This window comes from Melitaea cinxia, chromosome 5, assembly GCF_905220565.1.
Source record: "Melitaea cinxia chromosome 5, ilMelCinx1.1, whole genome shotgun sequence".
Lineage (NCBI taxonomy): Eukaryota > Metazoa > Arthropoda > Insecta > Lepidoptera > Nymphalidae > Melitaea > Melitaea cinxia.
Genome location: NC_059398.1, coordinates 6263539 through 6335627, shown reverse-complemented (window position 1 = coordinate 6335627; position 72089 = coordinate 6263539). Strand labels below are relative to the sequence as shown.

The 72089-nt window shown below is 33.6% G+C and overlaps 3 protein-coding genes across 3 annotated transcripts in view; all 3 read left to right on the top strand.

The window, feature by feature from the left end:
- The window catches only part of LOC123653474 (multiple inositol polyphosphate phosphatase 1-like), a 7165-nt gene extending 1966 nt beyond the window's left edge, over positions 1 to 5199 (top strand). Inside the window, exons 4-9 of the mRNA XM_045589469.1 lie at positions 1699 to 1824; positions 2300 to 2450; positions 2934 to 3034; positions 3220 to 3329; positions 3793 to 3975; positions 4787 to 5199. Coding sequence (XP_045445425.1) covers positions 1699 to 1824; positions 2300 to 2450; positions 2934 to 3034; positions 3220 to 3329; positions 3793 to 3975; positions 4787 to 4943 — 828 coding nt within the window. The 3' untranslated portion in view covers positions 4944 to 5199. The remainder of the gene's footprint in view (positions 1 to 1698; positions 1825 to 2299; positions 2451 to 2933; positions 3035 to 3219; positions 3330 to 3792; positions 3976 to 4786) is intronic.
- Positions 5200 to 23884: 18685 nt separating this feature from the next.
- LOC123653780 lies at positions 23885 to 24550 on the top strand. Its single transcript, XM_045589764.1, has one exon. It carries the CDS (start codon positions 23885 to 23887, stop codon positions 24548 to 24550), a length of 666 nt encoding a protein of 221 aa, XP_045445720.1.
- A 5432-nt stretch (positions 24551 to 29982) lies between these two features.
- LOC123653991 lies at positions 29983 to 52982 on the top strand. Its single transcript, XM_045589954.1, has 4 exons — positions 29983 to 30113; positions 30233 to 30311; positions 35795 to 35977; positions 52387 to 52982. The coding sequence occupies exons 1-4, from the start codon at positions 30094 to 30096 to the stop codon at positions 52792 to 52794; spliced, it is 690 nt and encodes a 229-aa protein (XP_045445910.1). The 5' UTR covers positions 29983 to 30093; the 3' UTR covers positions 52795 to 52982.
- The last annotated feature ends 19107 nt before the right edge of the window (positions 52983 to 72089 follow it).

The following is a 72089-nucleotide window of genomic DNA, read 5'->3' as shown; positions in this document are numbered from 1 at the left end:
TATCAATAGAGTTTTCGAGTGGTGTAAGTTAAATGGAATGGAACTTAACCCTTCCAAATGTTCGTATATTACCTTCACATTTAAAAGACTTTTTATTGAGGGAAAATATTTTATTGGTACGCGCCAATTACAGAAATTGGATTCGCGATTTAGGTATCACTATTGATGCTACGTTACGTTATAACGTACACATTGATAACATATGCAGGTCGGCACGCAAAAGTTGGGGAAATTCTAAAGAATTTAAAAAATTTAAAACCAAAAAAAAAAAATTCACTATATTAGTAAGGAGTAAGCTAGAATATGGAATGGCCATTTAGAACCTAAACTACCAGACCCATAAAGATAGATTAGAAAGTATACAGAGACTGGTTACCGAATTTTACTCCATAGGACAAGAAATAATAATGCCCTACTACTCGCGGCTAAATAAGTTTCGGTTAAATTTACTCTCAAACCGGCGCAAGCTACTTAATATTGTTTTTTTACACAAACTAATGAGTGGAACTGTGGATAGTTCAGAACTTCTGAGCAAAGTTTACTATCTGCTTATAAAACCCAGAGAACAAACCTCGGATATTATTCCCTCATACCTAGACTAAGTAGTCTCTACAGAAAATTTAAGGTAAAAACGGGTCGTTAGACATCTTTGCAGATAACCCAGAGATATATTTAAGAAGAAAATGTTAAAGTTATTTGATTCCTCAATTCAAAAGTTATGTAGCACTAATATTAATTTATAATAGTAATAGTAATTTAGTTCTAAATTTTGTATTATATGTAATAATAATATGTAATTAGTATATTTAAAATTACTGATAATAACATTACTAAGCAACATTAGGTATGTGGCTACCTACCACATAAAACTATATTGTGAAATTTCATCATCGCATATACGACCATACATATCCGAATAATGCAAAGGGAGGTCAAAGTCCTCCAACCAGATTGGTGTTGTGTCTTGTAGGCTACTGCCCCCCAAACTAGTGACCCCGACGTAATATGAACACGCAACCTTCTGATCAAAACTTTTATTATGACACATCAATATTCCCTAAAGTGGACTCTTCGGTCCATTGTATGTATGTCGTTGAACCTTATTTTTTTGACAACTGATGCAGCTTCTTGTCCATATTGATATGTCGCTGTTCATTGATGGCCAAAAACATTTGTGATGTCATCTTCCGTGTCGTACGCGTTCAAGGGTTATGTTATGGCTTATGTTATGTACGCTTCTAAATACATGTTGTCGATGTTGTTCGGGTATGTATGGTCATATATGCGATGATAAAATTTCACAATATAGTTCGTGTGGTAGGTAGCCACAGTTATGTGTGCTATTTATGTTTTAAAATTTAATTTCTTAAACATTGTTATTGAAAGAAGCTTTCTAAAAATATCTACACATAATTATTTCTTCATTATTATCTACACTACTCAATATAAACTTTAATAATTAACCATTTAATTTGTTCTTAACATAATTTATTTTAATGTGTCATAAGTCTCTGTATAATTAAAAAATTTGAGAACATATCCATCGTGTAAAACTATAATACATATCAATATATGGTAAAGTCTACCATATTTAAAACTAATCCCTATTTGAATTACCAGGTGGTATATTTTTCACAAAGGTCATAAACAACAAAGAAATATTTGAGTAAATTTTTAAATTTTTATATAATTTTCCAGTTTAAGTACACGGCTACACAAAGAACTCAACAAAGTGCAAGACATTTTACGCTTGGATTATTTGATAAGAATAATTCTCAAAATGTCATATATGAGCCTGCGCTGAAAGTTGATACAACACTAAGAGTGAGTGTTAATGTTATTATTAGCTACTATTATCTAGACTTCAATACAATTATTAAGAATTTTTTTTTTTGAGTATTTCCATTGTTTGGTCAATTTTGTTCATCACTGAAATGATTTTCTATAATTTTTTATTTGTTTCATTGTTACATTATCCAAAAATATAGGATTTAAATATAATGCTTAAAAATGTATTGGAATAAAGCAGTCTATAAAATTTAGTCAATTTGAGATTAATAGGACTGAAAATATGGACCTGCTATAAAAACTATTTCAATGTTTTATCAATAAATGACAAAATTGTATGTATTTATTATTTAATCAGGTGTTGGATAAATAAAAAAGAAAATTGATTATTGTTATATAAATAAATTTTAAATATATTTTTAAGTGTAATTTTATTATGAGACATCTATTTATTTTATGTCTAATTAATTTCATACTAAATCTTCATTAAATGCGTAAATGAACTTTTCAGTTTTACAAACACTGTGACAAGTGGCAAAAGCAAGTTAAGAAAAATCCAAATACATATAAGGAGCAAGTATTGTACGGCAATAGTCATGAAATGAATTTGACTCTTCAGTCTGTTTCTAAAAGATTTGGTCTTGATAGAGTATTGAGTTTGGGTTTGTAGTCGATCATAGTTAGAGGCTTGCTTTGCTATTTGCTACATCTTCACCTCAGTTATATAAGACTAGAGTTGTAAAAAATTTAACAAAAATATATAAAAACAAGCACCAACTTTAATGCAATTGTTTTTATCATATTTATATATCATTCTCCACTACTATACATTATGTTTTAAATGGGTTCACAATTGAAAAATATTAGTCATTGTCTTTTTATTTGAATGAATCACACAACTTATCACATGTGTGGCTTTTACTGACACACACTTTTGTATATCTGGGCTGTCCAAAACAGACTATGGTGTCTAACTAATGTAGCTATCAATATATGCGAAGAACAAATATTTTTTTATAATTATATCATCCATCATTATATTTTTATAATAAAATTACTGTTGTTAATATTACATAATTTGGACAATCCTGACTTCATTGATATGTTAATTAAATAGTGACTTTAAATGTTTAAAATTCTTGCAGATACAGTGGTTTTAATTTATAAAATCTGTGGTTACGAGACATCTTGGCATAAATATTTTCCTTCGCCATGGTGTCTTGGATTTGATGATGTCAGTATCAAAGTAAGTGTCGTTGCTTTTACTGAGGTTGTTTGATTAATTAATTATTTTCATCAAAAGGAATAAAAACAATAAATCGATTAAAAAATTAAAGATTGTAATAAATGAATGAAATATTATGAATATGAACTAAGAGTTATAATGGTAAGAAAAACAGGTTTAAAATAATTCTGTTGTTTCTCTTTTAGACTCTGGAGTACTATCATGATCTAAAACATTATTGGCTAGATGGTTATGGCCATGACTTGACATACCAACAAGCTTGTATGATATTAAAAAATATGTTTGAGAGTATGACGTAAGATTTCTATTATATGCTAACAGCCTTAATTAGTATATTTCGTCCGTTCCGTCTTGTTTATTAATGAAAAAAAAGTATTTTGTGTTTATTTTAAGGAATCAATTTTACGACTTGCTCTAATTTTTATTTTTTTATTTTATTTATTTGTTTCTATTATAGTTAGTCATATTACACAATACGCCTCTTATTGATAACCATATACTCAGCATACTATATAACCTATGTTTCAAATCGATGGCTCCTAAGTATACTGAGTCAACTCTACTTTTAATAACTTTTTTTTTTTTACATAGGTAGATAGGAAATGAAGTAAAAGTTTATAATATCTTAAAAAATTAAATTATCAAAAGTTGTTAGTTGACTCAGTATACTTCTGAGCCATCGAAATGATGGTAGTTACATTTTTAAATATTGTTTAATATCCTAAATTGTTTTTATGTAATGAATATTTTTTTTTTAGTAAAAATAGTCCAACAGCAACATTCCTATTTGCTCATTCTGGTACACTGCTGAAATTGTTGACGCATTTGAACCTTTACAAACCTGATTCGCACTTAAGGGGTATTACCAAGGATGAACAGAGGCCGTGGCGAGCGTCGGATATCGACTGCTTCGCTTCTAATTTAGCTTTTGTTTTATTTAAGTGAGTATAAATATTAAAATTTTGAATCTTTGAACATAACTATAACCATTTGTAAATCCATTGCTTGCTTGGTCCCGTTCTCTTATGAAAAAAGTATTTGACAGTTTTATTATACCACTATGGTGGCAAATAAGAGTATAATCCGCCATATAGTTATCAGCTACAGTCTTTTGGATGACTGGAACACCAGGAGTATTATAATTGCTTTCCCTACACTACTATATCAAAACTGTGCAACCCCAGGAGCCTTGCCTACCTCACTCACGACAGGAACTGAACATTACATTGAATCAGAATTCTTTGAGTGTGTAGTATTGGTAAGGTTGAGGTCATCATCATCATTACAGCCTATACAGTCCACTGCTGGACATAGGCCTCCACAAGTTGACGCCAAAAATAACGTGAACTCATGTGTTTTGCCCATAGTCACCACGCTGGGCAGGCGGGTTGGTGACCGCAGTACTGGCTTTGTCGCACCGAAGACGCTGCTTCCCGTCTTCGGCCTGTGTATTTTAAAGCCAGCAGTTGGATGGTTATCCCGCCATCGGTCGGCTTCTTAAGTTCCAAGGTGGTTGTGGAACCTTGTTATCCCTTAGTCGCCTCTTACGACACCCATGGGAAGAGAGGGGGTGGCTAAATTCTTTAGTGCCGTAGCCACACAGCACAGGTTGAGGTACTTCCTCCTTAAGATAAGATATCCTCTGCTGCGTCCTACCACAACAGTTAATATTAGACTTTATAAACTTAGTAATCAAACAGGGCAAGAAAATTTATGGTAACTGATAAGTAATTTTTATAATTTTTTTTTTAGGTGCAAAGATGAAGAAAAAATTTTAACCCTACACCAAGAAAGAATAATTAAACTGCCAATGTGTAACGAAGAGTTATGTTCATTTAAACATTTGAAAGAATTTTTTAATAATTCAATTAATAATTGTGATCATTCTGAGATGTGTAAAATTGATTGATGATATTTTGAAAAGGCTGGACCTTTATTATTTTTATTATATTGACGTAACAATTTTTAGATTATGGCTTAACATAAATATGTACAAGTGATACCAGTACTAAGCTTTTTAAATTTTTTAGAAATTAAAAATCTCAATATATTTTTGTCTAATTTCTAGAATATTTTTGTCTAATTGTCTTACCGTATCAAACAAATGTACAAATTATACCAGTATTAAGCTTTTTTTTTACACCGAAAATAAAATTTAAATACATTATTGTCGTTTTAATTATTGTCAATTGTAGTTTTCGTGCTTTGTATGCATCGTTAGAAATAATTGTGTTTGCTCGCAAACGAAAAAAAACCGACTTCAATTACATCGACAAGTAATACAACGTAGATCGACGAAAAAATAGTCAAGCAACTACGCGTTATCAAAGATTACTCAAAAAGTAGTTATCAGATCTCGATAAAATTTATATGTGACCACATGATAAACATCAGCTTTCGATTAAATTAAAAATTATCAAAATCGGTACACCCAGTAAAAATTTATTGCGGATTTTCGATAGTTTCCCTCGATTTCTCTGGGACCCCATCATCAGATCCTGGTTTCCTTATCATGGTACCAAACTAGGGATATCCCCTTTCCAACAAAAAAAGAATTATCAAAATCGGTACATCCAGTAGAAAGTTATGCGGTATAATACAACGTAGGTCGACGAAAAAAGCGTCAAGCGTCAAAACGCATTATTAGATATAACTCAAAAAGTAGTTGTTAGATCTCAAATAAATTTAAATGGGACCAATTGGCACACATCACCTTTCGATTAAAACAAAATTTGTCGAAATCGGTCCACCCGGTCAAAAGTTCTGATGTAACATACATAAAAAAAAAAAAAATAGTCGAATTGAGAACTTCCTCCTTTTTTGGAAGTCGGTTAACAACAAGTAGCTATGATCATTTATGATCGTTTTTACCAATTATCTCTATAAAACAAAGCAAAAGATATGATAATATAGTCTGGACTATTGTGTTACTATTATAAAAAAATAAATGTATGACATATTACGTATTATGACAGCAGTGTAAAATCATTTACTGAACCATCGTCTTTGAAGTTTTGAGAAATGCTGCTCTATTATATTGTAATAGAGATGTAAAGTTTTTTTATACTATGTTATTGAGAACAAAATTATAAAATATACCTATAATTCCATAATAGCGTGGTATTAATGTTATAAAATTTATATAATTCAATATAAAATTATTTTGTGCAATTATTTATTTTTTAATAGATCCAGCCCCACCTGACGACGTAAGGACATTTATGTGAAAAAATCCATATGTAAAAAATGGTACTGTGTGGGTAGGGTATTAAAGAATATAGCCACCCCCTCTCTTCCCGTGGGTGTCGTAAGAAGCGACTAAGGGATAACACAGTTCCACTACAAACTTGGAACTTAAAAAGCCGACCGGTGGCGGGATAACCATCCAACTGCTGGCTTTGAAATACACAGGCCGAAAACGGGTAGCAGTGTCTGTGGTGCGACAAAGCCAGCCCTGCGGTCACCAACCCGCCTGCCAAGCGTGGTGACTATGGGCAAAACACATGAGATCACGTTATTTTTGGCGTAAACTTGTGGAGGCCTATGTCCAGCAGTGGACAATATAGGCTGTAATGATGATGATGAAAAAATGGTATATTAAAATGGTAATTGAAATTTCACATGTGAACGAAATCACGGGCGACAGCTTGTTAATAATATAACGACCAACTCATAACAATACAGATCTTTACGAGCAACGTGGTCACCTGTTTTCAGCCGCATAAAGTCGTTCGTGAAAAATTTAATAAACGGTAAGTAGTTGTAGTGTTTTATACGGGAAATGGGCTGCGAGGGTCATATACGCCCCCCTCATTTAGACCGCACTCTACCATTTTTCCATTACATTAATACCACTTCACGCATTAAAATTAAAAAAAAAAACAAAAAACTGTAAACATTTTAAAATATCAATACAGTATATAATAAAAATACAACGAGTCCCTATCTGTCCAATTAAGATATATGAGAAAAAATATTATTGGGACCATTATCAACCCAAATAACACCCAAAACAATGATTGTTAGAAATTTTCGAAGTCGCGAGCACAGCTAGTATTTAAATCTCACTTCAGCCTATCGCAGTCCACTGCTGGACATAGGCCTCCCCAAGTTCGCGCCACACATCCCGGTCTTCCGCAATCCTCATCCAGCCTACACCGGCAATCTTACGTAGATCGTCGGTCCAACGGGCCGGAGGACGTCCCACACTGCGTTTGCCAAGACGCGGTCTCCACTCTAGGACCCGTCTACTCCAACGGCCATCGGTCCTGCGACACAGATGACCAGCCCACTGCCACTTCAACTTGCTAATTCTGTGGGCTATGTCGGTTACTTTCGTTCTCTCGCGGATAGTCTCATTTCTAATCCTGTCTTTGAGAGAGACCCCAAGCATAGCCCGTTCCATTGCACGTTGAGCGACTTTAAACTTGTGGACCAGTCCCTTGGTCAGTGTCCACGTCTCGGCTCCGTATGTTAACACAGGCAGGACGCATTGCTCGAAAACTTTTGTCTTCAAGCATTGCGGAATCTTCGAAGTGAAGACTCGACGGAGTCTGCCAAACGCCGCCCAGCCCAACCGAATCCTCCTATCGGCCTCCTTCTCGAAGTTGTTGCGGCCTAGTTGGATAGTATGGCCTAGGTAAATATAATCCTGAACAACTTCGAGAAGGCTACCATCGACCGATACCGGTATCGGTATGACTTGGTTGTTAAACATAACTTTCGTCTTATCCAAGTTCATACAGAGACCGACACGTCGGGAGGACTCGTTTAGGCCGGCCAGCATTTGGCCTAACTCATCCAGCGTCTCCGCAAAGATGACAATATCGTCGGCGAAACGAAGGTGAGAGATGAATTCACCGTTGACGTTGATGCCCCGTTCCCCCCAATCCAAGGTCTTAAAAACATCCTCTAGCGCAGTGGTAAACAGTTTCGGTGATATTACATCCCCCTGTCTTACCCCGCGCCGGAGGGAAATAGGTCTTGTTCTTTGGTCATTGACATGAACGGTCATCGTCGCCGCGTCGTACATAGATTTTAGTATATCGATATATCGCCAGTCGATATGACATCTCTGCAGAGAGTCCAGGACAGCCCAGGTCTCGACGGAGTCGAAGGCTTTCTCGTAGTCCACAAATGCCATACACAGCGGTTGATTATATTCTTCCGTCTTTTGGATAATCTGCCGAACAGTATGGATGTGGTCCACGGTGCTGTAGCCATTTCGAAACCCAGCCTGCTCTGGTGGTTGGAATTCGTCGAGTCTTCTGGCGAGACGATTCGTAACAACCCTCGAAAACAGCTTATAGACGTGGCTCAGAAGTGAGATCGGTCTGTAATTCTTTAACAGAGACTTATCGCCTCTCTTAAAGAACAGCACCACCACACTCCTGGACCACGCCTCCGGCGTGGTACCTCGGTGGATGACGGCGTTAAATAGTCTTGCCAAGGCTTTCAGGACAGGTCGCCCTGCGGCTTTAAGGAGTTCAGTGGTAACTCCGTCATCCCCCGGGGCCCTCCCGTTTTTAAGCTGCCCGAGCGCTGCACCAATCTCATCCTCTTCGAAGTCCGGGATACACTCCGAATAATGGCGCAACAATGGTGCCCGTGGATCTTCGGTGTCCCAAGTCGCAGGCTTGCGTGCGCTCGACGAGTACAGCTGTCCATAAAAATTCTCAACCTCTTCTCGGACCTGAGGGCGAGAGCAGACGGTTCTGCCATCTGCTGTTTTAAGCTTCGCAAGAAGGCTTCTCCCCAATGGTCTTTGGAAAACTTTGGACCCCCTATTCTGCTCAATCAGAGTAGCAACCTCTCTCGTATTTGAGCAGCGGAGGTCCCGGCGAATAATTTTCCGTACCCTCTTGGAAAGAGCCCTCTGTTCTGGCGAAGCAGCCGGCAACTCGCGCCTCTGCCGCATCAGATCCAAGGCTTCGGGAGAAAGTTTGGACTGCTTCGTTGGCTTTGTTGGTGGAAAGTGCCTGCGACCCAGTGTACACACCGTCTTCACCACGTTGTCGGTTATCTCGTCCACGTCGCTAGTAGTTTCCAGCGAATCGAATCGGTTTTGGAGTTCCAACTGAAACTGCTCGGAGCCACATAGTATTTGGGGCAGCGTAGGTCGGATAGTAGATTTCATCAAGCGGGTCCGCTCCTTTCGGAGACATATATTCAGAGTGCCCCGTACTAGCCGGTGGTCGCTGCCGGTGTTAAACCTGTTAACCACTGAGACATCTCTGAATATATGCCTTTTATCCGCTATGATGAAATCTATCTCGTTCCTCGTCACAGTATCGGGGCTTTGCCATGTCCACCTCCTTTGGGGCTTCTTCTCAAAAAATGAGTTCATCAAGAAGAGCCCCTCCGATTCGAGGAAGTTGACAAGCGTCTGCCCCCTGTGATTCCTGTGCCCCAATCCGTGTGGTCCGATGCTCGATCCGTCGCGGCCTTGTACTCCCACTTTAGCGTTGAAGTCTCCCATAACAACGCTGTAGAAGGTCGAAGTAGTGCCATGTATGGCCCTTGTAATATCTTCATACAAGGCTTCGACTTCATCGTCAGAGTGTGCCGAGGTCGGCGCATATACCTGTATCACTTTCAGGGAGTACCTGTCGGTGAGCTTAAGTACAAGGTACGCTACCCGGGTCGACACACTACTGACTTCCACAACGTTGTTAGTGAGAGTCTTGTGAACCAGAAAACCGACGCCACCTTGGGAAAGCCCATCACCTTCACGGAAGTAGAACAAGTGCCCGGAGTCCAGGATCATCGTGTCCTCTCCCTCTCTTCGGACTTCAGACAACCCCAGTATGCTCCACTTAATGTGACTAAGTTCTACCTCAAGTTCGGTGAGGTGATGGTCCAACCGTAGCGTGCGTCCATTATACGTAGCCAGGAATATTTTTCTATGGCAGCCTCCCGTACCCCGGTGATTCTTGGCACCCTCTACCCCACCGTTACCACGGCCGCTGCCGTAGCCGGGAATAGTGGGGCTGCCGGGAACTGAGGGCCTTATTTTTAAGTTTGAACTCATGGGGGTTTTTGCCCATAGTCACCACGCTGGGCAGGCGGGTTGGTGACCGCAGGGCTGACTTTGTCGCACCGAAGACGCTGCTGCCCGTCCTCGGTCTGTGCATTTAAAAAGCCAGCAGTTGGATGGCTATCCCGCCATCGGTCGGCCTTTTAAGTTCCAAGGTGGTAGTGGAACTGTGCTATCCCTTAGTCGCCTCTTACGACACCCACGGGAAGAGATGGGGTGGCTAAATTCTTTAGTGCCGTAACCACACAGCACAATTTACAGTATTTAAATAAAAATGCACAATTTTAGTATGGTGAGTTTCATTGAAATTTTTTTTTTTTTATATTACGATGTCGACAAACAAGAGCACGGTTATCCTGGTGGTAAGTGCTTACCGTAGCTTATAAACGTCTGCAACACCAGAAGCATCGCAAGCGCGTTGCCGACCCTATCCCCAATTCCCCTAAGGAGCTCTGGTCACCTTACTCACCAACAGGAACACAACACTGCTTGAAAGGAGTATTATTAGGTAGCTATGATCTTCTGCAAGGTCGAGGTCGAGGTACAACCCAAATTTTGAGCAGGAACTTTCCTGCTGTGCCATACCTCAGTTCATTGGTGAAAGGTGAAGGTGAATTGATCGATTTATTGACTTATCGTCAGCCTGTAACACTAAAAAACCCTTCTGGACATAATATGACCTCGTTTTCCGTGTAGGATATGGGTATTAAAATTTATAAAAAGTTTTAGTATGGCTTTGCCAGGGATTGTGGGTTCGATTTCCGCCCCGAGACTAGATGAAATTTATTTATGTTAACATCATGTCATTTTATATGTATATTTATAATGACTTAAGTCGGACGTGTGTGTTTGTTAAATTAAACTAATTAGCTAAAAGGAAGCTTCTAGATTATTATCAGTGAGTTTAGTACTGGAATGGAGTTGTACCTATTATATACTTTTTTTGTTTAGTAAGAACTGTTGTTAATCACAGTAAAATTATTTACTGAAGTTATTATTAATTTTTGTTTGTTCCTTGTGTGTTGTTTGGCCTTGGAAAATTATTGGAATATAAATATGCTTAGCTAATGATTTATGATTATTATACCGTAATAAGAAGTAGACATCAGGCTAGACATTTGTATTGGCCATACAGGTGTTTGCCGTTCTCTGTTTGTTTGTGCAATCCTTGTGAGTCTCCTCACCGTGCCTCGGAGAGCACGTTAAGCCGTCGGTCCCGGTTGTTATCATGTACACCTGATAGCGATCGTTACTCATAGTAGAGAATATATCCGCCAACCCGCATTGGAGCAGCGTGGTGGATTAAGCTCTGATCCTTCTCCTACATGGGGAAAGAGGCCTATGCCTAGTAGTGGGATATTACAGGCTGAAACGAATAAGAAATAGGCATATATACCACAGTATTGCGTGAAAGAAGCCATACAAGTTAAAAAGTTTTTTCACGGTTTATTATTAAAATATTTTACTTTCTTCATGTAGGTAGGTACTCATGTGACTGTTATCAGCGACTGATCAAGAGTTCTGACCGCCCTCGGCTAATTATGAGTACGCGCCCCCACCAGGTGTGTTACGGAAGGCCTAAAAAGTAGTAAGAGGGTAGAGTAGTAGCGTGAAAATTTTAACATGGTTCATACTTCGTATAAAAGTTTTCAGATCGATCAACAATCAAAACTAGAGCCTTCTTTTAATCTGCATGACATTCAACCTTAGGATGGCAAACTACTTTTTAAGGGGACCGTACATAAAGGCAAAGTACCTCACGCATTATAAGATCAAAATCATGACAAGTGACTGCAGGCTACCAAGTAGAAAATCGAATCCATGTCGTGTTTGGCCGCATGACTTGTATTAGGCTTAGCCTCTATAGACAACTCAGTATGCCATTGCCATTGACTATGAGCGTTGTCATTTAGTGTTTGAAGATGCTTCGACTTGAGTATTTTTTTAAATATTTACACTTCTGTTATTGGTAAAAAAAAGAGGCGAGGCATCATACAAGTTAAACATTCTTGCAACTGAGTAATGATTTATTTAAAAATTATAATAATTGAGTAATTATTATTATATTATACATAAGTCCTTTTTCATGGCTTGGCGTTTGCAAATCTTTCTACATTTTTTTTCATATTTAAGAGTTTGTAAAAAATTACTTTCTATGTACATTAACGAGAGCGTTGTAAGTTTTTGCTGGCGGAGTGTGGAGCGCAAAGTAATTTTTTACTCTTATGAGTACTCTTAAAGAGCGTTCGCCGCTGCAGTTGGTAACACTCATCGTCAAAAAATCTTAATAATATCTCCACATTCGAGAACTTGCAAGGATTTCTTCTAAATCAAAATATACGCGAGCGCGTGATATGATGGACAAACGACGATTTTGAAAGAGATTAGAAATACACATGAAAAATAAATAAATAAATAAGAAATATTAATCACAACGGGGAGTCCCCGCACATCGTTGATTTGTTTCATTGCGCGCGGCAAGCTGCGCTGAGTGTCTAGTGCGAGTTTTGTTCACAGAAACGCGTTTATACGTGAAGATTATTTTGTATGCGAATTTAAACCGTGCAGCCTAGACGATAAAGAATATAATACGATACAATAGATACAGAGTCATCTAGCGGCAAACGCGAGAACTAGGTTGAAATGTTTAAATTCCGAATTTCCCATACATAATTGTGTTTGCAGACAAACGAAAAAAACCGACTTCAATTACATTGACAAGTAATACAACGTAGATCGACGAAAAAATAGTCAAGTAACTACGCGTTATCAAGGATTACTCAAAAAGTCGTTATCAGATCTCAATAAAATTTATATGTGACCACATGACAAACATCAGCTTTCGATTAAATTAAAAATTATTAAAATCGGTACACCCAGTAAAAAGTTATTGCGGATTTTCAAGAGTTACCCTCGATTTCTCTGGGATCCCATCATCAGATCCTGGTTTCCTTATCATGGTACTAAACTAGGGATATCCCCTTTCCAACAAAAAAAGAATTATCAAAATCGGTACATCCAGTAGAAAGTTATGCGGTATAATACAACGTAGGTCGACGAAAAAAGCGTCAAGTAAAAACGCATTATTAGATATAACTCGAAAAGTGGTTGTTAGATATCAAATAAATTTAAATGGGACCAATTGGCACACACCACCTTTCGATTAAAACAAAATTTGTCGAAATCGGTCTACCCGCTCAAAAGTTCTGATGTACATAGTTACATAAAAAAAAATACAGTCGAATTGAGAACCTCCTCCTTTTTTTGGAAGTAGGTTAAAAATGAAGCTAAAACTTACACCCGTTAAACAAAACTTGCACTAGGCACTCTATTGCCAGTTCACCCACTCGCTTGACCACCGACCAATACGAGTAACAAGTCTGTGTTTGTATTTACGCGCGCTTTTTAAAATTTCAAAATTTATTGTTAAAATCAGGGACTATCAATAAGTAGGATGAAGGATGAAACCCATTGGTTAAGGATTATATTCTCTATACAACGAAAATTAAAGGAAAAATAAATTACGGGCGATCGTTTTATTTTCTTTCTTTTACAATGGGTTTCATTCTACTATAATTTTTTTTTTTAGTTTCAAAGGCTAAAAGCACTGGTTTACAAGCGTATTTAATTTAAGTGTTTTGTCTCGTTCTAGTTGAAATATGTATTTAGCTCGCGCCCTAGGCTGCAGCCTAATTAGCCTAAGGGTTAAAAAAAATTATTTGCTTATAAAATTGATTGCATGGTAATGATTTTTAGATATTTTTGGCGGTTTTTTTAAATGTACTCAAAATAGGGGTGTAGGGACTAAACGAATTCCAAATTGGAAAATTCGGATTCAACATATCGAAATATATTTATAACTGTACATGAGTTTAGTCAAAGGTACAGAGCACTTTTATTGTGGGCCAATATAACCGCGGTAATAACGCGGTATTTTGTAAGGTTTATTATATATACATACATAGCTATCCAGTAAACATACATTGTGTATCCTGAAACATCGCAAGTATTGGTTGTAAAACAGCAATAACCGTTACAGAGAATCTGGTGCATAAAATTGTTGAGATCGATAAACATTAGGTACCCCTTGAACCTGGCATTACTCACACAAACAGGTAACGTTAAATTTATGTGAAGTTTCGTAGAATTCGGATGAGAGTTTGTAAGTTTTTATACATTAATCTTTTTCAACCTTAAGCTAGAGCTTTGTGCAATAATGTAAATTATATTATTTCCACGAAACCTTTGATAAATTTGAAAGCTTGACTAAAATTATTAAACATATTATATATATTTGTTTATAAGCATTTTAAATTGCCTTTTTTTATCTTAAATTTTTATCAAAACCTAATTATATATCAGCACCTACTTGTATCATTTAATTATTTAAGTGGTTTTTTTTAAATGAAAATCTAAATATTAAAAACGTGCGGGTTAATTTTGTTATACAGACTCACAGAGTTGGTCCATCATATCCTAGAAACATTTCCGATTTTTAGAGCAAAGGAACAACTACTTAGGACTACGACAATTTATCCTTTAATTTTGTTTGTTCAATATATACGATTTTATTTTTGTGTTACCCACACATTACGAATTCTAAACATTTTTGAATATAATATCAAAAATTGACCGCTCCAGCGGGGTTCGAACCCGCGTCTCCGACTGACCGTGTCGGCGCTTGATCGAAATTTTTGATAAGATAATTTTTATATTCGGTTTAAGCGAACCGTGGCGCCGTCTATAGTGAGCTCTTTACAGAAACCCGTAACTATTCAAAGTTCATATTACAATGAAAATCTTTGACAGGTGACGACACCATGCTATTTTTAATATCTACGATTTTATTTTTATGTTACCCACACATTAGGAATTCTAAACATTTTTGAATATCATATCAAAAATTGACCGCTCCAGCGGTCAATTTTTGGTCGTTTGTATGTTCAGCCAAACTTTTTGGCTTTTAAAAATTTTGTTTTGATATATGTATGGAAAAATTATCCATTTTGTAACATTTTACAACCTTCTGTTATATTAGAATAGTTTTTCTCCTATATCGGAAACATCAATTAAATAGCAAAATAAAAAACAAGGAAACGAAACCTCCCCTAAGTCGACTGGTCCTTGTCGGGGAAAAAGACTACGAATACTCGTCTATAACAATAAAAAATATTATTAGTGTCTGGTTGTATAAGTTTTGAACTGTTTAACTTATCGATTATTTTGTCTCATTTTAAACCGTCTGCGAACATAAGTTGTTTTATTGTTTCGCATCAAACTTTTCAAATAGTATATTATTTTTCAAATAGTATTATTGAATCGTATTTGAATTTCTTTTTAAATTTTTATGAAGTAAATAAACCGATAGTACGTCTTTTGTATCTATTGCACACCGAAATACATAATAACGAAGCGTTGAGTATTTTAATGCCTTTGATAACAACTCTTTACTTTATGTTTACAATGATTATTGTAGCTAGCACCGAACTATTTGCGTTGATAAAGATCATAATAATATTTTTTCTCATATATCTTCCATGTACAGACAGCGATCCATTACATTTTTATTATATATATTAATTACATGAGTTAATAAATTAGCGAAAATTAAAATATACTAATTTTATGTAATCTTTGAATTTAATTTACGCACTAATAACGTCATTATGTGAACCAGGTCATGTGCGATTTAAAATGTTTATGAACATTCATAAAGCTCTTTGGTACATTATGCGTCTGACATACTTTACGATTAATTAAAATAATACACTGTTTAGAATTAAACGAGCTCCAGTTTTAAATACAAAGAATAATCGTTATTATCAAAGAATATGTATACAAGTTGGGTCTTAAGTAATTTTGTACTTTATTACTCGGTCTGTTAAAATATTTTTTTTTTTATATCACTAGTTCGGCAAACAGCGTACGGCTCACCTGATGGTAAGGGATTACAGTAGCTTATAGACGCCTGCAACACCAGAAGCATCACAAGCGCGTTGCCGACCCAATCCCCAATCCCCCCCCCCCCCCAGGAGCTCTGGTCACCTTACTCATCAACAGGAACACAATACTGCTTGAAAGCAGTATTATTTAGCTGTGATCTTAAGGTCGAGGTACTTCCCCAGTCGGGCTGCTCCATATTAAACATATGCGGCTCCTGTTAATATATTTGTATCCATATTAATATATTTGTAGCCTCGCTTTTAAATGGGCTTATATTCTGAGGGTGATAATTAAACATATGTTCGTGATTGAAATGTTCTTATTGAAAAAATGACGAAGAGGGGATTTAATCAAAAGACCGTGACGAAATTAATATTACTAGTAAAGAAGACTGAAATTTTAGGAGTATATGAACATTTCTTCAACATATTTACAATAAAGTTAACCCATCACCAATGTCGCGTTGTTCTGCTACTCACGAGACACCTGTATTTTATTTATGTAACTAGGTAGGTAAACAAGCGTAAGGTTCACCTGATGGTAAGGGTAATACCGTAGCTTACAGACGCCTGCACCAGCAGAAGCGTCACAAACGCGTTGCCAACCTAATCCCCAATTCGCCCCAGGAGCTCTGGTCACCTTATTCACCAACAGGAACACAACACTGCTTGAAAGCAGTATTATTTAGCTATGATCTTCTGTAAGGTCGAGTAACTACCCCAGTCGGGCTGCTCCATATTTTGAGAAGGGAATGTTCTGCTGTGCCTTACCTTAATTAAAATGTATGAAAATAAGGCGAAAACACAAGAAGCATCTACAAGTTATAACGGTTAAAGGTCTTTTTCACTGATTTCTATTGATATAACTATCTGACGTAGGTATACACCGGCATGTTAAAGGTAAGATACTGAGACATATTTTCACATTACACTCATACTCTAGTCCATCTTTCAGATATACTTACTCGCAAACTGTGAAAACAAAAGTTGTAATTTACTAGCTGGGGTAAAACAGGACTTAAGGATCTGTTTTACCCTTTGCCAACAAAGCCTATCAATAACTTCCGTCTAATATAAACTTTTTCGGCAACCATTGAAACGGGCTCCAAGTGATTAATATTAACAATAGGTTCAAATTGATAGGCGTTTATCTTTATAAGATTGTGCACAAAAAAATTTATTTAGATAAATGTTTTAGTAGTGTCATGCTGGTTAATTATAATTTACCTACGAACTACTTATTTTTGGTTTGGGTAAACAAAAAAATACTAAAAGTTATGGCTAAGCCATATTTCTTTTTAGTTCACGAGTGTGCAAAATATATTTTCTAAAACCGTTACCATAAAACGAATTTGTATACAAATTAATGAAGTGTTGAAGTTTTCTAAGCTCATAATCACTAAAAATCAAAAAATAACTGAGATTAAAGTACGCTACCGTTATAGTACAGCCACGTGGGCAAAATCTAAAAGTACCGCCTGAAACTATTTTTAAAAGCGATGTCATCTTTCGCTATAATGTTACAGCGTTGTATTTGGTTGTAATTATATTGAATACTAGCTGTGCCCGCGACTTTGTCCACGTGGAATAAAAAAAAATATTCTTCAGTTTGCAGAGTTACAAAATAAATAAATTTACAAAATAAAAGTAACCTAAATTACGCCTTATTACATCAGCTATCGGTTAGTGAAAGTCCCGTCAAAATCGGTCCAACCGTTTCAAAGATTAGCCGGAACAAATAAACAGACAGACAGACAAAAATTGTAAAAACAAATGTTATTTTGGTATATGTATAGTGTATATACATCCACATGCATTTCGTAAAAAGCGGTTATTTTAATATTACAAACAGACACTCCAATTTTATTTATTTGTATAGATGTATAAATAAACATTTTTTATATATAAGACTTTCGTGGGTCAGGAAACAAACATAAACGTTCCGATTACGACACACAATTAAAAATTAAACACATATTTTATTAACCGACTTAAAGAAAGCAGGAGGTTCACAACTCGACTATTTTTTTTTTCATAAAAATAATAGCAAAATGTGTAACGCGCATAATTCCAATGCAATCCTTTTTTAACCGAGTTCCAAAATAGGAGGAGGTGCTCAATTCGATTGTATTTTTTATGTATGTTAGAACTTTTGATTAGGTGGACCGATTTGGATGATTTTATTTAATCCAAAGACGGAGCGTGTTATATGTTCCCATTTAAGTTTACTCGATATCCAACAGGTACTTTTTGAGTAATCTCTAATATTGCGTAGGTATTTAATTGATAACTTTTTGGCCGACCGCCTAGATGTATTATAACTCATAGCTTTTTTTGTGGGTGGAATGATTTCGATAATTTTTTTAAATCGTTAGCTGATACTTGTTGGATAGTCCCATTTAAATTTTATCGAGATCTGATGAGTACTTACTTTTTGAGTAATCTTTGTAACGCGCATTTATTTACATGACAATTTTTCGTGACTTGTCGATTTATTGAAGTCGGGTTTTTTTTTCGTTTGCGAGCAAACACAATTATTCTCTTATACAAGTCAAAACGTCGCGTTGGCGCAACGGTTAAAGCCATGGATTGTACCTGTTGAGTTGGCGGTTGCGGGTTCGATCCCCGCACATGACAAACATTTATATTGGCCATACACGTGTTTTCCGTGGTCTGGGTGTTTGTAGAGTTCTTGTAGGTCTCTCCACCGTGCCTCGGAGAGCACGTTAAGCTGTCGGTCCCGGTTGTTATCATGTAAACCTGATAGCGATCGTTACTCGTAGTAGGGAATATATCCGCCAACCCGCATTGGAGCAGCGTGGTAGATTAAGCTCTGATCGTTCTCCTACATGGGGAAAGAGGCCTATGCCCAGTAGTGATACTAGTCAAAAGGTATATTAATTAATGTAGATGAAGGTAACATTTAAAAGAAACACCAGAATAGGAAGAAATTTCTTTTTATCATAATCATCATATAAATAATTTAAAATCTTCAGATAATTTAACATTTTTTTAAATATAATTTAAAGTTCCTGCTACTGTTGTTATATGTGTATATTCTAATACCGAAAGCTTCATTGCAATGACGCATACTATGTTTATTTAACGTGTACGAGTAGGTATATCTATTTCTTATCAGTTGCAACATGTTTGGAAACATGATTAAGGAACCATTTTGTGATATCATTAAAAGTCGAAATAGGAAAATTATTATGATGAAAATATTCCAATTCTAAGTATACCTAGATCGTATCTATTTTTTTAATCTATTTTTGTTTCTGTCTTTCGGAATTTGAGTTTTCATTCTGTTAGTAATAGTTATCCGTGAAATACAATCTAAGGACGTTGTTAAGATCCTTACGTAGTGATCGTCTAAAGTTAGTCTTTGGCAACTATCGATTACTAGAGAAGAGTTATGGTGTCACAGCTTTGGCAACTGCATTGGGCAGAATGCCACGGTTCAATGACATATACTTAGCAGAATAAATAGTTCGCCTAGTTCTGTCAATCCTTTTATTTGGTTGTAAACAAAACAATTAATTATTTTATTATGAAATACAGTAAATATATATTTAAAGTAAGTCATTATAAATAGTTAAATAATATTGCTTTCAAGCAGTGTTGTGTTCCTGTGGTGACTAAGGTGTCCAGAGTTCTTGAGGAGGATTGGAGATAGGGTCGACAACGCACTTGCGATGTTGATTCTTTTGCTGGTTTTGTAAGCTACTGTAATCGCTTCCAATCAGGGAAACCTTAGGCTTGTTTGTCGATTTAGTTGTTTTATAAAAAAAAAAGTAAATATTACACAGATATTAAGTATTAGAATTTCCGTTCTGAAATTTTACTAAATAAATGTAACGATGTATCATGTTACATCGCGTAAACGAGATTTTGCTTACATTTTGTTACAAAATATTGATGATGGCAGTATTCCTTTGTAAGCTTTAATATTACAACTTAAAGTTTTACAGTCGTTAAACTAAAGCTATCATTTTTAAGCGTCATTTTATATTGCTGTCATAAAAGCAGAATTTTAAACTTATTTCGTTATAGATATTTCGTAAGAGATTCACACAAAATTTGTATATTAATTGTATATAAATGAAATGGATATAATTTTACATAAAAAATTCTAGTGTGTACAAGTGATGATAATAATATGATCAACTTTTGTTTTTAATGATAGTTTTTGCTCTTAATGGTATATAATAAGGTATATTGTATAGTAGTCGTAATAATAGGGGTATGTAATGACTGCTTCATTTCAATTGACGTATCATAATTATGTATGATGTAAGTTTCAGATACAAAATGCAATTTAGTTCTTATAAAAGTATTTGAAAAATATACAAAAAAAAATACTTGTACTGCAATACTATAATATAAGTACACCAATAAATAAATGTACTTATTCATTGAAATGAATAAGTACATTTATTTATTGAAAGTGCTGTGTGGCTACGGCACTAAAGAATTTAGCCACCCCCTCTCTTCCCGTGGGTGTCGTAAGAGGCGACTAAGGGATAACAAGGTTCCACAACCACCTTGGAACTTAAGAAGCCGACCGATGGCGGGATAACCATCCAACTACTGGCTTTGAAATACACAGGCCGAAGACGGGCAGCAGCGTCTTCGGTGCGACAAAGCCAGCCCTGCGGTCACCAACCTGCCTGCCCAGCGTGGTGACTATGGGCAAAACACATGAGTTCACGTTATTTTTGGCGTAAACTTGTGGAGGCCTATGTCCAGCAGTGGACTGTATAGGCTGTAATGATGATGATCTGTAATGATTCATTGAAAAAAGTGTTATCGGAAATACAAATTTTAAGAATAAAGTCGTGTATCATACAAATCAGAATATAAATTAACAACAATTATGCAGTATATGGGGTAGGATAACAAAACATTTAAGAGATGAACAAAATCTATTATAGTGTATAGAGTGGAAACAAGTAAGAGGCATTATAACACATGTACTATTGTACGGGTTAACGCACATTAAGCAATATGATTGTTTTGCTAATTAGTAACCTCTTTAATTTAGCTGATTTATTACGAAATTGTTATTTTTCCTATGCAGATTTCTAATGAAATTGATATTTGTTTGCTACAAATTACGTCAAATGACGTCTGTACTTCTGCCTATATATACTCAAAATAATCTTAATAAATTTAGTGTTAGATCGACTTTCATTGGGTTTGGTTTCCCTCATAACCTTCCCTCACATGTCGTCTCTCACTCACACAGACAGGACCATACAGTTTTTTTTGGTCCTTCGAGAATACAGCCTTGCTGCTGACAAGCTGCGCAGTCATTCTGAACCTGCAAGCTACAAGACAACAGTCTTACTTCGAGGATACATACAGTTTTTTGGTCCTTCGAGAATACAGCCTTGCTGCTGACAAGCTGCGCAGTCATTCTGAACCTGCAAGCTACAAGACAACAGTCTTACTTCGAGGATACATACAGTCGTTTTGATCCTTCGAGAAAAAACAAATATTTCTTCGAGAAATCACTCAAGAAAACAGTCAATCAAGACTATAAACTCTACGGATTTCCATCGACATTTGGAGAATCCAGATACAGTGGCCACAACACTCACGTGGAATTTGTGTGACTGCGAATCGGTTGACTGGCTTCCCAGAAGCGGGTTCCACCAGTTAAATTGAGAAGGCGCAAACAAGGTCGCACTATCCACTGAGAGACTGGCCTGGACCCCTGGAGACGGTCCTATCAATTTTACATCAACGTCAGCATTAAAAAATGATGAAAATGGAGGGATCACTTCAAATTTCAAATGCCACTAAGACCTCACCGACGGATCGAGGTCAGGCAACCGAATTGATGTCACTGCAAAGAACAAACTTCCGAGCTTTTCATCGACAAATAAATCGCTTGAAAGTAGATGAAATCCAAGACAAATGGGAGCTGGAAGACGAGTTACGCAACATACAATCGCGCTGGAACTCAATAGACGCTTTGCACTTGCAAATAGATAATATTCTACAAGGATCGGATACCCAGTACGATAGTGAGTTTTACGCCTACGAAGATTCATACAAGTCAATCAAAAAGGCGTTGAATCTTAAACTCACATCGACCATTCATCACGAAAAATCGACACCACAGATCGACTTGCCTACGTTTACAGGCAAATATACGCAATGGCCTACTTTTTATGACTTATACGTAGAAAGTATTCACAATAACAATTTGATTACAAAAACTCAGAAGATGCAACACCTAAAGAGCAAATTACGAGGAGATGCTGAACGAATCATCCAGCATCTAACTATCTCAGCGGACAACTACGACACAGCGTGGGAATTGTTGACACACAGATATAACAATCCACAATTGTTATTTACTAAACAAATCGAAATCTTTATCAATCTGCCAGCCGCTCAAAAACAATCAGCCTACGAGATTAGACGTATTTACGACACGTCAATGGAATGTATCTACGCTATTAAAAACTTGGGTATCGATACAAGTACCTGGGACCCATTGCTAGTTCATATTATTACAAAAAAGCTGGATACAGTCACCTATAACGACTACAAGGAAGCCCGGAAAATGCCACGAGAATTACCTTCACTCTCGGAGCTAATGGACTTCTTAGAGAGCAAATTCATCGCTTTAGAACCAAGCGGCATAAGAGATAGAGAAATGTTGTCATCATTCAAAAAATATAATCAACAAAAATCAGTTAATAACAAGACTTACAAGCCTCAATTTCAAAAGGAACATCGGTATGGAAAATTAATAAATAAAGAATATCAAAGCGTTGCGACATACATGTCAAATTGCCCGATTTGTAACAAGAAACATCCCTTATACAAATGCGAGAAGTTTATCAAATTAACACCGGGCGAACGTTATCGAATTATCGAAGATTTTAAACTTTGTCATAATTGTTTGTACGCACATAACAAGCATTTATGTACGTCGATGAAAAAATGCAAACTATGTAAAAAGAGTCATAACACAATGTTACATGACGCCTATACTATAAACATTAATAAGCAGTCTACAAACTCGCTGACTGACATGTCTAGTGGATCATCAACCCAACTGAATACTCAAACTCCGCAAAAATATCAAGTGTCCTCCTGTGTCCTGAATAGACAGGATAGTACTAAGACTACTAAGAAATATGTGAAAAGTAATAAGAAATATGAAAAGAACAAAACCAAATTTTCTGTAAACGAAGCCCTTCTACGAGTCTTATTAAAAAATCAAACAAGTGTCATAGAAGCGCAATATACCATTCTTCAGAGGAATGAAGAAATATTAAACAAGCAATTCGGAATACTACAGAAATGTCTAACGAATCTTTCTTTTGCTAGTAATCGAACTGAGAAGATAGCTAACAATGAATTACACATTTTGTCATCCTCAGTCTCAGCTATGATTATATCAAACCTACGACACTTGCAAGAAAGCGTTATAAACACTTTACCAAGCCTCGCAAATGGTCATTTAGACGATCGTTTTTGCTGCCTGAACAATTGGAAGAACAATTAAATATCATATACCGACATATACCGAATGACCTGACTTTGCCTGCCGATAAAAACGATTTTAAAGAACTTTATAAGTTAATGAAGGTCAACGGCGACATTGGTTCTTCTTATTTGATAATCGAAATCAAGATCCCTTTGCTAATTAAGGGAAATTTTGAACTGGATAGAGTAATAACCCTTCCTCAGCAGCATTAATTTATCGCACCATACATTGCATTCAATCTACAAAAGGACTTACTACTCATCTTGACAGAATCAAATGTAGAAAATTGTGTCCACATACAGACAAACAAATTATTATGCGCTCTCGATAAGCCGATATACGAATTACAAATAACCAGCGGAATGTGTAACTTGAGTATACACAATACAACAATATGTAAAACAAAGGAGGCACCATGTCGCGTGCGCTGGGTCAAGTTACATAACAATAACATGTGGCTTTATTCCTGCTGTGGGAAATGCACAGTGCGCATATTTTGCATTGACACTGGAGTTGTATTGACAACACTGACCGGGAATGGCCTTTTACAAATCGGTCAAGGTTGTACAATAAAAGGTGACACCTTCTCTATATTCACTCAAAATAGTTATATGAGCCAAGTTAAGGTCCAAGAAAACATACCGATCCCAACCGATTATTCAATATTAAATTCCATAATAAATACTTCGGATTTCCAACTGTTTACACCCGAGGATCATGAAGACTTGTGGCGCGGGATGAAGTCTCAGATCATTAACCTCAAGGAGCAGGAAAACGCATCACTCAGTATACACGATATACATCAGTACTCTGTCTTGTATATAATCTTAGGGTCTATCATTGTTGCGGGATGTCTGTACGGGACCATGCGATATCGCAGAAACAAAATTATACAGAGCAGTGCTGTGACAGACGTCTCCACGACCGCAGTTCCAGTTGCAGCAGATACGAACGAAGACCAGGAGGCCCCTGCTCCCCCGAGCGCGCGACCGCGATTAGTTCGACTGGACATACCAATTAAAGTGTAGTGCAGTGATGATTATTATATAAGTTATTTAAATCTATGTACTTAAATTTTAATTGTATTGTTATTGTAGATTTTAATATCAAAATTATCTTTCTTCTTTGAGTCGGCAGGATGTACGGGTTAACGCACATTAAGCAATATGATTGTTTTGCTAATTAGTAACCTCTTTAATTTAGCTGATTTATTACGAAATTGTTATTTTTCCTATGCAGATTTCTAATGAAATTGATATTTGTTTGCTACAAATTACGTCAAATGACGTCTGTACTTCTGCCTATATATACTCAAAATAATCTTAATAAATTTAGTGTTTGATCGACTTTCATTGGGTTTGGTTTCCCTCATAACCTTCCCTCACATGTCATCTCTCACTCAACCATAGACTGTTCCATACAACTATTTTAAACTGTACCTACACAAAAAACAGTTAGATAGAAGCTGTGAAGGTAGGTAAATAATAAATGTAATTGAAGTGGTGAATGTACAATTAAAGATCAGATTATTACACGGCGCAGCCGGTAAAGGAAGTCTTTACCGTAAATTGTTATAAAGTTCAGTTACATATGGAGAGTATATTGTCACCATCACCGGCATTTTGCTTCGAAAAAAATGCATCAGATGTCTGGAGCCTTACTAGGAGGTGGGTGAAATGGAAATAAAGTTATGAAATATATAGTAAAGTAATTTAAATTCCGATGTAAACCGCTAAGTTTAGATATAGGCACACGATACTGTGCCTAAACTGATACTTCAATTTTATTAATTCTTTGTTTATAACTTATAAAAAGGTATGTAGTGTAGCTATCTCTATGGTTTGACTTTATGCCTTTCGCTTGTATCGAAATAAAATTAAAATCAAAATTGCTTTATTCAAACAGGCTACAAAGTACTTTCGAATCGCCACTTTACAAATAACATTTTTAAAAGTGATTTTTTTTTAAAGTGAAGCTACCACCGATTCGAAAAGTAAATTCTGCAGATAAGAATTGACAAGAAACTCCGCAGAGACTCTCTGTGTATTAATACAAAATTAGTAACATTTTGCATGAAATACAGCGTCACTAAGTCTACACATCATTAGATATTAATGTCTTTTTAATACCAATTTTATATAAAAAGTTTATGTTGAGGCAATTGCAAAATCATTTGTCAGATTTTATTATACATACGAATACCACAGTAATACTATAGACGTATGTGTGTGTGTGTGACTGTGTTAAAGATATTTAAAGATAAAGAAAGATACGTTAAATAATTTATTAATTTAATATAAAAATTCTATATATTAGATGTATAGCTGTATATACTTGTTATTATTTAAATATCTTTAAAACGATTACATAATGCGTAGGAAGCATGTTAGTGTAACGTGCAAGGCTTAAATTCTTAGCTGCTCTTAAACGAGAGAGAAAATTTAGTGTTAAGTATCTACTCGTAAGTTCTTGATGTAAAATGTGTAAAGTTAACTCACTTAATAAAGTGAGGTACTTAGGAATTAATAGTAAGATTTATAGTAGATCAGAAGAGCTATTGAGGAAGAATAATAAGAAAATCAACAATATTACCATAGTTACGAGAATTATTAGGTTTACTTATTAGATTTTTTTTTAGTGTTTCCTCAAGTGATGTTATGTTATAAAATGATATTATTAGTAGCGCAGTTGAATCGTGGCAGCCACTTAGTGTTTCTTTGCAAAAGATACGGAAAAACTTTTTTTTAGACATTCCATTGGAAATAAGCTACTCGTTGTAAGTAGTCGAAAAATAATTAATAAAATACGCATTCTTAGAGATAATTCAAAAATTACTCATCAGATTTCGATCAAAAAATGAAATGTGACTCTATTAAAAACACCAGCTGTCGACAAAAAAAAAAGAATCATCAAGACCAGTACAAATTTATGAGTTTAACACACATAAAAATGTACAGTCGAATTGAGAACCCCATCCTTTTTTTGAAGTAATTTTAAAAGAACTTCGCTACAAACACGAGCTTTACATTTGTAGTTTTTTACTATTGCTCTTTCACTTCAGTTTATTATTGGCACATTTTTTATATTGCCCTGAAAGCAAATAATTGTGTTTGCTAGTAAACGAAAAAAACCGACTTCAATTACATCGACAAGTAATACAACGTAAGTAGACGAAAAAAATTAACAAACGCACTAGTCTAGCACTACGATTTTTGAAGGTTCCTCTCGATTTCTCTGGAATCCCATCATCAGATCCTGGTTTCCATATAATGGTACCAAACTAGGAATATCTCCTTTCCAACAAAAAAAGAATTATGAAAATCGGTTCATAAACGACGGAGTTATCCCCGAACATATCATCATTACAGCCTATACAGTCCACTGCTGGACATAGGCCTCCACAAGTTTACGCCAAAAATAACGTGAACTCATGTGTTTTGCCCGTAGTCACCACGCTGGGCAGGCGGGTTGGTGACCGCAGTACTGGCTTTGTCGCACCGAAGACGCTGCTGCCCGTCTTCGGCCTGTGTATTTCAAAGCCAGCAGTTGGATGGTTATCCCGCCATCGGTCGGCTTCTTAAGTTCCAAGGTGGTTGTGGAACCTTGTTATCCCTTAGTCGCCTCTTACGACACCCACGGGAAGAGAGGGGGTGGCTAAATTCTTTAGTGCCGTAGCCACACAGCACATATATTAAATATATATATACGGGCGAATTGAGTAACCTCCTCCTTTTTTTGAAGTCGGTTAAAAATAAAATTATAATCTTATACGAGTATATAAAATTCTAGTGTCACAATGTTAGTTGAAATACTTCTCCAAAACGACTGGACCGATTTTTATGAAATTTTGTGTGCATATCGGGTAGGTCTGAGAATTGGCCAACATCTATTTTTTATACTCTTAAGTTATAATGGTGATATATCCTAAAAATAAGTAACTACAATACAAAACCCCTAATCCAATTAAAACATTGCGTAACTCTCAGCTTTATTATATTACATAGAATTATATTGAGTCCAGCAATGTAGCGTTGAGGGATATTGTTTATCTTTTAAGTGGGGTTTAATTTCTTTTTATACTTATATCAGTATGATAATTTGGACGTTCGCTATCGTTGCGCACTGAAAGGGCAACTATATTGCTAGTCTAAACATAAATCACTTTCACGCGAACGACATGAGCGAGACATGATGTACGAAGTGGGTCATGAGTAGGGTTCCCATATTACATATTGAGTATGGTAATTTATTTTGTACTATGACTAAATTTAGTCAGTAGATATAATACGTAATCCACCCGTAAACAGCCAGTAAATTTGTAATGGTCGGTGATTGGCATTTGTCTAGCTGTGGGACGTACCAAACTTAATCACTAGATGTAGTGTGCAGTCTACCAGGTGAAAGTCCCATAGTTTGACAAAGACAAGCAGTAAGAAGATTGAGACTAATATCATCTCTATATAGCAGAAGGATTGGATTTAATATAACGCTCCACTGCGATTTGGCGTGTGATTTCTCTATCATGACTAACTACGGCTTAGCGCGCTCTCAGAGGCAGGCTGGATAGACCAACGACTATATCCAGACCACATGTAGACGAAAATAATTGTATAAAATACTTGTATATTGTATATATACTTACTTGCCTCGAGCATGTAACGAAATGGCGAACATCGACTTTAAAGAGGTTACTCTCACCACTATAACAGACAGAAATGTAAGTACAGTAAGCCGTATATTATAATTTAATTGGAGAGGTGAGAAAAGGTGTCCATCGCTATTTAGAGAAAATTTAACTAATAAACAAATCTAAGTTGGTTTTATAAAAATACAAATGCGTAAAAACCAAACAACAAAACCAGTTAATAATAAAATAAGTTAATATCTTATTAAATTTTAACGTTTTTAATAAAAAATATTTGCAAAGTTACAATGGAGTAGTGTAGTGGATTAAGCTCAAATCCTCTATAATTATAAAGAATGAGGTCTTTGCAAAGCTGTGGAATCTAAAGCTTCGTTATCAATTATAAAATTGTATTTAATTCAACTGTATTTTCATCAAACTAGATTTTTTTTTTTTAGTATTCAATTAACAATGACAGCCCTGGGATACAAGTCGTAAAAATGTAAACTCAATAGCGTACAGGTTCATTAATAGTAATGCCAAAGAAGATTGCTTCTAATAACAATTGTTTCAAATAATTTACAACATGAATAATCCACCGTTACATTATCTTATTTCACAAAATTTCTTTAAATAAATAGAACATATCTTTAATAAAATAAAATTGATAAATGTTTAATAATTAACACAATAACACTCATTTTAATGTTTAAAACGGTTAAAGAAAGCAGTTCGTTTGATTTATTTTTAAAGTAGAAGCAATATAAAATAATGGAAAAGTTTGAAACGCCTCCGGTAAATGGAGCGTCATATTTTCAAGTCACCGAGTTTCATGTTTATTAAAGGAATATAATTACGATTTGTTATGAAATAAACTTAAATGAAACATACAAAAGATGGTGTAATTAAAAGAATACGAATTGCGTATTTGTAATTTTGAATAATAAAGGATATAAAGAAACAAATTATAAAAAATGTTATCCAACTTTTTTTTTACGAACTTATCTTTATATCAAATATACAAGAAAAAGATATTGTAAGTCTTTAATATGAAAACAATCGTATTTTGTTTAAAAAATACTTTAATAAAAAAGTTTACAACCAATCAAGCAATAAACTTTTAATGTTTAGAGCATTTCGTATTTTTAGAAGTTGCTTTTTTAATATATACTTTTCTTTGCAACAAAAAATAGTCTATATTTTTTACTTCAAGGGAGTATTTTTAAAAATAAGTATTAGTAAAATATAAAAATTGAGCAATGAAAAATAAACTAATTACACATTTTTCATGCATAATGAAAATAGACATTAATTTAGTAAGAAAGACAAGAAAAAGCTTTAATCATCAGTAAGGTTAAAACCACAAGAGATGTCTAGTATTTAGTAAAACTAAATACGTGGATGCCATTTCTAATAGACTTGACCCTGAAAATACCTTCACTGTATGTGTTTGTGGAAACGAATCGAATACGGCTTTTACACTTAAAACATAACAGCCGCCAGAACGAGGAAACCGCCGACCATCACTCACCGTCCACGGCTGCGAACTCGCAATTTTCAATTGTGGTTTCATATGTCGTAAATTCTGAATTTTAGCAAAAATTGTTTACAGACCGTGGGTTGTTTAACATTGTGCAGTCAATAAAAAACTGCTCTGGTAAGTTTCAAGTGTCGATATTTACGGTCTAAATTAACGGTATTAATCGAACCATTGTTTCGAGAAGAAAATCGGGAATCGTCTTCAAATATCGTTCGGTGTCTGAGTGATACGGTGTTCAGTGATTTTTACACGTTTTTTAACGGCCGAAGTAAATACGGCGTAAGATAATTATGCATTGATGGTAGTGCTTACAGTGTGCCGGCGCCCCCTACAGTGACTACGCGCATACGCAGACAGCGTTGCGTGAGGTTTTATTTTATTAGTGCTTGTGATAAACTATCGTGTTTATGAGTGACTTTAGGGACAGGTGTGTTTATATTCGACTGAGTGAAATATAATTATCTTGTACTTATTCATTTGTACAAGATAATACTATTTTTATTGTATACGCTATTGAACGTTATTTTAAAAGTCATTAATTTCCAGCACAATGAATTTGAAACTGAACAACGAGGTAAGAAGCTCTGTCAACTTGCTTCATAAAGCGCCTTCTACTACTGTAAAGGTAATTCTAATCCCTGTATATTCTTCTGATAACATATTAACAGTATTCGCTATCGCAATTTTTTGTTTTGGTAAATCAAGAGCTTAATCGTTTCAAGAAAAAAATATGGTTCTTGTTAAGTTTTTATTAAATTAATTGCAAAATTACCGTTATTAAATTAATTTGATTGAATTTAAAATGTTTAAAAAAATAATAACAGTACCGATATGTGATCGTTTAAAAATTTATTTCGACAAATATCTTGTTGCATAAGAGTTCTTTATAAGGATTCCGTAAAAAAAAAGGTAAATATTTATATGTTAAAACTAAGGCATGTAAATCGTTATTAATGCGCCCATTAACAGATTCCTATTTTAATTAAAATTCTGTTTGATCAACTAAAAATGAATGCTTTTTTTGCATGTATGCTTTTTATCTTACCATTACATCTTACTATGCTGTTCTTTTTATGAAAATTGCATCAGTTATTTGGAACGGTCACGAAAAAATATTTCACACGGGTTTATTTAAATACGCTCATACCGATGGATTTTAAAAGAATACCAATATTTTAAGTAGTTATTTCTGAGAAACTTTTGTAATTCCTATTAAAACGACATAAATGTCGTTGTTTAAAGCTATTAACTTTGTGACGGAAAAATCCTTAAATCGAATCACAGTTTTGTCATAACAATAAATTTCAAGCGTTGATGGTAATTGTTTGTAGCGACATCTATCTACGAGCTTAAAAAAACTGACGTATCCTACATCGCGATAATATAAAAAGTTATCCGAGCAATTGAACATATATACAAGAACCCGACAACAATCGTCGCTGGGTTAGCCCTCCAGACAAACTACCCGTCTGGTTGGAGGATCCTCCCTTTTAATGGTGGATGAGGAACTTTACACCTTGTTCCTCGCTCCCACCAAACTGGTGACTCCGACGTGGTTATCCTCACTCTCCCAAACTGGTGACCCCGAACATGAACGTCAGCGCAGCCTTTGCAAAGCTACGTCATCGTGACGTCATCATCACTTCCTCAAGCTTTCGAGCAGCGAGTCACACAGCCAGCCAGCATCCACGGTTACTACAGGTATCCTGACCACCAGCATGCAGTAAAAATTATAATGTAGCTTACAATGACTTACTGACAAAAAGCGCATAAATATAAAATGGGTGCAACACTTCCAAAAAAAAATGAAATTTCTTATGACCGTTCTTAGTATAGTATGGGACCGCTGCGCTGTTAGCGAGCGAAGGGTACTAGGAATCACCAGGTTACAGGAGGTTGCCACTGCACCTGGCTACATTTAATGGACGTATTGTACAGTTGGACCATCACCTCAACGAACTTAAATTAAAGCTAAGTCACATTAAGTGAAGCATACTGGGATTATCTAAAGGTCGAAGAAAGCGTGAGGTTAAGGTTGAAGTTGATCCTGGACTTGGGTCAGTTGTTCTACTTTTGATGGGCTTTTCCAAGGTGGCATTGGATTTCTGGTCACATAACTCTCCCTAGCAACGTTGTGGAAGTTTGCAGTGTGTCGACCTGGGTAGCGTATCTTGTATCTAAAATCACTGACAGGTACTCCCTGAAAGTGATACAGGTATATGCGCCCACCTCGGCACACTCTGACAATGAAGTCGAACCTTGTAATAGTCTGAGGATATAGCAAAAGCCTTACATGGCACTACTTCGGCTTCTACAACGTTTTTATGGTAGACTTCAACGCTAAAGTATGAGTACAAGACCGCGACAAATCAAAAAATCGGACCACACGGAGAGCACCGGAATCGTAGAAGTCAGTTGCTTGTAAACTTCCCCGAGTCCAAGTTCCTTTTTCGAGCAAAAGCCCCAAAGGTGGTGAATACGGCAGAGCCCTGATATTGCGATGAGGTAGAGATAGATTTCATCATAGCGGGCAAAAGGCATATATTCAGAGATGTCTCAGTGGTTAATAGGTTTAACACCAGTAGCGACCACTGGATATTACGGAATGCTCTGAATATATACCCTCGTAGAGAGCGGGCTTGCTTGATGAAATGTATTTTCCTACCTGCGCGGCCTAAATACTATGTGGCTCCGAGTAGTTTCAACTGGAACTTGAATTTGGGTTCGAATCGTTGGAAGCCACTAGCGACGTAGACGAGATGACCGACAACATGGTGACGATGGTGTGTACACTGTATCCCAGACTTTTTTTACCGACGAAGTCAACCAAGCAGTCTAAAATTACTCCCGAAGCCGAACCGGATTAGATGCGCGTAGGTGCGATATACCCGTTGTTCAAGTTATTTTGTAAGAACAGAAGGCTCTTTACAAGAGGATACAGAAACTTTTACGCAAAGACCTCCACTAGGGGGTCAAAAGTTTTTCCAAAAACCATTGGGGAGAAGCTTCTTCTTGCGAAGCTCAAATCAGCGGATTGTTGAATAGTTTGCTCTCGCCAGCTGTACTCAATCGCCTTTTATACCACGAAAAAATTATGTAAGGACTTTATGTGTTGATAGGAAAAGTTTTAAAGGAAAAGTTTATTTTATTCTTTTTAGCGCATTTAAAATAAAAGATTGTTTTTTTTTTTAAATATATTTACTTTCATTTATTTAAATGCACGTATAGTTTCACCAGTAGTTTGTAATAGATGTATAGTATTACTTCTTAGCATCTATATTGGCAATTGAAGATAAAACAGTTTAGACATTATACATTTTTAAATCCCAAAATTAAACTACTCACAAATATCTTCTATTTATTTACAAAACATAGTTGTAAGTACAAAATATATTGTTTATTGTATTTCAATCCAAATGAATTCGTTCTTTATATTTTTATGTAGAAAACATTTTTATACATTAATCATTCAACATCTAATTACGTACTAAACTGTACACTGTAATTACGTAATTAACCAATCTATTTTTTGTTAAATAAATAGGCTATTAAAGTGAAATTGATATAACATTTCGAAGAAGAAGTGCGATAAAGAGAATAAAGATTTTTCGTTAATTTCTGTACGCTTTTCTTTAATTAGTAAGCGAAGAATTTCTTAGAATGATAGAGTACATGTTATAGAACATTTTTGTTCTATAATATATTTTTTGAGGGCAAGTCATATCGTAGGTAATACATTAAATTACTTATGGGTCTGATTGAAGTCAATTTACTCGACATAATGAAAAAAAGAGTCCTAATAACATCCGACAGCTCTATCTCTATTTAGAAAGTCTTATTCAAAGGACTCTTTGTATAAAAGAAACCGTTTAAGGCTTTGTGCAAGATGATATGTAACATTAAAAAATATTAAAAAAAAAAAACAATTTATAGCACAATTAAATACTACAATGCTCTTCCAAAACATCTTATTCAATTTTTTTATTTCGATTTACATTAAAAATTAAAAACAATAGGTTAGATCTCGCTGAAATTGATATGTTACAATGTGACATGTACTAGCTTTCGAATATATACATAATCCTCAAATACTGTATTCATAGTAAAATTTTATAATACACATAAATAATACAGCCGAATAAAAAACCTACACCTTTTTTTTCGATGACGGTAAAAATTTCTGTAATAATTGTGTTTACTAGCAAACGAAAAAAACCGACTTCAATTACATTGACAAGTAATACAACGTAAGTAGACGAAAAAAATAACAAACGCACTAGTTGTCACTATGGTTTTTGAGGGTTTCCTTCGATATCTCTGGGATTCCATCATCAAATCCTGGTTTCCTTAGTAATATATATATGTCGAATTGAATAACCTCCTCCTTTTTTGAAGGCTGCTAAAAATAAAAAATGGTAAAGCTTTAGATTAGGTAAAACCGAATTTCGGGACCGTGGGGGGAAGGGGGGGGGGAGAGGGTGGGGAACGCTACCCCTGGTACCACTGTCACACCTCAGAACCCCATGGTTATGGAGATATCCATGGTTAAAGTTTTGAGGTTAGAAGAAGAATTTCGAAAGTTAGAGGAACGCTTGGCTCCGGCGCTGCGGGAAGTGCAGCCCTTCCGCCCTTGACAGTGTTACCTTGTATGGATTCCCCTACACCCTCCACCCTCCACACACAAAAACCCCATAATTCGGTTTTTCTAATTCGGTTTTACCTAGTCTTGATCTTAGCCATAAAAAATGATTCACGCAAATAAATAAAATATAAAGTAAAATTAAATAGTACCATGTACATACTAGTACAAGTATATCAATTAACAAAGCAGAAATTTTTTTGTTAATATTTGAATATAAAACACACAAAGCCATCGAATCGTAAGATGTCTGAATAATGATTCAGCATGTTTCACCACACGTAATTCAGTCAGCAACGTTGATTGCTTGTTGTCACGGTTGAGATTCGGGATCCTGACAAGTTCCTAGGGAACGGTATTAATTCAACCATACATATATCATGTACCCATATTCAAACAGGTTTAAGTAGTAAGTAGCTGAACTGAATTGTGTAATGTGAACATATGCCATTCTTACATGAAACTTATTGAAAGATCCTATACCGGCGTTGCTTTTGTGGTGAGCTGCACTCGTATGAAAATCATTAACACAAAGCACGTAACGTACTGTTACCTTTAAACTTGTATTGGAACTATTTGGATAGATAAGCTCGTACAATTCTGTAACTTAACAACAATGTTTGAGACGATATCGCTAAACTACCCTCAATAAAAACGAAATGCGCTTCGCTGTATAATGTTGCTATGCTTTGTGATACTTTGTATAAACAAATAAAACACAAACTTCAAAATAAACCGTCGTATTTCCTCTAAAACTTATTGTGAGAATATTAATCTAAATGTTTGTTGCTGCATTTGTTACTTATTTATTATTTCGGTTTGATTTCTAAGGGACGTATAAGTAGTTTCGCCCATCGTAGAGTTCAACGCAGACACCATTGTAAACAAGGTACTAAATTTTACGCATAGTTCCTACTTTTCTGTACATAAGTTACTAATATTAAACTTTATTTTTAGTACATTCATAATGTAAGACTTATTTAATTTTGAAATGTATCATTTTCTATTAAATATTACTCAGTTAATTTCGAAGTCACACCAAATTTCAGGAGTTCGTGATTACGGTCATTATTGCTTTGTTAAAATGTTGAACGATAAAAGTAAGGCGTGATAGCCATTTTAACTGATGTAAAATTTAATAGGAATGAAAATCGCAAAACTTTTAACTGTTGGTTCGCCCATTAGAGATGGTACGCCTGTTCAGATAATTTCCCACTTAAGAATATAAAGTTGAGAAATCTTTTAGTAATAAGCACAGCGAAATATTTCTGGCATGAAAACATATTATATACAATTACGTGATTTTAACAGATAAGTGCCAATATTTAATGGATTATAAATATTTTATTGTATGTGTGTTTGTGTTTGTAACAGTAAAATATCGCTTACTTTTTTGTATTATGAAATTAAGCTTATTATATTAAAAATTTCGTTAAACTAATAAATGGTATTTAATTTCTTACTTTCAGGAAGAGAGACGTCGCACAGGACGATATATTGCGATTCTAGTGGGTATAAGTTTGTTCCTTCTGGCGTTGTACCATGCATGGGTTAGACGGATACCAGTAGTCGCCAGTCTAGTGGTGCCCTCTCTAATAATGTTCGTGTATGTCGGCTGGGTTTTATATACGGCATCGAGGGATAAAAAGCGGGTAAATATTTGATATTTATTTAACAAACCCCCATTCCTATGTGGTATAACAAAGTATATGATTAATAAAGTAAGGATTTGACAAAAATTTTATTTATATAGTTTAGGTTTAGCAGCAAAAAAGGTGTTTAAAATAACTAATGAATTGCATTTTTATCTAATTTTGCTGGTTATTTACTCAGTGACTGATTTTTCTATCAGACTAAAATGTACTTTAAGAAAAATGACATTTAAAATACTTGACACTAATTATTAAAATTAAGCTTGACTTGTAGCGTAAGGCAATGTTCTTGTGAAGACTTGAGAATTTCAGGAAATAGACTAGACAAATTGCGATCTAAAGTGTTGTTTCGTTATAACTAAGCGCACATTCACAAAAGAGAAGTTGTAACGTCTTAATTACACGTAAATAGTCTGACTCTTAAGCTCTTTTTGTATAAATGTAATTTCATAAATATCTAATACATACCTCCATCAGTGTAAAGTCTTTATAAAGACGTCAAACGCCAAAATAACCGTAGCTTTAAACAAAGCAAGTTTACAATGGATAAACAATTTGTATAAACGGGAACATGTTATACCATTAAACATTTTATAAATCAAGAAAACATCATAATTGATTGATTGGTTGGTTTAATGGCTTTCAGTTGTGCCAGAGAAGCACAGAGAGGAAAACATCATATGATAATTATTTTGTATTAATTTTTCACATGTCAGATTCAGTGCAGAGTTTAAAGGTAAAAGTAAAAAACTAATCATAAACGATCGAACCGTTTTTCATCTTAGTTTATAACGAGTTGTAGTCGTAGTGACGTAAAAAGAGTCAAAATTTTAGGAATATTAACATATACCTAAAATCTTGGATAAAAAATGTAGATAATTTTAATAGGACCTTGGCATAATATCCCGTCTTTTAAATCCGAAGTTATAGATTTAAATTAAGAACATACCTATTATTTAATTCAGAAATAAATCAAATTTCGTTTAAAATAAAAAAGTTTTTTTAAAAGCTTTTGTACTACGGTACATATTACGTTTTTATTTTTTATTTATTTCGTTATTTGTGTATTTACTTTAGTTGCGAGAAAGCTAACGGTGTCACTAAAGCGAAAGCTTTTCAAGAAGATCAAAATTGTTTTAATAGTATTGAGTAGATATTCTAACAACCGCTCTGGTGCAGTAGTGCTAGTATTCGCATAAAACACTGATGGTTTGTGGGTTTGATTCCCGCTCGGGATTGATAATTTATTTGTACAAATATTTATTTTCGGTTTGGATTTCTGTCCTGGTGGGTTCGTGGGACCGTGCTTCGTAGATCATGTTAAGCCGTCAGTCCCGGATGTTATCATTAATACCAGATAGCGATCGCTACTCATAGTATGTATATATTCGCCAACCCGCGATGGAGCAGCGTGGTGGATTAAGCTCCAATCCTTCTCTTGCACGGAGAAAGCGTATGCTCAGCAGTATTACAGGCTAAACACGTGGGTATTCTAACAATATAGAGAAATAAAATAAGCGCTACTATCACTCAAAATTATATTGATTTCAATGACAAGCTGGAATCCTGTGGCCACAACACAACCACGAACGTCCAGATCATAACAAATATTTAGTATTTAGTTAGGTATTCTCATCTACTTGATTGAACAACCTTGATCCTTGTCTAATACAGCGTTGATTCAAGATAGTATAATGGCATTAAACCAGCGGAGCAATTGATGAAAAATTCCGCTGTCATAAAAAGAAAATAAAAATGAGCGAAACGATTCCAATAATACATTTGAATTGTGTTACAATTAATGATGAAATGTATCCTGTGGAATTTCTCTTCTATTTAATTTCCAATCGTTCTCTTATTTCAACGGAAATCGTTATTGCTTCGCTTGGCAAAGCGTTTTTTGTAAATTTAATATAAATACATTTAAATTTTTCATAATATTAGAAGAAAACAAAATGAATTATTTTATTTTAACATTTTTATTTTTACTTTATTTTATATATATATATATATATATATATATATATATATATATATATATATATATATATATATATATATATATATATATATATATATATATATATATATATATTTAATAAAACGCATCATATTCGAAAATAAAAATAGCCTATAGAAGATACAACAAGATGGTAAGCTATTTTTACCGATTTGGACTATTTCTAAACAAAAAGATAATAGGTATCGAGAAAACGTTAATGTTGGCAGAATGTTTGATAAAAAATGTTCATCTGTATATCGTACGCGCTGATTCATAGGCAGACTTCTCTCTATTCCGTAAACACCGAAACCGCTAGGATCGATTGATGCGATTTTGACGCTTGGTTTACCTAGAATGAATTAAAATGTGTTATTTCAATGTCATGATCTGTTGCTGTAAATTACACAATGATTATGAGCTTTACTCGAGAAATAAATTTGGTGAATGATAAACAATTAATGTCCGCCTTATTTTATTTTTTTATAATTTGTACTTATTTTCTTAAGTTTCGATCGTCTACAACGACCCATTTAGTTAACTTACGTGCAATTTTAGTCATTGAGGTCATTAAATATCTCATTTTTCATGTAAAAAACCAAAAAAATAACCATAAGAGTCAAAAAAATTCAAAATATTCAATTCAATAGCCGAAAAATTGGGCATTACCATAAAAAAATTAAAACTCGAATATCTCGAAAACGGTTAAGTTTAGGATGGGGGATTCCATAGTGAAATCATTCAGAAATGGTGTGTACTACACGCCCTTAACGGATCTAGGTCGACTTTTCCTGTAACCCTATATATATAGTTATACAAGAATTGCTCGTTTAATATTCAATAAAAACAAGATCAAATAAATATGAAAATTTGTAAACTAGTATTTGTAGTAGTAGGTATTTAGTTCAAATATCATATTTTAAGAGGAAAAGATACCGGCTCTTGCTCTATACAAACATAGTGACTGTTTCCTCCCTGGATAATGACACTAGCTCAAATATTTTTGTAAATTAAAACCTTTAACTGCCACGACCATGCCCTTATGTTTTGGTTTTTTTCATATTCTTATTATCATAGGGACTAATAGTCTTCAAAAACTAGAAAAATTGGCTAGTTTTTTTTGAAATTTTCAGACACTCTTTAAAAAAAGTACGCATATTTACAAAGAACCGAGAACAGAGAGAGAAGCATAGCTGAAGGCTTTTTAGTTACATAAAAAAACACAAAAAGAAATTGGCATGTTTTGGGCAGGTAATAGTCGACAACGAAATGCTGATTTGGTCAATAATTATTATCTACCTAAAAAAGCTGAACTTGTCCCTTTCTTGCCATGGGGCGCGGCGGCGGCATACAGCGAGACAGGCACGTTGTATTAAAATACCTATTTTTCAAAAGGCTCTCAGGTGCCTTTCCTCTTCATTGTAACCAAAGTGATGTCACAAAAATTCGGGCCCCTCTCTACCCCCCTATTAATGTGTTATGTAATTTATAAGCAGCCCCTTCGCACTGACGCTTGCTTGTTTGAACTTTATACATGTATGTAATATAATATAAGCTGTATACACAATATACATAAAACGCTGTATACACCAAGAGAGATGAACGACCGAACAGTCTCAGTTGTAACATTTTGAACTAATTGACAAGATCTCTATTATTCAGTCTTCCATTTGTCATTCAGTACCTACTTTGACATAAAATATCAATTTATTTCGTCTCGTTGCAGTTTAAATATATTTTCCGAAGCATAAAAATGAATACAAAAATAATTTTATTATATTCTGTTATCGATGTAAATCTAATTAAAAAGCATGTTCAAGTTAAAACATGAATACGAAACTTTCCGAGCAATGTATAATTTAATAGATACTTAAAATACTACAATTTTATTTCTTTTTGTCTGTCTGTCTGTTTGTTCCGGCTAATCTCTGAAACGGCTGGAGCGATTTTGATGGGACTTTCACTGGCAGATAGCCGATATAGTGAGGAGTAACTTAAGTTACTTTTATTCTAGAAAGTTATTTATTTTACAACTCTGGGAACTGAATAATAACAATTTTTGTTAAATTCCATGCTAGCGAAGTCGCGGGCTCAGCTAAAGTATTTATAAATTAGGAAATATTTTACAAATTGTGATAGCATTTAAATTTATAAATCTGACTATTATTAAAATATTGGATATTATTGTATCGATGCTACTCTTATTGTTTATTCGTTTAATACCGGCACAAAAGATAGTGACACCATCTTCGGAATATTTAATATAAATTTACGAATCTTCAATTTTTAGAATAGAAAGCTTATTCGGTGAGGAAAGGATGTTGTCATAATGTTTCATTATAAACCTACATATATCTTTATATACACTTAAATTACACAATGGAAAAATCAAATAGTTGAATTAATCGAGAGTGATCAACAGTAACGAGACTACTTTTGATTACTCTACATACTAACGACGCGTTGGCACAACGGTTACAACACTGGTTACAACAACAGCGCAACAGCCATAGCTATTGCGCTGGCGGTTGCTGTTTAGATTCCCGCACATGACAAAAAATTGTATTGGATGTTTACCGTGGTTTGAATGTTTGTGTAATCCTTGTGGGTAAGCCGTCGGTCCCGGTTGTTATCATGTACACCTGATAGCGATCGTTACTCATAGTAGGAAATATATACATCAACCCGCATTGGAGCGGCGTGGTGGATTAAGCTCTGATACTTCTCCTACATGGGGAAAGAAGCCTATGCCCAGTAGTAAGATATTACAGGCTGAAGCGAAGCTCTACATATAATTTTTTATTTATTTTAATCACGTGTAATTATAACAACCTTACAAATATTTGCTTTTAATGTCTGATGCTCGTCTGTAATATAAACGGCTATAAGTTGTTAAAATTAGCAGCAAGACGTTGTTAGTATAACCTTGAGTACGCATACTTCAGTGTAAACAATAAGGGCAAACAAACAAACTTGCTCCAAAATTGTTTGTGTTAAGAAAACGGCTTACTATTATAGTATGTTACTTATGAGAGCATCCGCCTTCGTGATACTAAATATAACTCTACATTCACAAAATATTATAAATAATTTAAAAATATACTTTGTACATTTTTCATTTTATTCCCTACATACATATTTTTTATATCCTTTAACAGTTACTTCTTATAGCATTTATTATAAAGATATTTTGTATATTTCTAAACTTTTCGTGATATATTTGTTATCATTATTTATAAAGCGTAATAACTCCGATTAAATTTCGAAATTACTTTTATACGATACTAGCTGACCCCGCAAACGTTGTTTTGCCATACATTTTATTAACCTTCTCAATCCCCCCTCCCCCCCTTTATAACTTAGGGGAATGAAAAATACATGCAAGCCGATTCTCAGACCTACCCGATATGCACACAAAATTTCATAATATTTTATTCCCCCCCCCCCCCCCCCCCCCCCCCATAACTTAGGAGTATGAAAAATAGATGTTGTTCGATTCTCAGACCTACCCGATGATGCACACAAAATTTTATATATAAGAAGAAGAAGAGAATTTTATATATAAGATTATCCGTGTGCAAATATATATAATCATTTAAAAATCATTTCTAACTCTTTTAAATTAATTTACCAGCTCTTAGAGCAAAAAAAAAATTTCGAAATAGCATTAGTAATTTATACATAAATTCAAATAATGTTTACGACTCATACACATTTAGCACTGTTTAAGCATTAACGATATATCTTTGTTAAGGTTATTAGTCATCTTCAAGTCACAAAATCATAATTTTTGTACCATTTGTTTCAGTGATAATTTACAGAGATTTTTTTTTACAAAATACAATACGAGTATGATTTATTTAATAGAGCTTTTACGTTATTTGTTGAAAAGTTAAAAACACTACTTCTAAAGTTCCATTTTGTGTCAGATTTAAAAGCTTTTGCGTATTTATATGTTTATTTTCATTTTATATTTTAAGTATTAACTGTAAACATTCAACATTATAAAGGTTGTAGTAGGTCTACAATCTTATCTATAATACTGAGGTGCTATGAACACTTTTATTTTTTTAGCTTGTGAATTTATAAATACAATTCACTTTTATATAATAAAACGCCTCATACTCATATCTTCAAGAAGTTCCTTTTCTTTTGAGATACCTTTTTCAAAACATTGAATATATAAATAGCATACAAGGAAAAAAGCTTTATATTTATTTTATTTATTTATTTATTTATTCTTAATGTACACCGAAATACAGACACATATAAAGAAAGATACAATACAAGATGTACAAAGGCGATTTTATCGCTAAAGCGATTTCTTCCAATATACCCATAGATATATAACTTAAAATATAGTGGCAAGTCACTTTCTCAATCCTCTGTATTATTTAAGCTAAGTATAAAAAATAAGAAGAAGAAAACTTGTAACCCATTTGTATACTGAGTCTATAGAAATTAAGGTTCCCCGAATCGGTCTTTTTGGTACTTGGTCTTAACGGAACCAGGATTTCCTGGTTCCTTCGGCACTTTCGGTTCTTTTTAGTTGTTGCTATATAAAATAAATATTATTGTTATATAAACGACGAGTCGATCTCGGTACGAATTTGCACAAAACAAAACTTATATTTAACAGAGAATTCATATCGAGACCGCTATCGGTCGATGGTACCCTTCTCGAAGTTGTTAAGGATTATGTCTACCTACGCTATACTATTAAGCTAGGCAGACAAAACTTGGAGAAGAAAGCTGACAGAAGGATTCAGTTGGGCTGGGCGATGTTTGACAGACTCTTTACTCCACTTTGAAGACTACGCAATGCTTGAAGACAAAACTTATCGAGCCATGCGTCCTGCCTGTTTCAACATGCGGTGCCTAACGAGTCGTCCACCGTCATGTTGTTACAATCACAGCCTTCTCTTCATGACGCATTATTAATCTCATCTCTTTGATACCCAATTTCATCTTTAATTCGCTTTTGTATGAATTTCGTAGCTAAAATAAAATTCCCGAAAGTACGGTAAGAACCGAGGCTGAAATTTGTTTTCGCGCTCCTTTTTGACTAACTAAAGAACCAATACCGAAATAACCGGGATTTCTCAATTCTTAACCCTGATAGAAATGTAATGAATTCAATGCTCCTAACTTTAGTTATGTTTTATTCTTTGTATTAGGTTTATTTTTTTAGTATTTTAGATTATTTACGTATAATGGCAGACGTATATTAATAACACAAGTAGCGACTTGAATCCGTGACGGTGAAACGTGTTACGTCGTAACAAGAACGGATATTAGGTATAAGCCTTACACCTTTAATTAAAATTATAGAAGCGTAAAATTTGTAGGCGTTGGATTGAACGAAATCTTCTTTGCGAATTAAGTTTCACTCGATCCTATTTTGTATTTTACATGGATTTTAAGCAAATCATATTTGTCAAATGGATACATTTAGTCTGACGAATAAACCCGAAACTTATAAGTTCGATAAATATTTAAGTTTTGAGTTGTGGAGTTGATCGACGTGTACTTTACAATATGAGACGTGTACTTTATATTTTGTACCAACAGACATGGTTTAATTAGTTATGGCGACGAGTTGACCTGGCGTAATATTTCTATAACTAGTTTTTTTTATTTTTGTAATGATAGAATAACTTTAAAAAATGAGAGGCGAGAACTATAAAGTTCAATGACAGTTGTATAGACACAAAAAGATAAGCAAATGTCATGGAACGAACCATAATAAAAAGAGACTGATGAACAATATATGGCTGAAGACGAAAAACGGTGACATTCAACTGAATACCAACATTTTTTATTTGGAATTCAATTACAGAAAAAATTGTGTCGCATATAAAGATATAAATGAGGTTGTATAAGAGGGAACAACTTGGCAAACGACAATAATAATTATTTTCCAAATTTTAAAACACAGGGGACTAATAGGAAAAGTGAATATAACAGCAAAGATTTTATTTATTTTAACAATATATGACATTGGCAAACGCAGTGTGGGACGTCCTCCGGCCCGTTGGACCGACGATCTACGTAAGATTGTCGGTGTCGGCTGAATGAGGATTGCGGAAGACCGGGATGTCTGGTACGAACATGGGGAGGCCTATGTCCAGCAGTGGACTGCGATAGGCTGAAGTGAGTGAGTGAGTGATGACATTAGGAAAATAAAAAAGTTGCATCAGTTGCAACAGACAGCCTTATCGCTAATACAGCTATATTTATATAATATACACACATTTTAGTTACAATACTCAGACAAGTATTGTAACTAACATTATGAAAAGAGAATTTTATAAACAAGAATATATATATTTCGGAGGAGTATTATAACTAACATTGGGACACGAGAATTTTATATAAGATTTTTTAACTGATTCAAACACATAAAATAATATATAAATAATATATATAAGACGGACATTAACTGTTTATCATTCACCAAATACAAATAACGTAAAAGCTCTATTAAATAAATCATACTCGTATTGTATTTTGTAAAAAAAATCTCTGTAAATTATCACTGAAACAAATGGTACAAAAATTATGATTACGTGACTTGAAGATAACTAATAACCATAACAAAGATATATCGTTAATGCTTAAACAGTGCTAAATGTGTATGATTCGTAAACATTATTTGAATTTATGTATGAATTACTAATGCTATTTCGAATTTTTTTTTGCTCTAAGAGCTGGTAAATTAATTTAAAAGAGTTAGAAATGATTTTTAAATGATTATATATATTTGCACACGGATAATCTTATATATAAAATTCTCTTCTTCTTATATATAAAATTTTGTGTGCATATCGGGTAGGTCTGAGAATCGAACAACATCTATTTTTCATTCTCCTAAGTTATGGGAGGGGGGGGGGGGGGGTAAGAGGGTTAATAAAATATTATGAAATTTTGTGTGCATATCGGGTAGGTCTGAGAATTGGCTCACATGTATTTTTCATTCCCCTAAGTTATTAAGGGGGGGGGGGGATTAAGAATGTTAATAAAATATATGGCAAAACAACGTTTGCGGGGTCAGCTAGTATCGTATAAAAGTAATTTCGAAATTTAATCGGAGTTATTACGCTTTATAAATAATGATAACAAATATATCAAGAAAAGTTTAGAAATATACAAAATATCTTTATTATAAATGCTATAAGAAGTAACTGTTAAAGGATATAAAAAATATATATGTAGGGAATAAAATGAAAAATGTACAGAGTATATTTTTAAATTATTTATAATATTTTGTGAATGTAGAGTTAGTATCATGAAGGCGGATGCTCTCATAAGTAACATACTATAATAGTAAGCCGTTTTCTTAACACAAACAATTTCGGAGCAAGTTTGTTTGCCCTTATTGTTTACACTGAAGTATGCGTACTCAAGGTTATACTTACAACGTCTTGCCGCTAATTTTAACAACTTATAACCGTTTATATTACAAGACGAGCATCAGACATTAAAAGCAAATATTTGTAAGGTTGTTATAATTACACGTGATTAAAATAAATAAAAAATTATATGTAGAGCTTCGCTTCAGCCTGTAATATCTTACTACTGGGCATAGGCTTCTTTCCCCATGTAGGAGAAGTATCAGAGCTTAATCCACCACGCCGCTCCAATGCGGGTTGATGTATATATTTCCTACTATGAGTAACGATCGCTATCAGGTGTACATGATAACAACCGGGACCGACGGCTTACCCACAAGGATTACACAAACATTCAAACCACGGTAAACATCCAATACAATTTTTTGTCATGTGCGGGAATCTAAACAGCAACCGCCAGCGCAATAGCTATGGCTGTTGCGCTGTTGTTGTAACCAGTGTTGTAACCGTTGTGCCAACGCGTCGTTAGTATGTAGAGTAATCAAAAGTAGTCTCGTTACTGTTGATCACTCTCGATTAATTAAACTATTTGATTTTTCCATTGTGTAATTTAAGTGTATATAAAGATATATGTAGGTTTATAATGAAACATTATGACAACATCCTTTCCTCACCGAATAAGCTTTCTATTCTAAAAATTGAAGATTCGTAAATTTATATTAAATATTCGGAAGATGGTGTCACCATCTTTTGTGCCGGTATTAAACGAATAAACAATAAGAGTAGCATCGATACAATAATATCGAATATTTTAATAATAGTCAGATTTATAAATTTAAATGCTATCACAATTTGTAAAATATTTCCTAATTTATAAATACTCTAGCTGAGCCCGCGACTTCGCTAGCATGGAATTTAACAAAAATTGTTATTACTCAGTTCCCAGAGTTGTAAAATAAATAACTTTCTAGAATAAAAGTAACTTAAGTTACTCCTCACTATATCGGCTATCTGCCAGTGAAAGTCCCATTAAAATCGCTCCAGCCGTTTCAGAGATTAGCCGGAACAAACAGACAGACAGACAAAAATTATAAAAAACGTTATTTTGCTACATGAAGCGTGTATACATACATAGAAATTTAGTTACAAGCGGTTATTTTAATATTACAAAAATACATTCCAATTTTATTTATTTGTTTAGATGTATATATTACAAAATTTTACGCTCTACATACTAGAAATTATGTCCTAGATGTGACGCGAGTGCCATTAATACTTATTTGATGTGACGCTGTACTAAACGGTTGTAATAAAATATACGGTTATTAGCATATTCATTTATATTTTAATTTTTTTAATATATATAATTATGATTTATGTTATTTTAATTCATTAAATATTTAAAATTGCTAAATTTTTAACGTTATTAAAACATTTAAAAAATTTTCGAAAATTAAAAAATACAAAATAAAAAGAAATAAAATTGTAGTATTTTAAGTATCTATTAAATTATACATTGCTCGGAAAGTTTCGTATTCATGTTTTAACTTGAACATGCTTTTTAATTAGATTTACATCGATAACAGAATATAATAAAATTATTTTTGTATTCATTTTTATGCTTCGGAAAATATATTTAAACTGCAACGAGACGAAATAAATTGATATTTTATGCCAAAGTAGGTACTGAATGACAAATGGAAGACTGAATAATAGAGATCTTGTCAATTAGTTCAAAATGTTACAACTGAGACTGTTCGGTCGTTCATCTCTCTTGGTGTATACAGCGTTTTATGTATATTGTGTATACAGCTTATATTATATTACATTCATGTATAAAGTTCAAACAAGCAAGCGTCAGTGCGAAGGGGCTGCTTATAAATTACATCACACATTAATGGGGGGTAGAGAGGGGACCGAATTTTTGTGACATCACTTTGGTTACTATGAAGAGGAAAGGCACCCGAGAGACTTTTGAAAAATAGGCATTTTAATACAACGTTCCTGTCTCGCTGTATGCCGCCGCCGCGCCCCGTGGCAAGAAAGGGACAAATCCAGCTTTTTTAGGTAGATAATAATTATTGACCAAATCAGCATTTCGTTGTCGACTATTACCTGCCCAAAACATGCCAATTTCTTTTTGTGTTTTTTTATGTAACTAAAAAGCCTTCAGCTATGCTTCTCTCTCTGTTCTCGGTTTTTTGTAAATATGCGTACTTTTTTTAAAGAGTGTCTGAAAATTTCAAAAAAAACTAGCCAATTTTTCTAGTTTTTGAAGACTATTAGTCCCTATGATAATAAGAATATGAAAAAAACCAATACATAGGGGCAGGGTCATGGCAGTTAAAGGTTTTAAGTTACAAAAATATTTGAGCTAGTTTCATTATCCAGGGAGGAAACAGTCACTATGTTTGTATGGAGAGGGAGCCGGTATCCTTTCCTCTTAAAAGATGATATTTGAACTAAATAGGTACCTACTACTACAAATACTAGTTTACAAATTTTCATATTTATTTGATCTTGTTTTTATTGAATCTTATACTATTAAACGAGCAATTCTTGTATATATATATATATATATATATATATATATATATACTATACTATATATATATTATATATATATATATATATATATATATAGAATCTGAATCTCGGAAACGGCTCTAACGATTTTCATGAAATTTAGTATGCAGGGAATTTCAGGGGAGATAAATAAATCTAGCTAGGATTCATTTTTAGAAAATGTCGTTTTATCCCAGTTTTTAGACAACGAAAAAATATCGTTAGAATACAAAGGTAATTTTCGCAAATATTAGTAAAGTTGTAATAGCTCAGGTGGGAAATCGGATCGACTGAAAAGACCATGGTTCAAATCCTCGTTCGAAGGGCTACGATGACGAATATCGACAGTAAAAGTAATTTGTAAATGTAAAAACGCAAATAAACAATAGGAAACTAGGTATAGCAGACACAAACGTACACTTTCACAGAATACCAGACATCGCATTTTCTTTCATTTTACTTTCGTAACGTAAGGGAAGATTGATTATTATGATATTATATTCTATATTCTTTAACTGTCCCTGAATTTTTTTTTTAACTGAACATGCAAAGATTCGACTCGAGTGAAAATTATACACACATGATTAGACCACTGATCTTCAATAACAACTTTTCTATTATTAACAGAAAGATAAACATAAAATCGTTTCAGGAATGAATTAGTGCAAAACATCAATAATTCTGATCAAAGATACGAGAAACTTTGATGTTTATAATTTTTTAAAGAAGACGAGAAGTAAAGTCTTTGTTGTTAAGAAATAGATCGTTTGAAGAAATTCTTTAATTCGAAACACATTTCCTCTGGCTCGAGAAATGCAGTAAAGTGGTGTAAATCGTATCTAGTTTGATCGAGGATTACTTGGAAAAGTATTAAACTCTATTAAAAAGCAGAAGTTAATTCGGAAATCATTTGAATATATAACTGTATTTAATTTTGAGAAATTCTGGACTTTCCTATTTTTGGACTATTTATAATAATAATTAATGAATTAAAGAATACGAATTTCAAATTTATATAATAACAAATTCGTGTAGAACTTTACCTCGTTACAAAGAGAAAAAAAATCTGTTATATTCTTCTAATATAATATTTTCATCATATACGAGGTTAGGTTTATTAGTAGATTTGTTGATTGCGAATTGTTTATAAAATTTATTATTAACTACTTGATAACAATTGGTAGTATATTTAAATAATACATTAAACATAGACTTACAAAATATTAGAATATTACTAAAACAGTCGGTAAACTATACCATGAATCAAGAATGACAACACAACGACAATTAAAATTAAAGACTCGCAAAGAGGCTAGTCTATTAACATTATATAAATACTTACGTATAATGAAAAAGATTTACAGCAAAAGGTTTAATTCTGTAAATTGAAGATATTTTGAATCTATATTGCAAAAGAAATTGTAGGATATTCATCTTTGTCTATCAAATTTTATGTGCATGTGTATCTTGAATGTGCATTCAGTTTGAGCTACTAAATGCACTTAAATAAAAATTGTTATAAATTGTGTATACTATACTACTACGTTAAATATGCCTCCCTTAAGAAAGAAGAAAAAATAATGGATTTTTGATTAAAGTGCCTGCTTCAATTATCATACAATGTAAGATGCGGCACTAGAAAAACTATAACGTTTACGATTAAGAATCTTAAACACGTAACCACAGGTCTTTTACTTCCCAAAGTTAATTCCTGATTTTTTGTTACTAGCCTTATCTTTTGTTTTATGGGAGTTCATCACTACATGAATTTAAAACCTTAACAACATTAACGTTTTACAGTTACAGATTTACTAAATTGAATAAGCAAACAACTCAATAATAATTTACAATTAATATTAATTAAGTTATCGCTTCTGCGTTGACTAATGATGTTAGCAATATGGGTCGTATAATACAATAAAAATAACAATTGAATAATAATTACCTAAATTAAAGCTTTAAAGAATTAAATTTAACGCAGTTTTGTTATAACATCTTTATATTAACGCGATATTACAAAATTGGTTTCATACCGCTTAAAACCTTCAAATCTTTTATTGTTTCTTCAAGTTTTGTAATATATCCCAGTATATCGAAGACGTTAATATATCTATATTAGCTGACTCCGCAAACGTTGTTTTGCCATATATGTTATTAACCCCTTAATCTCCCTCTCCCTTTACCTTAGGGGTATGAAAAATAGATGTTGGCCGAATGCCTAAAAGAAAATTAAAAAAAATAATTAGGGGTGGACTACCCTTAACGTTTAGGGGGATAAAAAATAGATGTTGTTCGACTCTCAGACCTACCCAATATGCACACAAAATTTCATGAGAATCGTTCAAGCCGTTTTGGAGGAGTTTAACTACAAACACAGCGACACGAGAATTTTATATATTAGATGTATATACGTAGTTTCTGTTAGTTTCGATTCATGTTTAAAAGGTTTTGTTTAAAACAATCATTTCGTTTAAAAACAACACGTATCCATCAATCGTAAATTATCTTAAAATCTAAGAAGTCTCTTTCTATACAATGCTGTTCGATATATAAACAATGATATGCTCAAAAACTTATATGACTTATAAAATAATTTTATCAACGGTTTTTTTTATGTACTCTAATCATTATTATAAATTTTGCTACGCGAATTTTAATAAGTTTCATTGTGTATTAAATTTTCAACAATTTATGTAAAACGCCATAAAAACAACTTAATTTTGGATCGTTTATGCAGTTTATACGTTTGTTCATAAACAGAGACGGGAGAATTATGAGAATAGATTTTGCATAGCCGTTAGGACCGCTTGTTTTGCGACCACTGGTCTCTCTGAAGGGATTCGCTTCGCGCAGTTTTACGACGCCTTTGAGGTTGAAAATGTTCGAACATGTGGAAACGGTTCTATACGAATGTGTTTTAGCTTTACAACTGTCTGTTTTCAACTATTTATTCCTCGGTAAGCGATTAACTGCATCCGTTTATAATCCCTACCTTTGTTCTTGAAATAGATTCCCATTAAATTGTAGTAAGATGCTAAGTTATAGATCTATAAAACAATGTTAAATCAGAAACTAAATATTTTCTAGCTATATTTAAGAATGCTTGTGGAAAATTACAACTGCAGTTAAATATGTGTGTAGAATTAGGTGGTTGGAATATTCCTGAGACGCCGCGTTGGCGCAGCGACGCCGCGTTGGCGCAGCGGTCACAGCCATGGATTGTACCTGTTTCGCTGGCGGTTGCGGGTTCGATCCCCGCACATGACAAACATTTGAATTGGCCATACAGGTGTTTGCCGTGATCTGGGTGTTTGTGCAGTCCTTGTGGGTCTCCCCACCGTGCCTCGGAGAGCACGTTAAGCCGTCGGTCCCGGTTGTTATCATGTACACCTGATAGCGATCGTTACTCATAGTAGGGAATATATCCGCCAACCTGCATTGGAGCAGCGTGGTGGATTATGCTCTGATCCTTCTCCTACATGGGGAAAGAGGCCTATGCCCAGTAGTGGGATATTAGAGGCTGAAGCGAATATTCCTGAAATCCGCTTTATACAAGTATTATCGTTAGAAAACAGTTATTCATAAGAATTATTTTTGGCTCGTTTTTAATATTTTCTTCTATTTCGACTAAAAATACACTGTACATATTTTTTTAATTTCGAAATTTGAATGATTTGATTTTTTAAATTTGAATGTATCAAAATTCCATTAAAATATCTCTTTTATTTTTATAAATATTCAAAATATTTAGAAGATTTGCTTCATCTGGATGCATGAAATATCTATCAAGTTTTATTTTAGTGATTAGATTATATGTTAAATATTTTCCCTGGTGATGAAATTACTATAGAAACAATTCATCATCATCATTACAGCCTAAACAGTCCACTGCTGGACATAGGCCTCCACAAGTGTACGCCAAAAATAACGTGAACTCATGTGTTTTGCCCATAGTCACCACGCTGGGCAGGCGGGTTGGGGACCGCAGTACTGGCTTTGTCGCACCGAAGACGCTGCTGCCCGTCTTCGGCCTGTGTATTTCAAAGCCAGCAGTTGGATGGTTATCCCGCCATCGGTCGGCTTCCTTAGTTCCAAGGTGGTAGTGGAACTATGCTATCCCTTAGTCGCCTCTTACGACACCCACGGGAAGAGAGGGGGTGGCTAAATTCTTTAGTGCCGTAGCCACACAGCACTAATAGAAACAATTGTGTATATAAAATCATCATATATATAAAATCATCAGCATAGAAACAATTGTGTATATAAAATTTTTATACAACAGTTATTGAATTCGAAGGTCGATTTACGATCCATAATATCACGTGACAATTGTTCTTTTGTCGGCTAAACGGACTTAGTTAATTCAATTAAGGAAAAAAATTTGAATGATGTGTGTATTCATTAGTTTATCAGAAATGTCATGTGTGTATTATCAGAGTTAGGTGTAAAATATGTATAATTTTAATTAACTCTATTATTATGTTTCATTACAGTTATTAGCAGATGCAGAGGCGGCTCTAAATGCCGCTTTACCGACTAATGGTGAGGTCGACGGCCGCACATCAGAGTTGTCACACACTAACTTGGAAGTTTCTGTTATTACCAACAAAGATTCTTCTAAAGCCAACACACCAGAAGAAAGCCCCGATTGGTCGGAAATCTCTTCAGTGTTGCTCAAACAAGACCAAAAGCCTGAAGAAAAAAGTGTTTGTTTTGTTAAACCAATAATTTTAATTAATGATAAATTGCCAGAAGATTTGGATCAGAAATGGACGAATATTGTCGAAACGTTAACAAATAGTGAAAAGTTAAAAAGTTTTCAAACGCGTAGAAAGTTCAAACGAAAATTCTGTAGGAGGAAGCGACACGCTCATTTTAAAAGATCATATTCTATAGGTTGACAAAATTATTTATTAAAGAAGGTACCAATAGTTTTAATAATAATTACAATTGTTTTATTGATATGATATTCAAAAATGTTTAGAATTCCTAATGTGTGGGTAACACAAAAATAAAATCGTAGAAATTACAATTATGCGTTGAATGAACTTAAAACGTATTCTAGAACTACAATAAATTGTAGTATATTTACTCTCTTTGTCATGTATGTATTTGTAATTAATTATTTAAGCGAGTTATAAAGACATTTTAACGGTTCAGCATCTTTCTCCGGGTAGGAGAACGATCGGAATTTAATCCACCACGCTGCTCCACTGCGAGTCGGCGGATATATTGCCAACTATGAGTGACGATTTCTTTCAGGTTTATATGATAACAACCGGGACTGACAGCTTAACGTTCTCTCCGAGGCACGGTAGGTAGATCCGTAAAGACAGGCATCTAAACTAGAAAAAAATATTTGTACAAATAGTCAAATACCAAATTTATCATTATTAGTATATATTACAGATTAAAAATATTTATCCCGAGCTGGAACCCACAAAACGCCAGTATTTAGGCGCGTACATGGCACACGCACCACTACACCAGAACGGATTGTATAGCATCATACGAAATTGTAAATGTTTTGTAGAAAATGTATATTTGTTAATAAAATATAAATAACATCGTACATATTAAATATGTTATCAAATTTTATTTTATCACTGAAAAAGTTATAATAGTTAAAAAAAGTCTCAAACTTACACAAACTCATTATAGTATAATGTAATGTTTTATGTTACTTTAAAAAAAGGCTCAACAAATTTATAATTGAAAACAAACTTAAACAAAACAAACAATATAGGTTAGTATTTAGTATGTACTGGCACATTCTAAATACTAACCTATTTTGTATACCTAATATTGGAAAATGTGTAATGTTTACAGTAGCAAAAATAGTTTTTTTTTTTAATAATCATTATTACCTTTATTCAGAATAAAGGTAATTACGTTTCATTTTATTAAAACTTGTTTCACTGATTCTGATACATCATATCTATAAGAAATAAAATAGGACTTGAAGGGTCTGTTTCACCTTAATTAATAAACGAGAACTTTTGGATTCACAGGTTGGAAATAGAAATATCTGAATATCTTTCATAGAAAAATATAAAGATTTTTTTAACAAATACCTTATGTATTCAGTGCATACAATAAATATCTATAAAGCAGATTTTGTAACATATTCTTAATTTATTTAGTGAATACGGTCAACGACTATTTGCGGAAAAAAAATAAAATGTTGTGTATAGGTTTTATTTAAACTACAAAGAAAACTAGCCATAACTAAAACGTCATGTCAAGTGCTTATCTAGGTAGTGACAAACTTTTACCAGTAAAATATTTATTGTTGTCGTTATATTTTATTTTTGCTTGCAAGTTTACACGTGCTGTATATCAATAAAGATGAAAATGTAAAATTAAATAATTATTTTGTAGTATTCGTGTTTATCCATTTTAATTAAGAGTCACAAAAATACCGTCTTAATCTTAATGAATTTCGAACCCTTCAGCTTGGCTTTCAATTTTTTTTGTATTCACAAACTTTGTCCTGATAATTAAGAATTTGTTTTTTTTTATACACACAGAAGATTATAAAATGCGTCACTATTACAGATTTTATTATACGTATATATATATAAAAAAGATAAAATCAATCGAGCAGGGATAACAGGTCCTCAAAGTGAGAGAGCGATTATACCCTTAGTTGTAACGTCAGCTCTATTCACCCGCGCTCCATAAATACTCGTGTATACGTACTTCGTATGAACATATTTATAAATACCTGTAACTGTTTATATACTGTGAAAGTCGATTTATTTTACCCTGAACGATAGAGTTTGAGACTATATTTGGTATACAAGAAGAGAGGAGGAAACTTACAGTGTAAGTCTTTATTTAACGACTCTTTATATTTATTTAAAGCAACCAGTTTGTAAAAGGGGATCCAGATGTATCTCAACTGAAAAGTTTAAGCCGAACTTGAAACGCTGAGTTGTAGTGCTTAATGTGCAGTTATTTTCATTTAACCCACAAGTACGCGAATGAAAAATCCTGAATGAACTGTTTAATATCTTCCTAATTTACTACTTAAAAATGATTAACTTAATATTTAAAAATGATATAATAAAATTATCAAATTCTAGTGAATTAAAATCTAAAATAAGAAAAAAAAAAACAGACGCTTGCTATTCGTATCATTACAGTGAATACACTTCAGCTCACTCACTTCAGCCTATCGCAGTCCACTGCTCGATCTAGGCCTCCACAAGTTCGCGCCAAAAATGCCATGAACTCATGTGTTTTGCCCATAGTGACCACGCTGGGCAGGCGGGTTAGTGACCGCAGGGCTGGCTTTGTCGCCCCGAAGACGCTGCTGCAAGTCTTTGGCCTGTGTATTTTAAAGCCAGCAGTTGGATGGTTATCCCGCTATCGGTCGACTTTTTAAGTTCCAAGGTGGTAGTGGAACTGTGTTGTCCCTTAGTTGCCTCTTACGACACCCACGGGAAGAGAGGGGTGGATATATTTTTTACTACCGTAGCTACACAGAAGGCTTCCGTAGCTAGCTGTGTAGCTAGCGTCAGAAGAATCAGCGTCACTAAGCATCAACGTCTGTGGTTTCACACGATTTCACTCGTCATATTTTTTTTCATACCATGGGCATGGCCTTATATCGTTAATTAAAGAAAAATTTCTAAAACATTGTTCGACTCGTCACACAGCACAAAATGTAATTTAGGAAAGAAAAACAAAGGATTCTTTTTTTAACCGACTTCCAAAAAAGGAGGAGGTTCTCAATTCGACTGTATTTTTTTTTTTTTTTTTTATGTATGTTACATCAGAACTTTTGACCGGGTAAACCGATTTCGACAAATTTTGTTTTAATCGAAAGGTGGTGTGTGCCAATTGGTCCCATTTAAATTTATTTGAGATCTAACAATTACTTTTCGAGTTATATGTAATAATGCGTTTTTACTTGACGCTTTTTTCGTCGACCTACGTTGTATTATACCGCATAACTTTCTACTGGATGTACCGATTTTGATAACTCTTTTTTTATTAGAAAGGGTATATCCCTAGTTTGGTACCATGATAAGGAAACCAGGATCTGATGATGGGATCCCAGAGAAATCGAGGGAAACTCTCGAAAATCCCCAATAACTTTTTACTGGGTGTACCGATTTTGATAATTTTTAATTTAATCGAAAGCTGATGTTTATCATGTGGTCACATATCAATTTTATCGAGATCTGATAACTACTTTTTAAGTAATCTTTGATAACGCTTAGTTGCTTGACTATTTTTTCGTCGATCTACGTTGTATTACTTGTCGATGTAATTGAAGTCGGTTTTTTTTCGTTTGCGAGCAAACACAATTATGAAGTAAAACTTCTTTACGCACGCTTGACCTATGGAGTAAGCTGGTTAGTGCGTGACGAGAGCGTTATGAAAACTGTGATCGGGTGAGGCGAGCTGAAGTTGAGAGGAAGATATAAGTTAGTGAAGATAGAAAGAGTGAGAGTTACGTTTCGTGAGTTTTACTTCAGTTGTGTGGTCTAAAGCACACTCGTTTTTCTAAATATTTGTACGTATACATCAAGAAAAGTCAAAATATTATAATATATTAAAACTATTATTTTTAAACTACAGTCTTATATAGATACAGATTATCATTAATTGTAATGTAACTTAGAGGAAGAACCTAGTCCTTTTTTTTTATATCACTAGGTCGGCAAACAAGCGTACGGCTCACCTGATGGTAAGAGATTACCGTAGCTTATAGACGCCTGCAACCTCAGAAGTATCGAAAGCGCGTTGCCGACCAAATCCCCAATACCCCCCAGGAGCTCTGGTCACCTTACTCACCAACAGGAACACAATACTGCTTGAAAACAGCATTATTTAGCTGTGATCTTCTGTAAGGTCGAGGTACTACCCCAGTCGGGCTGCTCCATATTTTGAGCAGGAAATTCCTGCTGTGCCCTGCCTCAGTTTAAAGTCCAGTCCTTAGTGTTATAAATCAAATTCAAACTAGAATAATACTTATAAGTTATCAAGAAATTGTGATCAGCTTGTTCTTGAAACTTGACTTGACTTGGCTTAACAGAGTTTCTCTAAAAAAATGTTTTTAAAACAGTCTTGAAAACAATTTTTGTTTATTCAATTACAATAGTAAAATTTTAAAAGACCCGAAAAATAAAAGAGAATGAAAGAATCTTTAAGAGAAAATAAATCTGTACCCAGGCCACGCGCACAGCATTTATTTGTATTTACTTTATTTTACAATTTCACATAGTGTAAGAGGTGCCAAACGAAGGAGAACAATAAAAGCATAAACAGTAGTTTAGTCTATTTGTCTGCTAGTGTGTGCGTGTGTGTGTCGGTTGTATGTCTGTCTGTCAGTTTCTTTATTCCCGAATTCTGTATAACATATTGCTAAAATATTGCATTATGTTTTTGTAGTTATTATACTGTAGGTCTAACAATAAAATCTTGTTTAGGTTTCATCTCGCTATTCCGACTAAAAAGAGTTAGTACTCTAAAAATAATTTCAATGAAATCGTAACAAAGCTGTTATAGCTATACAATCGAAATCGTGGATAATACCCAACGCCGTCATATGTATTACTTGTATGACGTGTTATATGGGATAGTTGACTAGCTTTTGTTTTTTAAATAAAGTTTGTATGAACGATGTCTCTGATTTAATTTACTAGAGATAGGGTCATGATACACACTCTAGAATTATTATATTGTAGTATTGCTAATAAGCAAATCAGTAATAACTTTATATATCGACTCGTCGTTCCAGTGGGCCTAGCCAGTGAGGTCGAGAGGGTGGAGCAGAACTTAGGCAACTTTGCGTTTTCCTGAAGAGTGACCTAGATGACACAGTGTCTGTATGACATAAATTGTCTGCAATAGACGGAATAAGGCTTATGATGAATAGATTTATACCATTTTTAACGTATTTTATACAGTCGTGGTACTCATTCGATGTAATGTTATCAAGATGATGGGAGATGACATCTTTGAGCTCTTCAAGGAGATCTAGGATAACATACAAGGACTAACACAAATATTGGAAACAAATGTTTGGACAAGTATTCTCTACAAGTAATAATCTAACTCATGCTGATGAAATTAATGTGGTCGTTAAAAAGTATAGGCAATAAGAATTAAAAATAATTTAAATCCATTCTCTCTTAGCCTATACAATGTCAAATCTATTCTTATTCGAATTCTTTTCGCATCGCATCTTCTCGATCTTTTCTAGATTTATAACGAATCACCGAATACCACTAAACCTTATTTCAGACTATCAGCTGTGCCCGCGACTTCGTTCCCGTGGAATTTAAAAATAATTATTGTTCAGTTCGCAGAGTTACAAAGTAAATAAATTTCTAAAAGAAAAGTACCCTATGTTACTCCTTATTACATCAGCTATCTGCCAGTAAAAGTCCCGTCAAAATCGGTCCAGCCGTTTCAGAGATTAGCGGGAAGAAACAGACAGACAGACAAAAATTGTGAAAATATTATTTTGGTATAGGTATGTATCGTGTACATGCATTTAGTAAAAAGCGGTTATTTTAATATTACAAACAGACACTCCAGTTTCATTTATTTGTATAGATGAAAATAAGTATATAATAATATTTATGTAATGTTTTGATACTTTATGCTATTTTAATCCGTAGTGTTTATTTATCATCAATTTGATTCCAAACATTGAAGGTTCAAATCTGGTCTGATATTTCAATTTCTAGTTTCAAACCAATATCTCTTGAACTCGTCCCTATAGAACAACGTCAGGAAAAAATGGAAGTCTTTGCTCAACGATGATATTCAGATAATGTTACAGTAGTGATTAAATGATACTTATCAATAAATCTATCTTAGCCTAATCATATTACCTTACGTAATATCCGACAGATTTTTAAAATATATTTCAAAATAACATACATTTATTTATTTTCCAATTATTATAAATAATTAATTTAAGTAACACTTGCTCTAATAGTTAATATCTTTCGTTATAAACTGTCCAGAAAAAGGATCACCCTTTTGAGTGAGAAATTTATATTTATTTAAACGAGTGTGGTGATTGGAGGTGCGGTTTCGACATCACGAATTTCCGAGCTCGATTAATACATTGGTGGACGAGGGTGAACTTTAAATAATTGTAGCTGTACAACGCTTGGTACGGACGTGTTTTAACTTGTGTATATTTATCGTAAGCCAAATGTAATGTGTAATAAATATTCGTTACGCTGACATTCGCGGGTTTAAGCCTGGATTTGCTGATCCATCGTTGAATTTGAATTTTAAATCTTGTTCATTATAATGTACTACATGGAAAAATATGGTATTCTATGGAAACTTGTGTATGTGTTAACATATTTCAGGATGAATTGTGCGAAATTAAGAAGAGTAATAGAAAAATTGTACGGTGGACTTCAAAGAACTATAGAGAGGGGAAACAATATGTACAGCAATCTAATTTCAATTGATTAAGATTTAAAAATTGTGGGAATAAGAGACTTCGAACCTAGTACTCCAACAATTATATAGTGTTTCAAAAAACCGTTACATTCAAAAAACCACAGATTAGATATAGTAAATTTCTAGTCATCATCATTACAGCCTATACAGTCCACTGCTGGACATAGGCCTCCACAAGTTTACGCCAAAAATAACGTGAACTCATGTGTTTTACCCATAGTCACCACGCTGGGCAGGCGGGTTGGTGACCGCAGTACTGGCTTTGTCGCACCGAAGACGCTGCTGCCCGTCTTCGGCCTGTGTATTTCAAAGCCAGCAGTTGGATGGTTATCCCGCCATCGGTCGGCTTCTTAAGTTCCAAGGTGGTTGTGGAACCTTGTTATCCCTTAGTCGCCTCTTACGACACCCACGGGAAGAGAGGGGGTGGCTAAATTCTTTAGTGCCGTAGCCACACAGCACTTAAATATTATTATTTATTTAATATTGTATTTCTGAGATATTTTTTATTGCTTATATATTTTTAAATTACTTTAACACTAAACTCTAAAGTCGTTTTCCATCCAACGTTTCTCACAATCAGTTACCACTAATTACTCTGGAAATGCATTTACTTCAGAACGATCAGAATCTATTTCCTTTGTACTGTTTCTTGCATGAGCGAGATTAAACCTAAGTTAAATATTCTGTCTGTATGGATAGAATGTACTATTTTTTTATTAAATTGGAGTGTCATTTATTGTGAAAAAAAAAATCGTCCGACTCTTATCAAAATCAAATGTTAAGTTACCTCTGTTTAAATACAAAGTAGAAATTCAAATATTTTCGTTTCAATATTTCGTTTTGAACATCTAGTATTCTAATTACTACTGTTAACTTTTACATACGTAGCTACAACTGCGCATAACTTTATTAAAGGAAGCTCTGCTTTTATCTTCATAAAAAATATAACAAAAACAGCCCTACTGAGCTGATGTCACATGCACGCTGCTACAAAGCGTTTCGTTTGTGCACGTTGAGTTTTAATCTCTTTTACGCAAACATAACATAGTAAATTTCATATGTATATTTCACGTTTGAACCAGCCCGACTGTGGAAGTACCTGAACCTTACAGAAGATCACACATAGATAACACTGCTTTCAAGTAAGTTGTGTTCCCGTTGTGAGTAAGATAGACATTGTTCGGGGGGATGGTCAGAGATAGGCTCAGCAACGCCCTTGAAATGCTCAGTGTTGCTGGCATTGCTGATCGTACGCTTGTTTGCGGAGTTAATAATAAATATATAAAGTATACAAGTTTCTGAGAATTAATGTATATTTGTGACTGCTTTACGTAAAAACTACTGAACTGGTTATAATGAAACTGGCAAAGTAGACAGCTGTAGATCCAGAATAATACTTACCTAGGCTTTTTTTCTCTCGTCATTCTAGCGAGATTGGAAATTACACGACAGACACCACAAGGCGAAGCTACTTATAAATAAAATTTTATTGCTATTTCTACTGATATTTTTACATTCTACTTGACAACTAATTCGTCTCTACATGTTATTATTTATTTTATGTCGCAATTTATTATTACCAATAAAATATTACATGTTCGTACAATATTTTTTTAAATATAAGGGAGATTATTTTCATGTGAATTTTATTCAAATACGATTTATGTAAATTTTTTAGCCAGACGTATAATTGGTCTGAAATATTTTGATGACGAATTTTAATATTCTGTATTTCATGAACGTTTATTTCATGTATGAATAAGCAAAATATGTTGATAATGTTTCAAAGGAAAATTTCTTTGCATTTTTCACTCTCTTTAGATTTTTATATTTATACAAATACTTATTTAGTTTTAACACTTGTCACGTTAATGCGTAATATGATTATAGTTTAAATTCACCTAGAAGGTATTATTACCCTTAAGAAACAACAAAAATTCAAATAGACACCTTGTTAAAGAATGTACTATCTATATCAAAAAAATATAAAAAAAAATTCTCCCTTCCTTTATTTAGTTTAAACTTTTGAAATTAATGTATGTTGTGATGTATTTAACTTTAAAGTTAAAAGTATGTGCTGTATTTTGATTTAATTTTTAAATTAGTCAAGCTAAGAAGTTGGGCGGATGCCACTAAATTAAAGTGAGAACTATTTTGTATTAAAACTAGTTCTGCATACAGTAATAGTGTTTGAGAACTATTGAGTAATAGGATGTAGCGTGGGATGGAGGAATTCCACTACTTTACATTATAACTTAAATAGAACTTTGTATCATTGATGAGAAATTCAAGGACCGTTGTGTCCTTATTTACGAGTAAATTGCAAATAATTTTCTATAACATCTTAACTATTGTTAATGAATTAAAATACTTTTGTAACATGTTTAATTTTTATTGGAACTCGTATGCAGTGTATAAGGGGGATATTCTTTGTAACTTCCGTACTAGAAGTTACAGTTAAACGTTTTTATTACTGTATTAGTTACGGAAGAGAAAATAAATTTAAGAATTCATTTTATCTAATATCGAAAAATTTACTCTCATAAATCTTAACATTTTTGTAGTATTTTATTATACTCGTATGTGATATATTTTTGAAGTGAAGTTTCATTTTATCTGGAAATGTATTATTATTTCAGAAGAAAATAGTTTTTGTGTACGAAAATGAAATAGAAATTACTTAAGTCATTAATAAACCTACATAGATATATATAAAATGTGTTAAATCATTTAAATTCATTGACACTTTTATTGTAAATATAATTTAAATAAATATATTTTTTAATGTTAAATTAAAATCACGTGTTTTTGACTTGACCTTGACCGTGGTTTACAATAATGGTATAATAATTTACGTGTTTAATTTAGGTTTTTATAACTGTATCGTTTCTGTCTTTAAAAAATGCTACGTCATGTTATTCTCATCTAAGAGTGATGTAACAATTCTTTATAAATGAAAGTCTGTTGACAGCAATAAACAACATGTGGTGACCAATTTTTCGTAGTTTTGTAACAAAATCCGGCTTCCATCCAACTAACCGGCCATTAATCAGACTGCTCTGACAAACGGACTTCTGAACTTTGCTAGGCACACGTTAAAAATTTTCATAAAAAGTTTATACAATGTAGTAGCTTAGATAATAATTGTAATATTAGTTATTGAACATTAAATATAAAGTTTCCTGGAGGAGTCCGATTTGCAGTCGGATAGGGTTTATTTATTTTTATTTATTTATTTGTATTTGGGTAACAACCAGTAAAATAACACATGTAATAAGAAATAATAACAAGATAGCGCATATAGTCGTTAAGTTTCCGCTATCAACAAATATATATGTTACTTTCCGATTGGATAAGTCTTATTCATTTATATATATAAAAATTTCGTGCCACGACAACATACATATGTTCCAGATAAACTTCGAAACTACTGAACCAATTTTTATCAAATTCTGTAAGCATCTGTAATTTGATCCAACTTGGGAGATAGGGTAGTTTTTATCTCAATTGGACTCGGTAAGTGGCATTGCTATATTTGGTGCAACTTGAGAGATAGGCTATCGGTATGTAAGCAATCAAATTTGGTAGCTGTTTTTCGGGCAGGACAACGTCTGTCGGGTCCGCTAGTATACAGTATATAAATAAATTTACTTATAAACTCTACATATTGTTTAAAATAACTATAATAATAATTATTTTAAACCTCGGACCTAGAACTTTCTACTCTGATTGTATCATAATACCAGTGAAATTGTCAACTATTGCATTAATATAATTATTTCTCTTGATTCATTGACAATATTATAATGACTCTCTGGCTCTCTCTCTCTCTCTCTTATATGCTTACTCATGTGTTTTTTTCCCGTAGTCACCACGCTATGCAGGCGGGCTGGTGACCGCAGCGCTGGCTTAGTCGCACCGAAGACGTTGCTGCCCGTCTTTGGTCTGTGCAATTGAAAGCCAGCAGTTGGATAATTAGCCAATAGTCGGCTTCAACAGTTCCAGAGTGCCTAGTGGAACTTTGTTATCCTTTAGTCGCCTCTTACAACACCCTCGGGAGAGAGACATAATGGCTATACTCTATACTGCCGTAGCCACACAGCAAACAGTTGGCCTGGGCGGCGTTTGGCAGGCTTCATCGAGCAAATGCTTGAAGACAAAAGTTTTCGAGCAATGCGTCCTGACTGTTTTAACATAAGTCGCCTAGGCATGGACAGTGACGAAGGGACTAGTCCACAAATTTAAAGTCACTAAATGGTCTTTCTCTAAGATAAGATTAGAAACGAGACTACCCGCGAGAGGCCGAGGAGGCCTGTTTCGCTAAACAAATAGCCACTGGAAAGACGATCTACGTCAGATTGCCAGTGGAAGCTCGATGAGGATTGCGGAAAATTATCTTTACTATACAATAAATTTTTAAAAATAAAGCAAATTACAATGTCTATTTTCTAAAATACACAGTGAGTGGTTTGAGGTTTGTAGGCGTAAAGAAAAAATTGTTTGGATAAAGGCAATTTGTTCCCGACACCGAAAATCTCTTCACGGTTAACAGCCATCTATCGCTTGATCCAATAAGAAATTTTCGTTTTATTTGTTTGAATATCTGTTTTGTTTAGACAACTTAATCTTTAGTCCTGGATTTATTAAAAAAGTTTTTGTTTTGTTTGTTATGTGTACAAACTCCTATATTCTTATAGGAGTTTGCAATATTGTACTAATAAGTTCGAAGTTGTATCAAAATAAAAATCTAAATAAGGCAGAAGGCTATCACCGATAATATAATCTATACATACATATAAACAAAAATGAATGTTGCTAAGCGGGTATGGCTCGATCGATTCGGCTAATTTTTTTTATTATTATTTTTTTATAATTTATAATTTATTTATTTTTTGTATGAAACAACAACAACAACCCACGCAAGGTTTTAATACAATATATATATATATATATATATATATAAATTAAAAATATATATTCATTATTATCTTTTGACAGAACGAAGTCTGTTGGGGCAGCCAGTTCATTATACTTACCAATCGCTTTATTGTCGATACAAAATATAATTTAATATCTGTGTGTAACCATATATTTATTGATAAATAAGGTTTCTTCAGAGTATCTTAAGTTAAATATGATATTTAAATATAAGTTTGATCAAATCATTGCCACTAAAGGAAATTAATTTAAAGTAAGCCATTTCGATCCTTAAATAACCAAATTTATATGAACAAAAAAAAAAAAAACTCCAATAACTTACACTACTTAATAATATCTACCTAATAATTAATGTTATATTAATGTACAATGTTATTTGTGTATTTATTATTACGATAAAACAATGTAATGGGTATTTATTTATTTATATGTATATCTCATACGTATATTATTTATTATATTGATTACATTTTAGGATTTATTTAGTTTTTAATTTTTGTTTTGCCTTTTTGATTAACCTACTCTGTATTGTTTTAAAATCTCCTCTATCCCAAGGTTGTCTGGAAGAAATCGCTTACCTAGCGATAAGACCGCCTTTGTGCATAATATAATTTTGTAAGTTTTATTTTTAAGATACTTATTGTATGTAAACTTGTATGCACAATAAAGTATATTTCTTCTTCTTCTAAAAGCAATGAAATCAGTAAATAAAATTAATCTTTTTGATAATTATCTTGCTATCTAGCAGATTTTAAGTTTTTAACACCAATCGAATTAACAAAAAATTCTCATTATGTTTTTCAAATACGCTAATCTACGGTCTATGCCTTGGCAAAGTAAATCATATGAAGTAAATAGTATTTAATACAATGCCTAAATTAAATATGTAGGTACACTTATGTTAACGACAAAGTCTACAAATATCTTCTGACCAATGTTTGAATTCTATTCATATTTATTCTCATTGTCACAAGCAGAAGATATGTCATGAAATGTAAATTAGCTCATTCAATTTATGATGTAAAAAACCTGATTGCGAAAACGAGCTTTCACTAAAAAAAACTTCGAATATCTAGCTTTCGTTAGTTAGAGCAACGTTACCACGTAACCTGTATTTAAAAGGGTTCACTTGCTATAAAACACTAAAAACCGTGTGTAAATTTTACAAAATTTCCATGCCTAAACGAGTGTCAGAAGGACTTTTTTTTGGTACAGGTGCGTATATTGCACAGGCTTTGTAAATTTGTGTTTGCTATCTCGATTTGTGTTATTTCAGCGTCCAATTTTCTGTATTTTAACCAGAGTGATCAAAATTGCTACTATGTAGACTCCAGTAGAATTGTGAATTACTGTCACATTGCAACGGTAATAATGGGTCGTCATAGATATTTAAATTTATCTATTCTGTGCTTATTTGGATGGCTGGCTTCTAAGAAGTATTTAATTTATTTAAAATTTTTAAGTTATAAATTTTTTTCAATTAGTACGTAGGTTTTAAATATTAAAAGTGTAATTAATTGTGTAGACAAAGACGTGGTTTACATAAGAAAACACATATACAATAGTGTAATGTTTATAGTACATTTCGGTTTAATTGATGAAATAAAATATTTCTATTTTCTTAATATTCACAACTTAAGAACTAAATATTAACTTAGCACTTGTATACAAAATAAGTCCAACTGATAAATAGTTTTATTCAATAATTTATATAACAAATATACTTCCACAAATATTTATTACTTAAATATAAGCGTTAGACATATAAGCGTAAATCTAAAATCTCTCAGTTAGCGAGCAACTCTAATTAGCCTCGAGATGCCTGCCTTCTAACTTGATAAATTATTTATTATGAATTACTCAAAACTAATTTGTTACTGCTATATTTCATGACGAGCTTTATCTGTGTGGTTATAAGACTATGATCTAATGGTAATTGTAAAATGTAGTTTAAACTTCAAAATCTTTAACAGCCCGACTGGGAAAGTACCCCAATCTTACAGAAGATCACAGCTAAATAATATTGCTCTCAAGAAGTATTGTGTTCCTGTGGTGAGTGTGTTGAGTAGAGCTCCTGGAGAGAGTCAGGAGTAGGGTCAGTGAAGTACTTACGATATTTCTGGTGTTGCAGGCGTCTATAAGCTACGGTAATCGCTTACCATCAAGTGAGCTGTACGCTTGTTTGCCGACTAATGGCCAGTTTCAATACTCTATCTATCTCTAAATTTGCTTACTAGAGATAGAATTTTGACGTTAACTCCATATAAATTGTGTCAAAAATCTATCGCTAGTAAGCAAATTTAGAGATAGATAGAGTATTGAAACTGGCCACTAGTTGTATAAGTTAATAAAGATTTCGGCGTGGTTATGTAATGAAAGAAATTTGTAGTCTGAATTCATAAATTCCCCTGTCTTTTCTAAAATAATTGTGTTTGCTCGCAAACGAAAAAAAAACCGACTTCAATTACATCGAAGAGTAATACAACGTAGATCGACGAAAAAATAGTAATACTTTGTTCGTATTCCATATAACGCGACATTATAAAATTGTAGAATTATATAATGTTCTACTGTTATTTCTAACATTTTGTTAGCGATTGTAGGCAGAAATTTCATAAAAGGCCCGTCGTCGATTCGCGCGAAGCGCTGACATCGCTTATTACGGCGGGTTTTTTAGTTGTAGCGGATTTATATTGAATTACGGTTTATGTCTTTTTTATTAAAAATATGTAATGTTCATGTTTTCACACAGCTCCGATGCACGACCGGAGTTTACCCCTTCAGATTAACTGTCTAAATAGGCACAAAAAGGCTTACTAGTCTAAGAAATATATTATTACTATATCAAATTGTAAATAAATGAATGCAATAACGCCATCTATCGGAACCTAATTGCGTTATTAGAAAACGTCTGAACGCCATCTCTAACAAGGTCATTCGTTCAGTAGATTTTACTGTTCAATTTTTTCATTCCGGGGCCTTAAATGAAAATCGATTCTTAAGGAGAAAACTCCAAAAACAGTCAAGTAAATACGCCATATCAGATATAGCTCAAAAAGTTCGAGTCAAATCTCAATTATATTTAAATGGGACCACATGACAAGCACCACCTATCGATTAAAAAAAGAATCATCGATATCGGTCCACCCAGTAAAATAGTAATGAGGTTAATATAACGTTGGTCGACGTAAAATAGCCAAGTAAATACCCAGTATTAGCGATAACTAAAAAATTAAAAGCTCAAATATATTTATAACGAATAAACTGCTACTCTCTACTCTAGTGGAATATTGTAATTTGATCGATAGTGAACGAATTAATTTCATAACATTTTGATAGATGGCGTTGTGGCATAGTATTGAACATGACCACAGTCGTCTTAACATCGTCATGTAAATACGTGTCATCAAAGATTACTCAAAAATTGCTCATTATATCTCAATCATATTTAAAACGGACGACATGACAAGTATTAGCTTTTGATTTATACAAAAAAGATCAAAATCAGTGCACCCAGTAAAAAGATATAACGTATAATACAACGTAGGGTGACGAAAAAACCGTCAAGTAAATACGCAATATTAGATATAACTCACAAATTACGAATCAAATCTCAATTAAATTTGAATGGGACCACGTGACGAATAGTAGCTTTTAATTTATACAAGAAACGTCAAAATCGGTGCACCCAGTAAAAAGTTATGAGGTATAAATACAACGTAAGGTGACGAAAATAATGTCAAGTAAATACGGGTTATCAAAGATTAATCAAAAAGTAGTTATCAGATCTCGATAAAATTTATATGTGACCACATGATAAACATCAGCTTTCGATTAAAGTAAAAATTATCAAAATCGATACACCCAGTAAAAAGTTATTGCGGATTTTCAAGAGTTTCTCTCGATTTCTCTGGGATCCCATCATCAGATCCTGGTTTCCTTATCATGGTACCAAACTAGGGATATCTCCTTTCCAACAAAAAAAGAATTATCAAAATCGGTATACCCAGTAGAAAGTTATGTGGTATAATACAACGTAGGTCGACGAAAAAAGCGTCAAGTAAAAACGCATTATTAGATATAATTCGAAAAGTAGTTGTTAGATCTCAAATAAATTTAAATGGGACCAATCGGCACACACCACCTTTCGATTAAAACAAAATTTGTCGAAATCGGTCTACCTGGTCAAAAGTTCTGATGTAACATACATAAAAAAAAAAAAAAAAAAAAAAAAAAAAAAAAAAAAAAAAAAATACAGTCGAATTGAGAACCTCCTCCTTTTTTGGAAGTCGGTTAAAAAAGGGATTTGAAAATCGATTCCCTAATCCTTTCATTTACTGGATGCCAAGTTCTATAATAAAAAAAAAAAATACCTGGTATCTAATTTTACAGCAATACATAATATATTTACGAGTGGGGAAGAAAAAATAATGGGATTCCCTAAGATACAACAACAAGATATAAGTTAGGTACATAATTCGCCAAAACCAAAACAATTTAACTACCTACCATAGATCTAAAAGAAAGAGGGTACAATTATTTTTAACTGCCTTCAACGGTAAATTATTCCACTTCATACCTATTTTAACTTTATTTAAACCGTTTAAATTTAAGCCGAAATGACATATTTCGCCCTGTACAAAACCGTTAATAACAAAATAACGAGTTACAAATATTGTATATAAGATATTTTAGAACAGGTAATTTTTTTGAAAATATTGTCCAGTACTGGATTAACTTTAAAAACCAATTATAATTATGACAAAGCGATGCTAGACCGTATTTAATACCACGACCGTCTTTGGTCAACTGCTCCTATTTCTTATGCTGAGCCATTTAGATTGTCTAAGAAATAAATTGACGACCGTTCTGGAATAGTGGTGCGTGTACCGTGTTGGCACTTACTCGCCGGCGGTCGCGGGTTCGAGAACTTCCTCTCGGAGATCATATTTTTATTTTTACAAATATTTATTTCCGGTCTAGGTGTCCGTGTCCTTGTGGAACTCCGCACCGTACCTCTGATAGTATGGTAAGGTATTGGTTCTGGTTGTAGTCATAAACACCTCATAGGAATCATGATTCATAGTAGTGAAATATATCCGCCAATCCTAAACAAAGTAGCGTGATGGATTAAGTTCCGACCCTTCTCCTAAATGTAAAAGAGGTCTATGCCCAGCAGTGAGTTGTTACAGGCTGAAGCAATCAAAAGAAATAAATTAAGAGATAACATAAGCATTTGTCGTTTATTTTTCCTATACTTACACCCAGAGCAATCGAGTTGGATGTAAAAATTAATCTTCATTGAGTTGGCACTAACGGGAATCGTCGACCAATTGGATTTTGAGTAAATCGTTATCGTTACAATCAATTTTAGTGGCAAGGAAGCACTCGGTGAGGTAAATTGAACACTTAATACCAATAAATTTCGTAATAGTTATATATTCCTTCAAGAGTCCAATTTTATTCTGATCCCGTAAAATTTAAAATTAAATTTGAATTCTATATAATAAATTTCAATGAATACGATACGTATATCAAACGAACTTAAAGCCTTTCCAATATGCGGCAAAGTACTGGCAATTTATTTTACTTGTAAAATCTATATAAAAATTATGTCATCAAAAAGAAACATGTATAATGGAAGCCTGAATTTTTCAGCACGAAGAAGATTGCCTTAATAAATCTCAGAGCTTGATTAAATTTGAACGGATTTAACTTTTCATTCCAGCTCTATTAAATAGAGTAAATTCGCGTTAAAAATGTCGTTGTCATCTTTGTTGTTTAGTTCCGCCCATTGACCAATTAAATCCGACTAATTAGGACACTTTGCTCAAATTGACCAGTTGAAGTAAGCCATTCAAGTCAGGCATTCTACGATTCAATTGGTCAAGTGGTGTAACTAAGCGGCAGCGAAGAGTCACTATTTTCTTAACGCAATGCAGACGTAGCAACGCAGACTTTGTTTAAGAGGTATTGGTTATTTATTCCAAAAACTTATAATGAAACTATTCCATACTCTTTTTTTCACATTTTTGGAAGTCACTTTAACTTATACCCTTTATCCGATGAGACGACATTGGTCATGAAAGACAAAAGAATTTTTATATAGGGATGCTTGGGAGTTTGATAAAAAGGTAAGATTCAAAGGTTTGAAGGTGACATATGTTTCCAAAGGGATTCTTTGTTGTGGAACGTGTACCAAAATAATAAGGATCCTATAGATATAAAAAGGTATATAAAAGTAAGAAAAGAGAACGGTTTTCGTGGAAAAGCAAATTATTATTTGTACCATACAAATGTTATACAAAGTATTTTATTTCGAGAAGAGTTGGTCTGTTTGGTTGAACGCACTAATCTCTATCAGTGTTATAAATGCTCCATAGGTTAAAAAGTATTTTTATTCAAATAAATTGAGAGCCTTGAGGTTATAGGTACTTATATAAAATATGTATTAAGTATTGATGTGTGGGATAGAACTAATAATGTATAACTATATACGTACACACATACGTAATTGTAATGCACATAAATTAAAATGTATAGAATACGAAACTTTTAATTATGATTATAATTGTTATTTATAATATCACACTATACTAAGCGTGAATTTGGATTAATTATGTTTAAAGAATCACATACTTTTTACTTTGTATATTTGAACTAAACATAAAAAACAACTTAAACAATTTTTTTACAAAGTAATTCAAAATAATTACAAATTATTAATATATTTTTATAGAATAAAAAAATAATTCTCACAACGTTTTTAAAACGCAGTGAGATATCTGTTTCATTTAAAAGTATTTTTAGATGTTAATAATGGGGCGAGGAAAAAGCCTTTTCGTATTTTCTAGTAAAAAGTTGCAATAAAAATCTTTTGCCATAATGGGCGAATTCAACTCGACTCATTATGGATGGATGTTTATGGACCTAATGTAGTGTCAGTAAGAGAACAAAATTGCTATTGGTTCTGGTCGCCTAGTTACGGATAAACGTGAGGACATTTTTGAAATTGACCGACATTGAGCTCTAGATTATCATTTGAGTAGTTACGATATAACTGAAGATCTGAAGTATTGACCATAAAACATTTTTGACCTTTTGAAAAAGGCTGGCTTTATAAAAAAGCTTGATATAGTTTATCAAGACGACTGTCAAAACTACTTGTCGCGGGTTTTAACGAGAAACCCCAAAATTTCTACAACCACGGAATGTTGTGACTACCTACGAGATGGTGGCAAGTTATCGAACAAATTAGTAGATATATATTATAATGAATATATATATTTTTTAAATCGTACTTTAGTGATTAAACAATATATTTTAGTTACAGTTAGTGCTTAAACAATATATATTCGTTATTCACAATTTTATTTCTTAAAAAACCAAATAACGTTTTGCTCGCTAGCCTGGAGCGTTCTTTTAGAAATGCCAAATTAATTTGAATTTAAAAATTGCGAGATAAATAACGAATGTCAAATACGCCGTATACTACGGGTATCGCGCGGATATGCTTGTTTATTAAATATATGTAAAATAATATTTTATAAATTAAATAATAAAAGTTAATATGTTTGTTATACAAATAAATATAATATACATAAACAAATAATAAATGCCAGGTAGCCTATAGTACCTTGAAGTTTTATATATAATACGAAGAAACTTTTACCCCGAAATAATATTTTTACTTAATAATAAGAATGTATTGTTATTTTAAAAGTTAATCTCTAAAACTCTACTTTACTGTTAAAACGTTTATACACTTTAACTGCGCGCGTACATAGCGTTACTCATCAAAATGTTAACACTT

Coding starts and splice junctions, on each gene's coding strand:
- LOC123653780 (XM_045589764.1), top strand. CDS start 23,885: ATGTGTAACTTGAGTATACACAATACAACAATATGTAAAACAAAGGAG.
- LOC123653991 (XM_045589954.1), top strand. CDS start 30,094: ATGAGTGACTTTAGGGACAG. Junction 30,114..30,232: donor ATGAGTGACTTTAGGGACAG/GTGTGTTTATAT, acceptor ATTAATTTCCAG/CACAATGAATTTGAAACTGA. Junction 30,312..35,794: donor CGCCTTCTACTACTGTAAAG/GTAATTCTAATC, acceptor TCTTACTTTCAG/GAAGAGAGACGTCGCACAGG.